The sequence below is a fragment of the Zeus faber genome (genome assembly GCF_960531495.2).
Source record: "Zeus faber genome assembly, chromosome: 4".
NCBI classification, from domain to species: Eukaryota; Metazoa; Chordata; class Actinopteri; order Zeiformes; family Zeidae; genus Zeus; species Zeus faber.
Window position 1 is genome coordinate 28,008,315 of NC_137191.1, and position 72,089 is coordinate 28,080,403.

Consider the following 72,089-nt stretch of genomic DNA (forward strand, 5'->3'; position numbering starts at 1 on the left):
CTCCGGTTCTAACAAGCCCCCTCTCCACAACAAACTGTTTTCTACAACCCCATCTTCTGTGTCTCTGTGCTGGAGGTCCCTGAAAACGCCACTTGGGTGGCGCATGGTGGGGGAAACTTGCCACACTGGCAGTGAACAGTGAACTGAACAGGGACTCTCCTGCATGGGGAAGGGACACAGAAGGTCCGTCCGAAGATGCCCTGGAGCCACCAGCGGGTCAACGGGCGGCCCCAGCACCAACCCTGGTGGGGGGGGTAGGCTTCGGGGTAGACTTCGGCCATGCCTTCTCTCTGGCCTCAGTTTGGTGGATGCTGGATCTGAGATATGTAACTGTGTAACATTTAATGTAATAAAGTTTGATGTACGCCTCATGTAATAAATGGATCTCCATGAGAGTGCTCCTGGTTGAAACCAATTGAATTATCTTTGAACTGTGAATCTGTAAATCTATGATTTTCAAAGCAATTAGTCAAGGCTAATAGGTCTTTTGGTGTGGGGATGGTATGTTTGAGCAGCCAGACCTGTCCTGGATCTAGGTAATTGGGACCCAGGATCAGAGTGGCTGTGTACTTGTTGCTCGTTGGTTGGTCTAACAAGCAGCAGGTAAAACCCCCATCCCCACACACACTCAGGAGAGAGGAGCCCTTGTCATGACCTGTGTTCATCTGCTCCAGGGCTTGTTCTATCAAGCCCCCTCTCCACAATAAACAAGTGTTTTCTACAACCCCGTCTCTGTGGTCCCTGAAAACGCCACTTGAGTAGTGAAAGGTAGGCAAAACTGCTACAGCCCTTCTTCGGTGTTCCACCTCACCTGGCTCAATTCATTTGATCACACTGGATCAAAAAACAACTATGGTATGGTTTTGATCATTCTAATGCTGAAAATGGGTGGTATTCACCTCTAATATATAAATGATGTATAAGTATTCTCGTGAAACTCCTTGTACTGAACATCTAACTGAACATCAAATTTATGTCCAAGTGCAGCTAGCTATGCCAAATCAAGATATGGGAGTGGAACTGCCCACTGAACCCAAATAGTTGAACCAAAATAAATCATTGCGTGGTGAGAGGCATTACAATATTTCAATCGCTCTCACCACAAGGATAAGAGTCAGATTAAAAAGTTACAAGGGAAAAAATTTGCTCATTAGTGGTTTATTTCAATTTCATTGCAAGTAGATAGAGTGCAGGACACAATTTAAACTGCATCGTCAATACATTTTTCATACACACAGACACACACACACAAAGTTTTTCGGTACCTTCTGTGCGGATGGTGAAAGGAGAGTCGCCCAGTCTCTTGGCTGAGAACTGACCCCCTAGAGAGGTCATTAGAAAACACAAGCTGAAGAAGCCTATCCCCACCACGAATATCCTGCAAGACAGGGGTGAGACGGGGGGAGGAGGGGGAGGTGAAGCGAGAGAGAAAGAGAGATGTGGATATAGACAGGTGAAATCATGTTTCAGATAAGTTGTTAGGAGAGGAGATGGAGCGAGGAAAGGAGAAAGGAGGAGGGGTGGTAATGAGATGTTCAGGAACGGACAGAGGGGAGGGTGACGGATGAAAGGTGCAAACGATAAAGGATGGAATGTTGAAGGATGCCGTGAGACAATGAAGATGACAAGATGGGGATATGACAGAACAAATGCGGGCGAGGCGAAAAAATGAAGGTGAGGACAGAAGAGAGCGATGGACAAAAGGTGAAAGAGAGAGAGAGAGAGAGAGCGAGAGAAAGGGGGGAAGTAGGAGGGGAGGAAAACCAAGATCCAGTTAAGAAACAGCCGCAGAGCACAAAGCAGAGATACAGTCTAACACGAACACATCCAGTTAGAGGGAAATTCCACCGCGATGCAATGTTTAAGACATTAAACAGACATATCTGCTCATGGAGGAGAGGAGAAGAGAGATTTCTTTTCTCAAAGCAGAAAAGAGAGCAAGCCAGAAGGTCATTATTAGTGAAATGTCCATTTCCCAGTTATTGTGGCATGTAAGCAGCTGGCACATATCTCAGATTGCTCTGACGACCACTGGCTAAACAAGTAGTCGCAGTTTGTCCCCTAAATGGATGTGATTACTATTGTCATATGTAATCAGAGAAAAGGACACAAAGGGAGAGGGGGAGGAGGAGGAGTGTCCTGTACAAAGAGGAGATTAGGGGGGAGAGATGGGAGAGGACGCACAGAACACTGGAGTCAAAAGACAAGGGATTAGAGGTGAACAAGGGTACGGGCTGGAGATAGTCATACGGTGAGAGGAAAGTCCTTCAAGAACAAATTATTCTCATCTCGCCCTTTCCTGCCTGAATCACAAGCAAAACTGGGTCAAAACAACTTGCAGCGCTTCACTCAGATATGGAGAAATGTATTCATATTCCGAGAAATATTCTTACTCAAATGTAAATTATATTCTACTGTAAGACGATGAAGAGGCTGCTCTACTGTATCTCAGTAGGGAGAAATAAATATCAATATCAAATTTCAAGATTTGAATCCGGTCCAGCCCTTTTGTCCATACCGCGCTCCAACCCCACAACATGAGTTGCGATGCGAGTAATGGGGGACAAATCTTTAATCTGCTTGCAAAAACTCACTCCGCGACAACATTGCAGCACAGCAGCGAAAATTCCGCCAGCAAACTGGGAATTTCCAGGACTGCTGTGGTATCACGTTAGCTTTGCCTGAAAAATTGAGTGAGTTCTTGCACTGAACGTAGATTGCAGATTTGTCCCCCATTGCTTGCATTGAAATTTCGATGGAGGGATGGCGCCACGCATCCAGAAGAGGGAAGGGACCCGTCTTTATGTAGCACGTAAGAGGTGAGAGTAAAACAGGGATACACTTACGAAAAATCAAAACTATTCGTTTCAGGTTGTTTCATGTAAATGCTCTCTGGTCTGACACCTCTGCCAAGGCCAGCTGACTTTCGAAGCCGAGAGATGTGGTTATAATTCTCTGTGACACATATTGCATTTGATGTTAGGATAGCCGGCTAAATAAGTTATATTACCGTCCGTGCGGATTCTCCCCGGCTACGCAGTGATAAAGAGATCAGATCTTTTGCCACCCCCCCCAAAAAAGTGTCTGTGTTTGAAAAAAAAAAAAAAAAAAGCTCTAGTTCAGAAAGTCTCTTTGGTGCATTAAATATTTTGCTTTTCTATTGCCTTTGGGAACGAGGGTAGGCAAAAGCAATCTCTGATTCTGATAACATGCATCTGACAAAATACCAGTCAGCCCCCCGCTAAACTGTCTTGTCTTTTATAAACCAAATCAACACTTTTGAATAAGCTGAATTAAGAAACAGGGTGTTGACTTGACACATTGCCCTGCCTTTAAATGTGGTTGTTTCCTTTGACACAAATGAAGTTCTGACAGAAAACTCTCAGATTTACTTAAAATGTATACTTGTCATCTTGAAATATAGAATAATGAGCTCGAATCCCCCCGTTGCATCGAAGAGTAGAGCCCAACAGGTGGATGCAGGGGAGGCGGAGGGAGCCAGGCGGGTAGGGCAGCAGGAATTGTTACTGCCGAAACTGGCCGGCCCATGAGAGGGTGGGGCAGTCGAGCTGTCCGACAGGACTTTCTCCACAAGCTACGCATCATTTGTCGTCCGGATGGACATCTAGAAAACCTGCCGCTCTGAAAAAAATGCCGAAACAATTTTCAGTTGGATGTTATTGATGTCGCTTTCTCACAAGACAAACAAAACATAAAACAAAAAACCGCCCGCCGCCTTAGGACTCCCTAGACCTCTCCATGTCGTCCTTGCCTCCAGTCCTAGACTTAGAAATGCTTTTCCATAAAACAATGTCTTCAGGGGGGATAGTCAGGGGAAAACAAGAAGACAATGCCGCCCACAGGGGCAATAAAATGAATTGCCAATAGTCGTTATCGCAATTCACTTCACCATGTAGAGCATTACGTTGACACTGTTGTTCCTGCACCAAGGTCTTGAAAGCTCAAGCTTGGCGCTACAAATAATTGAATTATTCATGAATGCCGCGCTTTCCTCCAAAGCCAAGCGGAGGGATGTGTTTTGCTTAAATGCGGCGCTCAGCGTGCAGCCTCGGTCGGTTTGAACACTTCCTGTGATGGCAAACAGAGCGGCCGTCACGCAAAGAGGCCTGAGCCGAGGGTGGGAAAATAATGAGCCCATAACCGATAGCTGTCGTTCAGCGGCCAAACTTTAAAGAGAAAGGGTTCGAAGTGACGTGAGCCACCCAGGGGGCGAACATTATTTCCAAGTCGGTGCCAGTCGGTGCTTCACCAGGAGAACTTAATGCATGGGGCCGCTCTGAAGGAGGTGAAGTGAAGTGCAAATAGTTTGGAAAACATGAACGCTTACTTGAGTGTCAACAGTTGGCAGGGTTCTAAGATGATAATAATTTGTGCAGTTATTAGTTGTATTATACAAGACGTGATCAGATAAAAGAAAGAAAAGGAAGCAAGTTAAGTAGATAAAAACCCATATTGTTACTATTGTGGTACGGTAAATTGTCGTCTGATGGATCCTTTTTGAAAATTATTCTGGACAAATTTGTGTGTGACACATAAAAAGAGGCAAATTTTCGGTGATCATCAATCTTTTATTAGCAACAATTTATTGTACGTCTGAATGAAATACACACCTATCATATGGATCACCTAAAATTGATGAAATGTTTAAATTAAAGTCTGAATTTCTTTTCACTTTTATTTTATTGTATTGGTTCAACTAGAACAGATCATTTATTTATTATAGTGTGACTATAACATGATGGTGCAGGGTCTCCTTCCTCTTTCCTTAAGTCTTTTTCCGTCTCCCGTATGCCCTTACTTTATCAACTTACTTACTTATTACTTATTATCACTTACTTATCCCCGGTCACATTCCTTTCTTCCACCTCCGGCATTCTTATATTTCAAATGAGTTTACATGGCGACAAAAAGATGAGGATGAAATCAGAGATGAGCGTCATTTTCAGCACGTCTTCATCAGTTTCAACTGATAGCATCATAAAAGACCCGGAAGGGAACTGGAAGACCATGCCAAACATTGCAATCTGTGATGCATACACTTTAACTCCAAAGTCCCATTTCTCTCTCTCTTTCTCTCTCTCTCTGTAATTCAAGGGGTATTTCTCTGTGTCTTTATCACTCTGCTTCTCTCGCACACTCATTCTCCTGGGACTCTGGGAAACTGTAACATTATGATATATTGAACTATTACTCCCATCTGTTCTGGGCATATTGCAGGAGGGTTGAAGAATCAACTCCATCACTGTCATGGAGGCCCCGGGGGAAGGGGGGTTGCGACGCTGTAACTCATCTGAATTAATACCGATGCGATGCAATGCAATGACCGGGGGATTATTCGTCAGTCTTTCCAACGCTGTAATCCAGAGATCATCCATCAAGGTTATAAACCTTTACCTGCATGGATTATTGTTTGCGCTTGCTGCATGACCATCTGGTCACAAAGCTAAATGCACCACAGCTTCAGCCACATAGCCATAAGTCACCTGTTCATGGTGGTCAATTGTCCGCAGGACTTCCATTCCCCTGGTGCTCTGCCTCTCCGGAGTTATGAGGGATCAAAGGTACGATGAAATATTAGAAGGGGCGAACCAGTTTCCGGGCAATGTGGAATTAAAAAGGGGTAACATGCAAGGCCAAAACAAGCTCTCTAACACCCTTTTCGCTCATAATAAAGTATTTTACTCAGTATTTTGCTCCGCTGCTACCATTGAGACAACGCACGCTAGGCCAAAGCCATTGGGGGTCTTTGAGCGCAAGCTGTGTGGAAAAACATCCACACCAAAGCTGACGAGTCCATTTAACATTATTACCAGAGAGTAAATTACTGGGTTGCCGTGCTGGTTCAATCTTTTACCAGATGTATCCTTTCACATGACCCACCTAACTCTGCTTGTACACAGGTTTTTGTGGTTTTGTCAAAGGGTGTCATTGCAGTCTTATATGTATCCTGCAGTCTCCCAGTCTCCTACTCCCGTGGCTTGGAAAAAACAAAAAGTGTAAAGGACCACCCACCTGACATGCAACCCGTGCTACTGATCTGGGAATCTCAAGTCATCACGGAAAGTGGGAAGAGCAGTGCAATGTATCATGCAAGGTCACGGAAGGACTTCAGCTCTTCTCAGAGACACATAAAATAAGCTTATTCTCCATTTCCTGTGGAGATTTGTATCTCCCTCCACATATCCCCCCCTACTCCAAGCTGTGAAAGCATTGGTTGCAGTTCACTGAGGTCAATGGCAAAGGGGATTTAGCATTTTTGTGTGCAGGCGGCTGTAGGGTGAGGTCTGGTGTTGGGGTCAGGGTGTACCAGGGCCGCTCACATCGCAGGGAGAGGCTGGGCTCACTAGGCCCGTACACCCGTCCTGTCCCGAGGTGATCGTTTCCTCTTTTATCATTTAGCCGCTTTTCAAAGCGGCGTCAGGTGGGTGATAGGGAGAGGATTAGGCCGGGGCCCCGCCTGACGAGGCTTTAATTAACAGGCTTAAAGTAAACGCTCCGCACTCCTTATAATTGGATCAGAAGGAGCGATCAGCTAATTGGCTTGCTCACACCGATGCGTTTATCAGATTTCGCCCCGAGGTGGATGGGTCTGTAGCGAGAGGAGGTCTGCCGAGCATGCAGTGCAACTACCAGGAGCAATTTTCTTGCTTTACAAGAAAATTGTTGGGTTTTTTTCTGAACTCTGGGTAATCTCTGTTTGCCTCGGATCTCATTAACAGCAATAAATGTTCTTTCGGGGGGGGATTGCAGATTTCAGGGGAAACTACTATTTGCTGACAACTATGACCAACTGAGTCGTCAACATACAATTTTTTAATCTGACTTGTCGACCACTATCGCTACTTCGCAGATAATTTCCCAATCGCCTCCAAGGAGATGGTTCTCGTTGCAACCGTTCAGTTATGCTGAGGGCGAGCACTGTTTTCTGCCAAAGTTCTGTGGTGCTGCAACACAAATAGGATATAGAAACCAAACCTGAAACCAGGAAATGTTATGCCATGTCAAATTCCATTTTCAGGATCTTGCTAACATAGTACATAGTTAAGTCCATCATCGTTCAGTGCTTTCCCTCCCCCACCAGACAACATGCATTTTTCTGAATGTCCCCACTACTTTCAGAGGCAATGTTGGAGGTTTTCGGCCGAGATGCCACTAAGTTCTGCCTCCATTTAGGTTTTAGATGGCGGGATTCTCACCATGCTCTCCTTCCTTTTCTTCAAATAATGGAGTTAAGCCGTCAAAGTTTTTGCACAGACTTGTGAGTGAAGTGACTCTCGCTTTTGTAATCCCAAAGGTAATTCCCGCTCGAGTTCTATAGAAAGTGAGGAATTAAATGATTGAAAGCTCTACTCTATCTCTCTCTCTCTCTCCCTTTGCCTCTCCCTCACTCTAGTTTACACAGGAGGGGGCCCAGAGCAACAGAGACCTATGAAGCGAGTATGCACAGAATGGTTCAATGGACTGTGAAGTATCAAGTGTGTGCACGCACTTAGCAGGTGTGAGAAACACCCTCCAGTTTTCCTTTGTCTCCTTTATCTCCTGCTCACAAACAAAGCCGATAATGGAGTTAAATCGATCTGATAAACATGAGTTAGAGCTAGGTTGACACGATAGGGACGCTTCTAAAAAAACTGCCTTCGATGATTAGACCCTGTATCCGTATGGCTCTGACTTAATCTAATGGCTTTGTTCTGGAGTGAATAGTGACACACACACATAGACTAGGGAATGACAAGCTGCTCTGTTATGAACCCCCCCTGCAGCCCGTGGTGAATGAAATGTTACAGAAATATTAATTTCTCTCGAAGTCAAGTGATGCTTGGGGGTTTCTGTGAGGTTATCAAAATCAGAGCCAAAATCTGGCTTTATTGGCCAAGCATGCTTAGACATACAAGTAATGTGACTCTGGCTGTCAGTGAACTCTCAGTTTCCCACAGAACATATAGTAAAACTGTAAAAATAAGTAATAAGATATAATAATAAAATAGGATCTGTAATAAACAGTAATAATCAATATGAATTAATTAAACGCAAATGTTCCTATGATATGGGACATTGACTTTGGGTGAATGAATGGTGTGGACACCGTTAGGTGAGATGGCATGTGGGAATAGATATCCCACTGCCCCTGCATTAGTTAACCAAATGGTGCGGAATAATCACTATGAATAAAAAATATCTGAATAAAAAACACGGACTATTGTTCATCTGTCCCTTACCTGAACGGCTTGAACGTCACGAGGCATCTTCTGACCATTATTTCATCGGGGGTGTCAGCGATCATTTCCCAAAACACGCGACCGGACCGACCCCGGACATGGTTAATGGTTAACTGCCAGACCTCCGGCTCATCTTCTGAGATCTGACTCCCATCCAGAGTAGGTGGCTCCTTTTTGGGGGGGGCGGAAGTTTTGCGTCCTTGTCAGGGATGATGCTCCCCCAGTTCCCCACGCATCGAGCCGGGAAAGTTCAGCTCATCCACTCACTCTCTGGCAAGAGAGAAAACTCGAGTCGCTGTGGTCTACGCTGCGTGAGTCGTATCCGAAGGGAGTTCTGCGCAGGGCATGGTAACAACGTGTGTGTGTGTGGGTGTGTGCGTGTGTGTGTGTGTGTGTGCGTGCGTGCGTGCGTGCGTGCGTGCGTGCGTGCGTGCGTGTGTGTGGTAATGATGATTGAGATTATTCCCATTGAAGAGACGAGCTGCGGCGTTCTCACTCCACGGCGGAGGAGGAGAGCGGAGTGAAGCCGGTGCGCACAGCACTGGCCGTTTTCTCTCTCTCTCTCTCTCTCTCTCTCTCTCATTCTACTGCTCACTGTACATACACACCAACATATATTTTTCTATGTATTTTAGTTTTGCTGTATTTTTTTCTGATTTCGATTATATTATTATTATTATTATTATTATTATTATTATTATCATTGTTATTATTGTTATTGTGATTATTATTAGCAGTAGTGTTGTTATTATTATTATTATTGTTAATAGTAGAAGTATAGTAGCTGTAGTAGTAGTTGTATTGTTATAATAATATTATTATTATTATTATTATTATTATTATTATTATTATTATTATTCCTTCACCTCCACACATCCAGTACGTTGTTTTGCACAGCCGCGGGAGTTTGCTCCTTCATCCTTTCAACGCCGCACTGGTACTGTATGATCGCAAGTGACAAACACCGATTCAGGGATCTTGATATTTGATATTACTGAAGTTCTTTTCCTTCTCTCTTTAAGATAATAACACTTTTTGGGGGTTTTTTGTTTTTTTTTTTACAAAGAAGTGCACATTACATTTTATTTCTCTCTTTTATCACCTGAATTTCCCAACGTGGGCAAGTCAAGTGTTTTTTTTATTTTTATTTGGAGAGTGTTTCTTTCCTCCTTCGCTCCCAGTCCTCGCAGGCTTATTGAGCGTTTCACACACTTGTGGCTGCTAATGAAACAGAGGTTGATCGGTTTCAGAACCGTGGACAGCGACTATGCCCCACTGACCGAATAGTGCGTAACAGCGACACTAAGCGGCGATTTCTAGTATTGAACTAATTTGGTTAATTGAAAATCAACGCTGCTTCCGTTTTATTAAAACCCAGATCTATTGAAATACTCCCACTGTTTGTCTCTTGCTATTAACTCATCTTACGGAGACAGTTCACATTGGGAACTATGACAGATCATAGCGCAATTATATAGGCTGTATTTAAATGTATTAAAACACAACCGCATAAAGTTTACGCCACAGTTGATGAATATAATCAATCAAGAGGCACAAGAATGCAACTCAAGGTCAATTAAGAGAGTTCGACTCTCAACGTCGATTGAGGGGAATCCACAGATCCGTCGAAATATTAAACAAGTCGACAATTCTCATTTTCAGTCCAGGCAAAGATGATGCGGTCGGCGGATCCACTGGTGCAATGGAGCAAAAATGGAGCCAGAAGGAGTATAGGGGACACTGTGAGGGACCATAGTGGAGATGACAGGGAAAACTCCAGCTCTCCCCCTGCATTGCTGACGCCCGTATGTCGGAGCGACAGTCCACATCCCACTACCACTGCGGTATATAGTGAGATTGTTGGTATGTGTGTGTGTGTGTGTGTGTGTGTGTGTGTGTGTGTGTGTGTGCGTGTGTGTGTGTGTATGCGCACATGTGGTTGTCTATGTATTTTTCCACACACACACACACACACACACACACACCCACACACACACACACACACACACACACAGTCACACAGACATACACACTTGTATGCTTCATACATAAACCTAAGCCTAACTATAACTTTACCATATATCTATATATCTATTATCTGTCTTCATAGTCATTAGAGGTATTACATGACACATTTTGGCTCACTAACTACAAAATTCACCCATAATGGGTATTTTTATTTTTCAATAATGGCTCACAGATATGGGCTTTAAGGCAAATGTGGTTGTGAGGATGTCGCCTTGAAATACTTATCCAAACATTGTTTTCCTGGATATCAAGTTCCGATTAAAAGGCAATGATCTCTTTCTATGGATCCACAAGAAAAGTCATGACAATATCAAGCTGGAAAGGGAAATTATTGCACAAACAGTCGATAGGGACTCACTGCAAAGGGTGTGTGACTGTCACTAACGCAGGCACGGGTAGGCTGGAAAATAGAAAATACTCCTCCAAAATCACAACTCGATGAAGATTGCCGAGAAACACACACACACACAAACACATGCAAACAGACCCCCGTGCTTAATAATTTATTCAAGTTTATTCATGGCTTATATATGCAGTTGTACTGTGGAGAAATGACCTAGAACGGGAGCGCTATCCATCTATTGACTGCTGGCAAATGGAGGGAGGCAGAGGACTTGGACATTTGTTTTCACTGCTTTGAAACGTTCTCATCGCGTCTTCACTACAAACAACCCCCCCACCCCCCCACCCCACCAACTGAGTGTATAGTAATGACTTTAAAAATAAGACCTAATCTCCACATCCAATCTCCGGCACCAGAGGACCGACCGATGTTAGTTATGGGTCATGAGTGCAGTTTGGGAAGCGTACTGGACTGTAGGCACGGGTGAGTCATGAGGGAAATTGGCAGAACCCCCTCATTTATGTATTAGAATTGGGACTTTTACTCCTACGGAAAATGTGTTAGTGAGAACATGGCAGGTGGTGAAAATATAGTGCAGTTACATTTCCTTGACTTTATAGCTTGGATAGTGCCCCCCCCCCCAAAAAAAAATGGCTCTCTGCGTGGTCTTTGCTTTGAATACGTAACGGGTGAGATATGGCCGTGTTGTAGAGTCGGATCTGAACATCCTGTGTCGGCCCCTTTTTTCAATTATTTTCCAGGCAGCTATTTTTTATAGCTGTATGGAAGTCTGAAAATGTCAGTATTTTGACTAATTGATATACATCCATATATACATCTATATATATATATACATCCATCAGTATGTGTCTGTGAAGTTAGAATAATCAGATCACAAGTATGCATATTATGATTATGATTATAATTATGAAATACGTATATTTTGATTTTAAGTATGATAATGTCTATTATATTAGAAGTATGAACTATGCATACTTTGATTATAAGTATGAAATGTGTATATTTTGATATGAATATTAAATATCTAATTAAGGATTACAAGTATGCATATTAGGATAATATGTATGAAGTATTTATATTACGATTATAAGTACGAAGTATGAATAGTATATTATGATTATATGTTTGAAGTTTAAATATTATGATTATAAGTACGAAGTATACATATTACGTTCAGAAATATGAAGGACATATATTACTGTATAATAGCAAGTATGAAGAATAAGCATACATTGGTATGACTAGAAGTATGAAGTGTGTATATTATGAATATATGTTATGCATATTAAATCTAGTTCACAACACACTACATCTAGCCTGCATCTTGCCCCACTTTGGAGATGGCGGCTGAATCTAAACATCTTGTCGCAGATAATCCTCATATTGCGTGAGAGGGATTCAATCTCTAAGCCAACACCATTTATTTAAAACATGATTCATTTTCCTTTCTGTCTCAAATCTTTCTGGACAAATATGGGTGTTACAGCAGCACATCCAGGAGAAATTAATTACTTCCTGTAACTGAATGTATGTGATGTCAGAAATTATGAATTTCTGTGGGTAGTCTGTATACAGAGTTGTTTTGCTGCAAAAAAAAAATACATGGACATAAAATCAATACCAAAGCAAACTTGTAAAAACACATTGTTTTCATTTCAAGGAGAGGAAACTCCGGAGGGGGGCTGCTAAAGAGTCACTTATCAAGTGCTTATGATGTAGCAAGTACAAGAACGGACACTCCAGAGTGAATAAAACATCTTTTGTAAATGCACACACCCATTCACTAGAAGCACACAAAGATGGAGACATTCAGTGAAACAAAGTCTTCTCACATCATTTCACTTTGGGACGACACTGACGGACATCACTGTGTTGTTTAAGAATCGGTTGTTTACTCATTTGAAGGTATGGGTTACATTACTGACAGATAGATATATACAGTATATAGATAGATGGACGGACAGACGGATAGATGGATTGATAAATAGATAGACAGACGGACAGACGGACAGACGGATGGATGGATTGATAAATAGATAGACAGACGGACAGACGGACAGACGGATGGATGGATTGATAAATAGATAGACAGACGGACAGACGGACAGACGGATGGATGGATTGATAAATAGATAGACAGACGGACAGAAAGACAGATTCCTTCCTCCAAGAGATTCCTCCATTCATTAAAAAACACTTTGTATAGGTTTACTAAAAGTCACAATTAGGGTCCAGCCAACTCCCAAACGGCACTCGAACCACAGCTGAAGCTCAGTGAGTTTAAAGGTTATTTCACCCTAACTTCCACGTGTGTACACTGGATAGTCAGGTAGTCATGTACATGTATAGTCTAGGGTTGACCTTTTCACCAACACAAGCCCCAAACCAACCAGATCCTCATGCCCGTCTCGTCGACTGTTCAAGTCTTTACACTCAGCTGAAGGGCGCTCGTTTCGACCAGACGGGTGTAAATCCTCCGCTGTAAAGTTTCTCACCACAGGAACCCGGCTCTCAATCAGCTCTTTTTGTGTTCGCGTGCACGCTCCGGCTTCCTGCTCCACAAGACAGACAAATGACTCCTGCCGCATTCTCTGGCTGTGGGGTTGCCAGACATGGAGCCTGTCTGTTGTCCTTTCCCTTTGAGCTGAATGTGCCACAACACGTGCGGGAACCCTTTGCTTCAGACAAAATGACACAACGAAGACTCCACATCCATATCCATTCATGTCCATGATTCTGCCCTCTCTCTCCCTCCGCCCAGCCCTCCCAAACAAAGACCGGGCTCATTAGGAGTCCAGAGGCAGGTGGTGGAGTCAAACAAATTCCATCCATTTACCCCTCGACGGTAATTGAAGGCGTAGCCGAGAGTTAATGACTAATGGAGGAAGCGTCCTCCCTCCTCCCTCCTCCCTCCTCACAGCGACTACCTGCTCCCCTTTTTCCCAGCCGTTATTTTGTTTTTTAGAATCCCAATTTACCAGAAAGGATGACTAAATGGAGGGAGCGAACGGAAAAGAAGGGTTGAAGAGGAGGGGGGCTTCGGAATAAACACCGGGAAAGGAAGGAAATCGATGGAGGGATCCAAAATGGACACAAGGGGAGAAGATAACAATGAGGGTGATTGAGTTATGTTGAGTGAACGAGGGAAAATTGCTCAAATGGTGTGTGTGTGTGTGTGTGTGTGTGTGTGTGTGTGTGTGTGTGTGTGTGTGTGTGTGTGTGTGTGTGTGTGTGTGTGTGTGTGTGTGTGTGTGTGTGTGTGCGTGCGTGTGTGTGCGTTTTACTGTTACTTGTGAGGACCGGACTCTCAATTGACAATTCTTTGGTTTAGATGTGCACCAGAATCATGAGTCCTCACTAACCAGATGTATTTGCGTGTGTGTGTGTGTGTGTATGTGTGTGTTTGTGTGTGTGTGTGTGTGTGTGTGTGTGTGTGTGTGTGTGTCTGTTGACAGAGGTGGTGTGAGGTGGGGTTGAGAAGTGATGGAGTATTGTTCTTTGACTGACAGCCTAGGTCGAGATGAGAGAGGTGATTTGCATTTTCATTTCACTGGAGGGTGAATGCCTCCCCCCCCCCCTTCTCTCTCTCTCTCTCGCTCTCTCTTTCAGGGCTTGGCACCGGCAATGCTCGCAAAACACAGAAACATGCACGTGCATAAACTACACACACTCATATAGACACACAAGCATACACAGACAAACATAGATAAACACACACTTTATCTCTCTCTCCCACACACACACACACACACACACACACACACACACACATTCAGGCCGACATACTCATCACACATACAAAACGCTACCTCTTTCTCCCTCACACAAGCACATACTCCTAAATACCCAGTCACACACACACACACACGCACCCACGCACTCATGCACACACACACACACACACACACACACAAGGTGATGTCTCAGGGCAGGGCCTGACCCACTCTATCTGTGCATCGTGTGAGTGACAGCTCCACAGTGGCCCCGGTGTCAGCCACTGTGATGTTTGGAGACAGCCGGAGAAGATGAGAAAGTGCTTTAAAAAAACGAAAGAAAAAAGACCCAGAAGGAGCCAATCCAACTGCACACACACACACACACACACACACACACACGCACACACACGCACACACACACAGACACACACACACACGCACACACACACACACACACACACACACACACACACACACAAACACACCATTTCCTTAAAGCGTCGTTTAGCGGCAACGCCATGTCACGGAAACATAAATAAATTTGCGGCCATTTTTTAACCAAGGAATGAGACAACATTTCAAAATTTAAAATTGTAATTTAAATTTAAATTTGAAGCATTAGGAAAAATGGCTGAAAAACTGAGTTTGAGGATAAGTGAGTGAATAAGTGTGTGAGTGAGTGAATTTGTGAATGAATAGGTGAGTGAGTGAGTGAGTGAGTGAGTGAGTGAGTGAGTGAGTGAGTGAGTGAGTGAGTGATCGAGTGAGTGATCGAGTGAGTGAGTGAGTGAGTGAGTGGGTGAGTGAGTGAGTGAGTGAGTGAGTGAGTGAATGAGTAAGTAAGTGAGTGAGTGAGTGAGTGAGTGAGTGATCGAGTGAGTGAGTGAGTGAGTATTAGCATTTCCGAACTCGGCCAGCATAAATTTAAAGATAAGGAAAAAAGCATATTTGGAAAAATGGCTGAAAAAGTGTTTTAGGATGCCATGCAAACAGCTTCCGTGTGGTTGGTGATCAATGGGGCTTACAATGGAACAATAATTAAAAAAAAAATGTTATTGAAACTGAATTAAAATGGAAAAATCTACAGTAGATATATCATTGTGGTGTAGGGATGGGAAGGTTTGAGCGGCCACACCTGACCTGGATCTCGGTGATTGGGTCAGGGTGGCTGCATACCTATTGCTCGATGGTTGGGTGGCGTTTCCAGGGCCCTCCGGCAGAGAGATACAGAAGACGTTGTGTTGTAGACACCAGTTTACTGTAGAGAGGAGGCTAGGTGGAATTAGCCAGGAGCAGATCGAACATGTCATGACAGGGCTCCTATCCTGTGCTAGTGTGAGGATAGGGGTTTTCACCTGTTGCTCATAAGCCCAACCAATGAGCAACACCCTGACCCAATCACCTAGATCCAGGTTTGTGGCTGCTCAAACCATCCCATCCCCACACCACAATCATATAAATAATACATTGGGAAGTCCATTCTTGGGAAAATGAAGTCAAATAATAGGCATAACATAACTGCGAAAATTACTACTAAAACTAGAAGATAGCGCCCATATTGTTCCTCCCTCCATATTTTGGGTGGAAGGAGGACGTACCTGAGTGTTTTAGACTTGAGTTTGTGCGAACTTCAGTTTCATGATAATGACAATGAGTTCATGAAAACACGTACATACAGTAGCTATTATTAAAGGGTTACTGAGGAAAGCACAACAGGAGCCATTGCAGGAAATGCAGCGCTTGTTATCCTCTCCATCATCATCATGACAGCGAGGTTGTGAGCATGCAAAAATGATCTTGGGGACCCAGAAATCAGTCAAGTCAGTCAATCGGTCAGAGTCATGTCAAAGTCAAGGATTAATTAAAAGATCCTACGGGGGCAAATTGAGTTTTTGTCAGCGTGCATATGGAAAAGATAATGTGCAGCCAGCTAGTCATTATTGCGAAATAATCCGACAGGGTGATCAGTAACACAGGGTGATCTGAAGGCTGTGATTTAAGCTTCCGCGAACAAAGATAGTCCAAAACAACGTTGCTAACACTGCAAGAACTTATTCGGCGCCCACAAAAACTTGTTAGTGTTAGTATTAGGCAGCATGAAACGTGGAACGTGAATACAGGCAGAGAGATCGTTATCAACCGACAGCCGTCGTTATTCAGAAACAACTCACCTGAAAAATATTCATGAGATTTTGTACCCGATATACCTGCCCTTTAATATCTGTCATTGTTATTACATGGAATGTTTAAATGTTGTCATGTAATACATAAAAAGGGCCGGTTCACATCAAGTATCTTTTATCCGTTGTTTTCAATGTAGCTGGCCGATTGCCGCTATTGACCAATCAGAATGAAGAATCCCACAGAGCCTTGTAATATTTATAATGTTAATTCCGTGTTAAAACAATGGAGCAATGGTAACATTAAGTAACTTTGACAAACATGTCCGTGACCGTGGTTGTCAGTGAGACCAGGAAATCATTTTAAGCAAGTTTCTCACCAACTTGTTCAAATCTGACCAAATTGGAACACTATGGAATAAAAAATAAATAAATGTGTGTAAAATGTGAGCCATCGTCACGAAAATGGGAAATGGTCAGGGTTGATGTCAAGTCCAGGACTAAAACTCAATTTCACACAAATCTGCGAGAAGACACTGACACGTGGAGTGGCAGAACACCTAATGTGCACACACCAACACGCTTAGTGTTTTGGCAGCTCTTGGGATGCCAGGATCCAAGCAGTTTATCACCAAGGTAACAGGGGTGGGGCGGAGGGGTGGGGGCATATAAGGGCAGGGAGGGAGCGACGAGGGCCTTTGTACTGTTACCGTAACTGACAAGCTCACTGACAAGCCTCATTCTCCGGCAGAAGGGCAAACACGAAATGTACAGTGGAGAAAAGTGCCCCCAGGCATTATTTTAGAGAGAGGTGGGTGGTGGGGGCCAATCACTCAGTGTAATATGAAGAGAAAGATATTATGGCTGTCTGTCAGTCCGTCCGCCTGTCTCGGGTCAGTTGGCAACATCATTGTCGACACCAATCCAGCAATGTCCCAACTTGTTTCTGTTACTGAAATACCGGAGGAAGTTCATGAAAAGCCATTTTGTACCACAATCCTGCCAATATCCCTTTATCCCTTAAATTAAACATCAGATTCTCAGGTCCAATGTGCATCCATTGATTTTTGAAAAGATGTGTGGTCCATTGTTTATCTTCAGCCATTTTATAGGCTTATTGTATATTGTCAATTGTTTTCTTTTGTTATTATTTTTATTTTTATTTTATTTTTATTTTTATTTTTATTTTTATTTTTATTTTTATTTTTATTTTTATTTTTATTTTTATTTTTATTTTTATTTTTATTTTTATTTTTATCATTCTTATTAGTATTAGCATTTTATTATTAGGATCTTCAGCCATTTTATAGGCTTATTGTATAATGTCAATTGTTTTCTTTTATTATTATTATTATTATTATTATTATTATCATAAGTAGTAGTAGTAGTAGTAGTAGTAGTAGTAGAAGAAGTAGTATTATTATTTGTATTATTAGTATTATTAGTATTAGCATTTTATTATTAGGATCTTCAGCCATTTTATAGGGACTTATTGTATATTGTCAATTGTCAAATCTATCTATCTATCTATCTATCTATCTATCTATCTATCTATCTATCTATCTATCTATCTATCTATCTATCTATCTATCTATCTATCTATGCATTTGCACACACATACACATACATACTTGAAATCAGAACTGAGCAACCAGTCAAACAGTAAATGTTCTTGGAGGCAGGATCACACTCTGTAGCAACAGCAACAACACTAGTTGGCCTGGAAAGAGAATAACATAGAGAGAGAGAGAAAGAGAGAGAGAGCGAGAGAAAGACCTGAATGTAAATTTTAAAAACAAGGGAGAAGACAGAGAACAGCGGGGAGAATAGGAGAACCACCATCTCTGCCTTCTTTTTCCTCTTGGTACGACCCTCTCGCCGGAGTTTTAATTCCAAGCCTTTCCCCTGAATGCCTGAATTTAAATGAGCCTGGGAGTGGAATAAGATTATTCAGAGGGAAAATAGGGGGAAATTTGTTCTGCCAATCAAAAAACTTGGGAATGCATGCGGCGTGAATGTGAATGATTCTCATCTCATCCCAATATATGGGAGGAATGAAGGGTCGTGGACAGATTTAAATGGAATAGCAATAATTAGACCAAGAAGGACAACAACTATTGCCGTGGAAACACTAAAGGACAAAGAGGATCTTTCCTGAACTGCTAATGCATGAGACGGTTGATGCAGCCATGAATCGTGACGAGGAACCTGTCAAGAGAGCAAACACACTCACGGCTCTTTGGAGATCGGAAAAAGATGAGTACGGGTTCAGACTTCTAGAGTTGCCTCATGTTTGGGTTAAGCCTCCTTGCAGACGCTCCGGTTCTCTCTCGCTCACTCTCTCGCTCTCTCTCTCTCTCCCTCTCTCCCCTGACTCTGATGTCTCTCCACCTCAAGGCCTACTTGCAGGGGGGTGGGGGGGTGGCGGTCGTGTGCCATCCGAGCATCCCATGTCTCCCTGGCACAATACTCTTGGCAGAAGTCAAAGCCGAGAGGATTCAGTGTTGTGTCGCCTCTATGTGCGAAAACATAGAGGCGTACAGTCAAGGATCAACTATCAATAAAGGAATTGTAACTTCCGTCAGGCCAATGAGACTATGATCAACTTATTATCATGCTATTACAGCTATCATTGTCAATAAGGGTGTTATCAGCAAAGCAAAGGGTAAGGGTTTGTGAGTGTGTGAGTGATTAATTTTTATTTATAAACCCTTATCAGTCCCACAATGGGGAAATTTCTCTGCATTTACCCATCCTAGTAGAGGCACCCGGGGAGCAGTTAGGGGGTTAAGTGTCTTGCTCAAGGACACATCAGCAAGCTACCAGAGGAGCCTGGCATTGGACGGGCAACCTTCTGCTTACTAGACGACCTGCTCTACCTCCTGAGCTACTGCCCCCCCCAGTGAGTGAGTGAGCTAGTGAACTAGTGAGTATGTGATTGAATAAGAGTGAGTGAGTGAATGAGTGAGCGAGTGAGTCAGTGAGCAAGTGAGCTAGTGAGTAAGCGAGTAAGTGAATGAATAAGTGAGTGAGTGATTGAATAACTGAATAAGTGAATGAGTGAGTGATTAAGAGGGAGTGTGTGAGTGAGTGAGTGAGTGAGTGACTGACTGACTGACTGACTGACTGACTGACTGAATAATTGAGTGAATAAGTAAGTGAATACATGAGTGAGTCAGCGGGCTTGCCCATGAATGAGTGAGCCGGTGGGTAAAGTGAACCGAAGGAATGAAGGAAATAAATCACATTAGAAAGCAACCAAATAGCTTGGAAGCCGCAGTCACTTTGGAGCCAACTTAAGTTGAACCTCTTATCTCTGTCAGAGCCGAATCCCAGGATGCTCCTCTCTCTCTTCCAACATCCAAACATCCACAGTCCTCCTCAGCTAAATGCCGAGCCTCCCTGGCGTACGCCCTACTTAGCGTATGGTAGCCTGGTGTCCTCAGACGCCCTGGAGCTCAGTAAGAGGCTTCCCACACTGCTGCACCCACTCATGAGTAGCGTGAGTGGGAAGCGAATGGTATAAAAGCGTTAAGGGGGGCCCAAAATTGAAACACCAATATCTTTTCGAAAATCACACAAGTTTACTAATCAAGCATTTTGTTCTGTGAGTATGTCTCTTCGCTTTATGAAATAACTGAAGTGTAACATTTGTAACCTTGTATTTCCATTTTTCTCGTTTTCAAAGCACCCAAGTCATCTCAGTCAGCAAGTCATCTCATGAAAAAAAATGACTTCACAAAAATGTTTTAAATGAAAATTTCTACAAATGCACAACCTATCAATCATATTACAGTTTACACCGATCAGTCACAACATTAAAACTTCTGACAAGTGACATGAATAACATTGCTCATCTCGTTCCAATGGCACCAGTCAAGGGGTGGGATATATGAGGCAGCAAGTGAACAGTCACTTCTTAAAGTTGATGTGTTGGAATTAGGAAAAATGGGCAAGCATTAGGATCTGAGCCACTTTGACAAGGGCGAAATTATAATGGCTAGATGACTGGGTCAGAGCCTCTCCACCGGTATGCAGTGGTTAGTACCTACCAAAAGTGGTCCAAGGAAGGAAAACCGGTGAACCAGCGACAGCGTCATGGGCGCCCAACTGCCCGTCTGGTCGGATCCCACAGAAGAGCTACTGTAGCACAAATTGCTGAAAAAGTTAATGCTGCTGTGATATAAAAGTGTCAGAACACACAGTGCATCACAGCTTGCTTTGTATGGGGCTGCGTAGCCACAGCCCGGTCACAGTGTCCATGCTGACCCCTGTCCACCACCGAAAGCGCCTACAATGGGCAGTTGAGCATCAGAACTGGACCATGGAGCAATGGAAGAAGGTGGCCTGGTCTGATAAATTACATTTTATTTTACATCATGTGGATGACCGGGTGCATGTGCATCGATTACCTGGGGAAGAGATGGCACCAGGATGCACTATGGGAAGAAGGCAAGCCGGTGGAGGCAGTGTGATGCTCTGGGAAAAATTCAGGTGGATGTTACTTTGACACGTACCACCTACCTAAACATTGGTGCAGACCAAGTACACCAGTATTGGCAACAGTATTCCCTGATGGCAGTGGCCTCTTTCAGCAGGACAATGCGCCCTGCCACACTGCAAAAACTGTTCAGAAATGGTTTTAGGAACATGACAAAAATTTCAAGGTGTTGACTTGGCCTCCAAATTCCCCAGTTCTCAATCCGATCGAGCATCTGTGGGATGTACTGGAACAACAAGCCCGATCCATGGGGACCTCACAACTTAAAGGATTTAAAGGATCTGCTCCTAACGTCTTGGTGTCAAATATGCCAGGACACCTTCAGAGGTCTTGTGGAGTCCATTCCTTGATGGGTCAGAGCTGTTTCAGTGGAACGGGGGTGAGCTACACAATATTAGTGGTTATTAGTTGTTTTTAATGTTGTGTCGGTGTATAACCGAACAACCACGAGTACAAATAGCTAAAATAAGTTACTGTTGATTGTTTATCTAGGCTGTTAGCAACCTATCACTAAACTATCACCGACCTATCAACCTAGCAACCTATCACCCAAGCATGACACTACAACCTGTGTGCACAAAACAGACACACAGAAACAGGACGCAACAAAATACTTTAACTAATATCGAAATGATCCGTGTCTGCATGTCAGTAAAAGAGGCCAATACATTGTTTGAAACGCTGTGACATTTCATCGAGAGGTAACGTTATTAGATTGTTATTATATACAGTAGATGTTCCAAGTTCAGAGCTTATATTCCTCCAGGCATTGTTGCATCTATTGAAAACATAATAATATCCACTGGACAGGTCGTACAGCTCGCCCCCTCCCACGTCACTCTCGCTTTCCAGCACACCTTCAATGCAGCTACATTGAAAACAATAGATAACAGACACTTGTAGTGAACCTGCCCTTTTTCTGTATTACATGACAACATTTAAGCATTGCCTGTAATTGCACTGACAGATATTAAAGGGCAGGTATATCGGGTACAAAAGCTAATGAATTTTTATTAAGGGCTAGACCACTCCCTCACAGCTCATTCATTGAGAATGATTTAGAATCAAAAATATAATATTGGTCGCAAATAACACAACCTCGCTGAATGTTATATTACACAATGTTCAAGTTCTGTTGATGTAAGAGTGATTAAGAGTGATTTATGATTTTGGCCCATCTTTAGCTCGCACCAGATAGTAGCGAAGACATTCTGCACCTCCAGCCCGTCCTGTAGTGCATCCTTTAAACCAGTCGGTCTGATAGAGAGGAAGACAAAGGAGAGACCAGAGGAGGATCGGCTGCCTTTAACTGTGTCAACCGTGTGAAGGAGCATATTCATCAGCCCCTGTCTGTTTCACAGCCACCAATGTCTCTGAGCGAAGGTGGTGACGGGGAAAGAGGAAGTGATTGATCCGGTCCACATTTCACCTTACGGAGCAATAAAAAGACCGGCCGCTGCCGAAACTATAGGAGCTAACCGGGAGGAGGCCGGTGTTGCAGGGGAGCAGGGTATTCTACAGTCGGTGTAATGTTGAGACCCAGTGGTGTTAATCTGGCTTTGATAGGGAGGGATGAGGGGTTGGACTCGGCCAGACGGCCAAACAAGCCAGACAGATGGTGGTTGGGAAGCCTAAACGATTTTAAAATTACGGGCGGATTTAATCACAAGGAAATATTTTATTCACACAGATGGAGCCGTTCCATCTCCAGATAGTGAATCAACCTAACAAGGAAACATCGCGCTCTGGAGGCCCACAGGCCTTTGAAATGACCCGTTTCCAAGTTTTCACAGCAATTCAGCCCACTGTTCGACAAGTTTTATCAGGCCAAAAAAATAAAAACCTCTGTCGTCAATTGTCCCCAAGGATAGAGACAGTGGACTAAATGGGACAAACTGATCGAAAAAGGTAGAAACTGGTATTTCCAATTATCTTATTTTAAAGAGTGCCCCCACTCTTCTAGTTCAGTCGTTTCTCATGATGTCATCAGAAACACATTTAAATTCAGCCAATAAGATCAAACGTCTAAGGATAGAGATAGTGGCCTTAATGGGACAAACTGATAGAAAAAGGTAGAGGGTAAGGGTTAGGGTCAGTGCTGGCATCATCTGAGACGCAAGCTCAGAGTCAGCGTTTCTAAACGGCCACACAAATGAAGTGCGCACTGTTTGTTTGTGACCTGTTTCGTGAATGTGATCACCTGGATCCATTTCAGTGCAGACCAGTGGAAGGTGTGCACCTCCAAGTGAATCTCTGTGTGAGTGTGTGTACTTTTGTTGGTGTGTAACAATGTTTTACCGCGGACACACTTCTCCTCGCTGATCGTGTTTACACAGCACTGTCAAAATTAGTCCAATTTCATCTCGCTTCTCCGGCAGCCCAAACATGATTCAAAACTCTCTATACTCCATCCGTGCGGTGTGGCCCGGCAAGACATTCACTTTTGTGTTGCGAGTCATGGGCAGACGAATTAAGATATTTTTCAGGGGCTGTGACACACAAGAGAGGAAGACGGTGAGTTGCATCACCGATACCTCCGTGCTTGGCAACTCACTGGAGCTGCCTCCACTGGCAGCAAGGCCGGCTGCCATATGCAAACGCTGATGACAAAAAGCTCATGCGCTGCTTTAATTGGCTGTAGCCGAATCACACAGCTATCTACCAGCAGCACAGTTAGATTCGAGACATCTGGAGAAACAAGGGCTGTGTTCCAAACGCTTTTACTGCTCATTATTTTCCACACGGTAAAATCCTTATAGCACAATGTGGGGAATGAGTCAACAAGATTAACACATACACTTCCTGCCACTAATAATAATAATTATTATTATTTATCATTATTATTCATTATTATTTATCATTATATCTTTTTTGTTATTTTTGTTATTATCATTATGAACCATTATTACTTACATTACTTACATTATTATTATTATTATTATTATTATTATTATTATTATTATTATTATTATTATTATTATTATTATTATTATTATTATTATTATCACTACAATATTGCAACCTTTTAAAACGAAATATACTGTATACAGTGTGTACATATATACATATATAAATATGTATATATATTCCCGCAATAAAGCATTATACAATCAACTAAAATTCCTACACCTGATTATGGAGATATCCTGTATGCCCATTCTTCTTCCTCCACCCCGAAGCCACTATAGATGCAGTTTGCGCTACTTATTAATTTTTTTTATTTTCATTTAACCTTCATTTAATTGGGAAAATAACCCATCGAGACGCAGTGGCAGTCACTAAAAGCAATACTACACACAATGTGGACAGCACAATACTCTAGCAATTACACAGTCTCAGTCAATACCAGTTTCAGTTCCAGCTTATAAAAAAACATTTAAATTCCTCCCGAAGCAAACTCGGAATAATTCCATAACATTCCACACAGGAGTCGCTCAGTAACTTGGGAGCGTCCTGGTGGACCATGTATCATGACACGGTTCCTTAAAAACAGAGTAGCTGAGCGAGGTAATGGGGGAGTTCACAAGCCAGGGTTTTCGTAAGCAAACACCTTGAAATGAAGCTGTTAGAGGGAGGTCCGGCACAACATTTGGTATAAGCCACAATTCTGTATAAGAGATTTTGTACTTAGAATAAAATGTCAAGCTCAGTGATAAATAGGGTCTTATCTTATTAATTTGATCCATTACTCAAGACGATTATTGCATTCCGTTAAAATGTTGTCTTTTGTTTAGCTGGAGATTAATCACCCCAAGTTTGCTTTGTTAGGATCTGCTTTGCACTAAGGGACATTTAAGTCTCGTATTGTACATTGGCTGTTTGCTGGTTCAATCCCAGGCTCCTCCTGCTAGCATGCTGTAGTGTCCTTGAGCAAGACACTTAACCCCTAATTGCTCCTGATGGCTGCGTCCGTCGGTGTTTGAATAATTGTAAGTCGCTTTGGATAAAAGCGTCTGATAAATGTAATGTAATTTTATTTTAAGGTATAGTTGGCACGATATGAAGCAGGCTACTGTACTGTACTATAGTGGCAACAATTTTAAGCATCAATTTGTCAAAGTATTTGCATTATTTACATTATTTTGAAGCAGTTTAAAGTAGATCGGCCATTCTGGCTTACGTAGATTGACTTTTTAATTGGCACAGCGGGAGGGGAAGAAAATCTGTACCTATGAAGATTGTCCGGTTGACAAAAGGTTAAAGGTTGAAGGCTCCATCATTATGTAAAATGTGGTCGCTGCTGTTATTCAAGGTCATTGTTATTGAGAAGCATGTTGATCGACCGCTGTTATTTTGCCATTGAGTATCCCAGTACAGGGCCAAATTCTTCTAGTCAGGAGGATGTTCAGAATCTGGGAGACGTTTGGAATATACTTTCCTTCCAAATGGAAACTTAGATATATCAAAAAAACCCATTTGTGGGGTTAAGTAGAAAGAGGTCCCCATATCCCCACATTAAGCTTTTTGACACACGACCGTTTGCTTTATTCCGCTGATTGTTTTTACTTAGTTTAACTCACTATTGGTTTTATTTTGGGTAAATTGCAGTTGATCTGCCTGCTTGTTTAAATGCTTTGATAAGCACTTTGTGAGCTTTTTGTAAGGTGAAGGTTATTTACTTGGCTGTGATTATTATGCAGCAGTGCCGTTTTAAGTACAAAGCTCCAAATGATGCCCCCTATTGAATATAAACTCATGCGTTCCTACGACTTTGTGATATTCTAATATGGCTAAACAGCGGCCATGCCTTCAACATATATTTATTGCTGGTTCTCTCCTCGAGCCGAAGTGCAGTTCTAAATAAAAGTAGACCAGTAAGTTTACCCTGCTGTCGCCCTCAAGTAAAAGTGGTGTTGAATTAGAGAACACAGGAGCCTGAAAGTGTCATTGTAAAAGTCAAGGCTGAAGCAATAGCAGTATGTGTTGTGAGAGCATCTCCTTTTCCTGATCTGGGACTAATGGAAAGGCCTAAACCGACCCCAGCGGTGGGTCTCTGAGAGGGACACCTACAGCGCGCAGCGTGGCTCCTTGATCGCGGCCCACTTAGCAGCGGGTGACTCGTAACTCACTGCGAAGGACTGAATGGACAGCTGAGTTCCATCCATCTGTTGATACTCTGCCTGGAATCCATATTTCATCAAAGCTCTAGGCCCTGCGCTTGATGTTGGAGATTTGGCACAGCTTTGCTCGGGCTTATGCAGACTTGACTTTTTAATTGGCACAGACATCGCAAGACAGGGACAGGGAAAGCATGGACGAGGAATGAAGAATCCAGGTTCTGGACGGTTGGACAGGGAGCCAGGATTGACGAGGCAGGACAGAAACAGCTTGGACGTGGAAGGGAGAAAGGCAGGGTTGGAAGGATGAACTGCATCAACAAATACTCTAAAATATGGAGGAGCCACAAGCGGTACTAACTAGGTTAGACTGACGATCTGGCGATAAGTGGATGGAAGGCCGGGGAATAAATACTGCAGGCTTGATGGAATGATGAACCTAAGGTGCATGGGATGGCACAGGAGGAAGGAGTGGCAGAGGGGACCAGGTAAGGGTTAGTGCCTGGCGACCTGTCCATGATAAATGACAAAAAGATATAGACTGCTCATAGTGAGGCTAGGAGGCTGTGGGCGTCACACCCCCCCCCCTCACGGATGCCACCTGTTGGATGCCTCGAGCCGGGAGGATGAGGTTGGTTGAAGTCTCCGTTGAGGGATGCATCCAAAATTAGCCTACGGGGCCTACAGGACCGTTCCTCCAGACCATACCCCTCCCAATCAACAAGATACTTAAGACCATGCCCACGGGGATGCACATCAAACAGGCAACAGACAGTGAAGGCAGGGTGGTCGTCAATAGTGCGGGCGGAGGGGCCGGGGCAGGGGAGGAAAGGGGGCAGGAGGCAACCAGCTTCATCTGGAAGACATGAAAGGTGGGGTGAATTCTAAGGGAGGGGGGAGATGAAGACAAACAGCACAAGGGTTGATGATGGAGTAGACAAAATAGGGGCCAACATACCGGGGGATGAGCTTGTGGGACTCGACCTTGAGGGACAGGTCCTTTGCCAGGAGCCAGAGCCTTTGGTCAGGGACGTACGGTGGCGCCGGGGCCCCGAGGCGATTGGCTTGCCACTGGGACCGGATGGACCCCTGGAGAAGGGCTGAGCGGGCCTTGTTACAGGAGCGTTGACACTGGAGAATGTGGGCCTGGATGAGGGAACAGAGATCTCTGTTTCCACGGACGGGAACAGAGGGGGTTGGTTGCCTGGGAGCAGAGGAAGGGGTCAGGCCAGTGGAAGCATTGATGAGAGTGTTGTGGGCGTACTCTACCCACAGGAGTTGGGCGCTCCAGGAGGAGGGGTTAGCGGCTGTGACGCAGCGGAGCACGGCCTCCATTTCCTGATTTGCCCGCTCCGTCTGGCCCTTGGTCTGGGAGTGGATACTGGAGGAAAGACTGACCTTGACTCCCAGGGCAATGCAAAAGGCTCTCCACACCTGGGAGATGAACTGATGACCCCTGTCCAATATGACGTCTGCGTGGATAACATGGAATTGGAACACGTGGGCCACCAGAAGGTCAGCAGTCTCGTTTGTCGATGGCAGCTTGGGCAGGGCGATGAAGTGGGCAGACTTCGAGAACCAGTCAACGACGGTGAGGACTGTGGTGTTGCCACTGCATGGCAGGAGACGGGTGACGGAGTCCAGGGCAATGTAGGACCATGGATGTCCGGGGATGGGTAGGGGACAGAGGAGGCTGGAGCGGGGTCGAGTGGAGGTCGAAGTTCTTGTGGAGTGTAGGACAAGTTCTTGTGGTCCGTCCAGACCACAAATGACCTGTACGCACCCTCCAGCCAATGCTACCATTCCTCCAGAGCCAATTTCACCACCAGGAGATCCCGGTTGCCAACATCGTATTTCCTCTCTTGAGGAGTGAGCCTACGGAAGAGGAAAGCACAGGGGTGGAGCTTACCATCTGAAGGGGAGCGCTGGGACAGAACCACTCCTACTCTTGCGTCCAAGGCGTCCACCTCCACCACAAACTGGAGGTTGATGTTGGGCTAAGATAGGACAGGGGCTGACACGAAGCAAAGTTTGAGTTCCGCTAATGCAGTCTCCAAAGGTCCAATTGAATGGTGAGGCAGTAGAGGTGAGGGCCGAGAGTGAGGCTGTAATGTGGCTGAAGTCCCGGATAAAAAATTATTAAACCCAGGAAAGAAACTCAAGGAACATGGAACACACGTTTTCCTGCCTTCACATACAACCTGTTCTCCAGGAGAACAGGTTGAATGAACCTCAGGTGTGTGGGATGGCGCAGAAGGAATGAGTGGCAGAGGGGACCAGGAAGGGGTCTGCACCTGGTGACCTGTCCATGAAAAGTGACAAACAGACATAGACTGCTCCTAGTGGGGCTAAAAGGCTGTAGGCGTGATATCCATACGGGGAAGAAATAAACAGCAATACATTTTTCATACCAATGGATTATTTCAGATATAACAAGTAACCCCCCCACCCCACCCCAAGATTGCGTTCATACCATCTTAAATAAGATTTGAAGGGACAATGTTGTGAATATGCCATTAATTTATGGTTTGTTTAAGTGCATTTAACATGCAGCAGAATTTGGTCAAAATAAATGAATAAAACAACCAAACAAAAATACAAGATAAATAAATATAAAATCAACCTATTATTATATAATAGACCCCTCCATAGACCCCTGGTCTAGAGAGCAGTGAGGCTGTCAACTGCAGCCAATTGAATTCAGTTTATTTTACTGCAATCTAATACAATAATAGCTTCAACTCTAATGCCCAACAACAACTCTCTGACAGAGATTCGAATAGATACGTCGGTTTCAGAGCAGGACAAAGAGAAAGAATGAGAATAAATGTGTTTACTCTCGTTTAATCAGCACCCTTAAATTAATGTGGCTACTTAGATGGTTAAAGGGAGATTAGCTCCATGTCTGTGAGAAAACCTCCTTTCATCAGTCTCCCGCAGGCACAAACAGTGTGTGTTCATCAATCTTGGACGGGAGAATTAATGAATTGAAAACCTATGTGAATAACTCATATTTTATGCCTTTTTCAGCTTTGTGAATTGTCGTGGGAATGCAGGGTAGAGGATGACAGGGACAAGTTTGGTAGAGTTCAGGTTAAGCTTATCGTTTTTCATGTATCTCTGTGTCCTTCTCTTGTGGTGGACAGCTTTATATATAGTATATGTTTCAAAGAAAATGTTGTTTTTCTCTTCCTACCTTCACTGTTGTCGACATACTGCAGACATGGGTTCTTAAATTGTTTTCATCCACTGGCAGATCGTTCTGCTAGTGGATGATTGCAAAAGGGTGCTTTTTTCCTTCATGTCAAGAGACTCCTTCCGATATGGTTGAGTTGGTGGAGCTTCAGAGGAGATGGAGTTGGTTAGGTTGTGTGGTGTGGGGATGGTGTGGTTTGAGCAGCCACACCTGTCCTGGGTCTCAGTGATTGCGGCCCAGGATCAGAGTGGATGCATACCTGTGGCTTGTTGGTTGGTCTAACAAGCAACAGGTAAAACCCTCATCTCCACAGTCAAGAGAGGAGCCCTTGTCATGACACATGTCCATCTGCTCCTGGGCTTATTCCACCTAGCCATTCCACATTATTTTGTTTTATTTATTTTGTTGGCTTCCACACAGTGCTAAGATGTTGTTTGAATTAGCCGCTGCCTGCATGAAACCTTGCATCTCTTTCGCATTGTCACATTGCAGCCGTGTAAGGTGAGTGGACCCATTGAGTCGTGCATTTGGGGCCCAAAATGAGGGCGTACGCCAAGAGCCATTTCGTTTATTGTTTAGCCCTAAATGAAGGCAAGCTGGGAAGCGCAAAGCAAAAAATGAGAAAAAAAATAGGAGAAATACAGGTGCTCAGCTGGGAGATGTGGGTATGGAATGGTAATGCTATTTTGAGGCACCCCGCTGTGCCTAGACAACCTGGGAGTGCCAGGATTTGATCTCCAAAGCTGTCACTCGCTGTTGCACAAGCCCATGAGTGTCCCCTCCTCACACTGGGCAGACTGCACACCGACAGGCTCACAGATGATGGATGATTGGTTTCCCCAGGCTGTTTGAGGAATGAAATATAGGATTCTTCTCTTACAAGCCTCACATGCTTCTTTCTCTCTCTCTCTCTTTGGGCCTATTGTAAAAGAGTTGTCGCTGTGCAATTTCCTCTTCTTCTAATGCAGCTGTGGTGTAGAAATTCCTTACGTGCCCCTACATACTGTATAGAGCAGTTTGGAAATATCTCTTTGGGAGGCATGCAGAAACAAAGTGGTTCTGTGTCCTCAAAACTTAAATTGACCTTGTATGCATCAATTGTGCATTAATAGCAAACACAAATTACTTTCTCTGAAGTGATTCCCTGAAGAGGGGTTTACAGGAGCAGCTTAACAGCTTTACAGTGTAATTATGGGACCTATTCTCTCTCTAAGCAAATTTCACTTCAAGTGGGAAAAAAAGTTCAATCCTATGGAAGTAATTCTATTTATTTTCTTCAATAAAGCAAATAAACTGACATTTTCCTAGGTTTAATAGGAATTTCCTGAAGTGATCTTAAATGCCCAATCTGGAATTGCCCTCCCCCTCCCTGGTGCGGCCGGCGGCTTTCTAAAAATGGATTAGGGTTTTAAGTACTAAACAAGATAATTGTTGAAAAATGTTTAAAGGTCACATTTGAGTTGGTCTTGTAAACAATTATATCAAGGAAGCAGCAGTCCAGCCCTTTTTCCATACTGGGTACTCCATCCCTCCATCAGTAGGTCACTACAAGTGGGAGGATGGAGCCATGAATCCAGTTTAGAGAAAAGGCTGGAACCTACCTACGTACTACATGAGGATTGAGTATAAAACAGGGATGAACATCGAAAAATCCAAACCATTCCATTAAGGGTTCAGTGCTGGGAGAAAAATACTGGTATGATCCTGCAGGGTCCCTGTCAGCCTGCGACTTCCCCTGTTTAAACATCCATTAAGCATTCACACTTAATGGCCACGCTATTTCAGACAATTTAAGGCCTTTCTACAGGAGAAAGAAGAGTGCGATGGAGCGTGGCACGGTGCTAATCGAAGTCTGCTGACACCATTAGCAAACTGCCATCAGGGTGATAGCCGGTTGTATAACAGGCCGAGGCAGCGAGACAGAGGGAATGCTAATGATAAATACCTTCACAGCGGTTCTGCTCAGACAGCTCGCACCACGCTGCCCTAGAGGTCAAGGAAAAAGGCGGCGGGGGTGGTTGTGGTTTTATCAGATGCTTGTATACGGGTGTTTTTAACACGCCAGCATGCTCATAAAACCCACCTTTTATGCAATGTTAAATTTGGAAGCCTCTTTTAATACTGTAATAAGCCGTTAATTCTACGGGAGCACCGGAGAGGCGTGCCATAAAACTTTAAGTCGTGAACTAGACAAAAAAGACCACCGGCAGTGACAATCAATGAGCAGGACTTCACCCTGACCCTGGGAATTAAGTAATTGTGAGTAATAAAGAGCTAATAAACTCTTAAAAAAAAAAAACAAAAAAAACCAAAAAAAAACGAACCAGTTCACTAAGAATATGCTTGCTAATAACACAGGGGCACTTCAAGGTGCTTTACATGAGGAATAAAAAACATATAAAGGCAAAGAAGAATAAAAGCAATGAAATAAAAGTCACAACATAAATCAAAATTACATTAAAAAAAAAAGACGTATTCAAATCCCACAGATCAATGTAAAACAGGTCTACGCTTTTTAACATGTAGGGACTTGAACCAGCATGCACTCTGGTCGTTGGAACTCAAACCCAAGTAGGAACTCAGAAGGACGGTTACTGCACACACTGCACAATAAAAATCCAAGCAGCAAACAAGACAAAGCTGAAAAGGTTATAGTGGCGTTTCAAGCAGGCTGATTATTCACTGTAAAGCAACTTCAAATTAAGGGATTTATCAGAATTTGTATCATTGTCTCATTGTGCACCGTTTCTCTTGATTGCTGAGTGTCATCTCAAGTCAAAGCAAGTATCGAGCACATAGAGCAAACCCAAGGCCTGCGGTTTGCCCCAAACCCCTGACAGGACTGATGGTTTTCATTTATGACACGAATAACACATCGTAAATTCAACCAGCATGAAATGTAATGACTTTGCTTTTTCCTTCAGCTTGGTCACAGTCAGCGCTTCCCCCTGCTGGACGTCACTGTCCTCTTTTCTAAGTTGACGTTGATGTGTCAATAAAACATACTCCACAATGAAAAGCAACCGACCTGACATGAAAAATCAAACTATAAACTGAACGGTTACCTGAAGGGTCATTTAAATGAAGAGAAATTGTAAAATATCAATGTAAAACAGAAATCAAGATCCACTTCTTTCAACCTGTTTCCTCTGTCACCAGAGTAAAAAACCACAAACAGTATATGAATGTACCCAAACTACTTCTCATGCTACAACCTAATCATCCTCATAGTCATCATAATTGATGGTGACCAGATGTCCCGGTTTTGAGCGGGGGTTTTCAACATTCACTTCCAAATTGTCCCAGTTTTCACCACAATTAAAATAATAATAATAATAATAATAATACTAATAATAACAATAACAATAATAATAATAAAAACAATCATAATAATAATAATAATAATAATAATAATAACAATCATAATAATAATAATAATAATAACAACAATAATAATAATAATAATAACAATCATCATAATAATAATAATAATAATAATGATAATAATAATAATATGATGATGATGATGCTTTTTTGTCATGGAGAAAACCCCACTCTTAGGTTCTTCAACAAATAGGCAGCACTTGAGGAAAGTTGAATACGCAGATATTCTCTTTATTAAGAAATAACCGGTGTGAGTGAGGTTTGCAGAGTACACTGAAAACTCTTTGGCTCGCAAAGTAATATATTATTTTCAAAGCACTGACTCCTCCTTGTCTTTCTATCTTCTGAAATTACCACCATATGCAGATCATTACTTAAAGCCTACTCTACCTCTGAGAGAGGGCACAGGTCACTCAAAGTGAGCCCCACACTGCTCTCGCTTTTCAGAGGCCTCTCTGTTGAGACATGCTTTCACTGTTATTTATATTGTCTGAATACATTGTTCATATTATGTCTAAATAAGTCATATCTTGTTCATATTATATCTTAATATGTTGTGTCTTGTCTTCATGCAAACAAAAACTTTGTGAGGTTGATTTGATACCCCGATCCTCTGCATTCCTTGTCTATAGGTGATTGATGGAAGGAGCCCCCTTCCTGCCTTCCACGTCTGCTTCTAAGTGTGGCATTCTCAACACAGACATGTTTACTTATTCATTGATTCCCTTAAAAACAAGCTTAAAATTATACAACATTTTCAGCGCTTTACCATGTTCTGTCCCACTCATTAATACCTAACCCAATCAAAAAACATAAATAATGCACTGCGCGTCTGAATTTGACACTAATTGGTCAGTATGTGTGTCAATCAAACAATATGTCTTGTCAGGGCTGTTGCTCGGTCTTTTATAAAGACCTCCACTCTTTTCTTGTTAAGTAGCTGGCAAAGAAAATGCTGCGTTCTGCACACACTGCAAGAGCACATTTTTGGTCGTGCACGGTAGAATTAATAATAATACAAATAATAATAATAATAATAATTATAATAATAATATAAATAATAATACAAATAATAATAATAATAATAATAATAATAATAATAAATAAAAATATATAATTAATAAAAGAAAAATAAATAAATAAATAAATAAATAAATAAATAATCACAATAAATAATAATAACAATAATAAATAATAATAATAATAATAATAATAAATAATAATAATAATAATAATAAATAATAATAAATAACCACGGAAATAATTGGCCCCATCCTGATTAAAACGCCTATTCAGCTGAAGCTTTCTGGTAAAAATGAGAACACCCAGCTAACTTATTATTTCACTGTGGGCCCCACAGCTCATTCCATTTGGCCCTCTCAGCCACAGAAAAGCCTTCGCGATGTGGACGGGCTTGTCTGAACACGCAAAATGAAGCGTGATTGAGAAAGCAGAGTATTTGTGGACCAGAGGAGATGTTTCAAGTCGTCTCCTTCGGAAAGCGAAGGCTAGGGCAAACCTGCACACGTTCTTTCCCGCTCACACTCTCTCACACTTTTGCTCAACCAAATCAAGCCTTGTGCCAAAACAACAAGTCTCTGCGAAGCCAAATGTAATTGTTTTTCCATCAGCTCACACGACAGTGAGCAGGAAGAAGGGGTAGTCTTGCAGGAACTCTTTTGTAGGAATGAAGGGAACCGAGTCTCGCTGGATGATGAGTTGTCTTTTTTTGCCAAGTTTTACTGACATATGTCGTGCTATTTGTTTAAGTTTCCAGTCTCCTGTCGTGACTTTGAGGTTTTTTTTTAAGTTATATTAAAACCTACCTAATATTATTTATTATTTAAAAAATACTGTTTTATACCTGTTCTGCACAAAAATAACCCTCTATGTATTTGCTTTATTTAGTTTTTATTGTTAAACAACTTTTTATATATTATAAAAATAAAAAACAACAAAATAAGAAATATTTTAGTATCACTGTTCTAACTAAACTAAATAAAAGGAGGCCTAGGCCCACAGGATGGGCCTAGGCCGCGCAGGCGGTGGCCCTCTGGCATTCTCCTGATCCGTTCCATCACCGCCCTCCAGACGACAGCGTAGCTCGTCTGTTGCTCCTGGGGTAGGGTATGCCCCGCCAGCTGGGCTTCACCCGAGAGGAGGGGAACGAGTTGCCACGGCATTTGTTCAAAGTTGGCGGGGGAACCCTGCAGGATCGTCCTCCCCTGTCATCTTCTGTAGCGGGAGGACAGGGGGCCCTGTGGTCGTTCCTCGCTCTGTCCGGTTCACTCCCGGGATAATACCTGGATGGCCTGCTGGCTCTCCCTGAACGCCTCCTGGGCTTGCTGCTCACTATTGACGTGAGGGCCGCCACCATCTGTTCCAGGGGGGAAGGCATCCAGGACTCTGCCTCGCGCTGCTCCATGTTGTTCAGGTGCCACATGTGGTGGCGAGTTCTGGCACAGGTGCAGGGAATGAGCAAGGGGAGGCAGGCGAAGGCAAAACCAAAAGGTGGCTTGTGGGCCAAATGGCAAAAAGGCTCGCTGGCAAACAGGGGGAGAGTCCACAGATTTCAAAAACACAGGCTAAATGACTTTGTGGTCTGAGATTAGATGAATCAATTCAGTCCCTCCGACTCGTTGGATCCCCAGAAGCTGAGCGGCCCCGGGATGGGAGCCTGCACCGCCTGTCTGCAGCAGCGGATTGACCATGCCTCCTTGGTCTGCCACAATGTGCTATTCATGCCGTTTGCCAATACACAGATGTTACAGCATTCCAGACATTGGGCGAGTATGCGTTATTCGATTTAGTGGTGTAGACTTGCCACTCACAAATAATTTGGATTACATTAAATAAATGATGATGACTCAGTCGACCAAATCTTCTGCTGCTGTAGTTGTTGCTGCTGTTGCTGTTGTTTCTGTTGTTTCTGTTGTTGCTGTTGTTTCTGCTGTCTCTGTTGTTGCTGCTGCCGTTGTTGCTGTTGTTGCTGTTGTTACTGCTGTTTCTGTTGTTGTCTCGGTTGTTGCTGCTATCGTTGCTGCTGCTGTTGTTGCTTCTGCTGTTGTTGTTGTTTCTGTTGCTGCTGAAGTTGTTGTTGCTGCTGTTGTTGTTGTTTCTGTTGTTTCTGCTGTTGTTGCTGCTGTTGTAGTTGTTTTTGTTGATGTTTTTGTTATTGTTGTTGTTGTTATTGCTGCTCGTGTTGTTGTTTCTGCTATCGTTGCTGCTGCTGTTGTTGCTTCTGCTGTTGTTGTTGTTTCTGTTGCTGCTGAAGTTGTTGTTGCTGCAATTTCTTTTTTCTGCTGTTTTTGTTGTTTCTGTTGTTGCTGTTGTAGTTGTTTCTCCTGTTTATGTTGTTTCTATTGTTGTTTATGCATCTGTTGTTGTTTCTATTGTTGCTGCTGTTGTTGTTTTTTCCTTTGTTATGTTGCTGTTGCTTCTGTTGTTGCTGCTATTTCTGTTGTTGCTGCTGCTGTTGTTATTGCTGCTGTTGTTGCTGTTTCTGTTGTTAATGCTTCTGTTGCTGCTGCTGTTGTTGCTGCTGCTATTGTAGTTGTTTTTGTTGTTGTTTTTGTTGTTGTTGTTGTTGTTGCTGCTGATGTCGTTGTTGCTGCTGCTGTTGCTGTTTCTGTTACTGATGTTGTTGCTGCTGCTTTTGTTGTTGCTGTTCTTTCAGGGGCATGCTTTTGAAATGACCAGCTGACAACAATGTTCTTTCTTTGATTATATTTCTTTGAAGTGCATTGTGTTGCCCTGGAAGGAAATGCGCCTTATAGATAAAGTGTGACTTATGACTTGACTTGACTCTTGTTATACATACTGAATCGAAGAGTAGGAAAAATTGAGCCACTCGTAAAGAAACAAATCTCCAAAAAGAGATGAACTTGAAATGCTCTTTCCCAACTCACACCCTTGCCCCCCTATAATGTGGAGCTATAGAAGGAATTTCCAATCGATGTAATGTAAATGTAATGTTAATGTAAAACCTTTGTTATACTGAGAAAAAAGTTATACCTGGGTGAATCTATACCCAAACACACTTTCATCTCCTTGCTCAACACCTACCTCTCACCCAGCATCTTGGTTCTTCTTGACCTATTCCTTCTGACCTATTTGCTACAGGCTCCGTTCTCATAGACAGACCTCAGAATCTTTTCAAGCAAATATATCTATCTACAGTATATATATATATATATATATATACTGTATATACACACACACACACACACACACACACAGTATACAGTATATATAGTACGATCAGGTAGCAATATTGTAGTGATGGTAGTAATAATAATAATAATAACAATAATAATAATAATAATAATAATGGTTAATAATATAAATAACAAAATATATATAATCATAAATAACAATGGTAAATTATTATTATTATTATTATTATTGGCATGATGACATTACATTTCATTTAGCAGACGCTTTTATCCAAAGCGACTTACAATTGTTCAAACACCGACGGACGCAGCCATCAGGAGCATTTGGGGGTTAAGTGTCTTGCTCAAGGACACTACAGCATGCTAGCAGGAGGAGCCTGGGATCGAACCAGCAACCTTTAGATCACTAGACCACCAGCTCTACCGCTTTAAGGATTTTACTGAGTGGAAAATAATAAGGAGTAAAAATGTAAATGATTTGGAACACAGTCCATGTTTCCCCAGATGTCTTGAATCTAACTGTGTGCTGTTGGTAGATAGCTGTGTGATTCGGCTACAGCCAATTAAAGCAGCACCTGAGCTTTTTTTCATTAGCGTTTGCATATATTCCAAGGCTGGCTGCCAGTGTCAGGCAGCTCCAATGAATTTAATCTCAGTCCTTGGTTCAATTACGAACAGTTTTTTCTTAACCCTCTATCCCAAATGAACAACTATTTTGACCGGTGGATCATCTTGGCGAATAAGATCACACAACCACATCACATCATAAAAATACTGCATTTTGTCTTATTCCATCCAATTACCGTTGACCTACAAATTAGCTATGGCATTTTACTAATACAAGTCTTTGAATTAGTACAGTGCACAACAAAACGGTGGCAAAATTCCATTAGTGGAGGCCCATTATGACGTCATTACACTTTCTGTCAAAACAGCAGTATGAGATGCTGTGGCCAAAGCAGAGAAGCTGAGAGCTTGAGATTGCTGATGTGGTTCTTCGTCTAAGGGCCTCAACACACTAAATGGACAAGTCATTAAGGTAGAAAAGTTTGGGTTTTTTTTACCAGCGATGCAATTCTCAACCCCTCTCTCTCAAATATGAATTTGAACAGATTCCATTACCCTTCATTAACCATGTTCTTCTACCTTCACTGGAGACCCATCACTTGCAAAGGGCCTCTGTGGAAATAGATGTCAACCAGCATTATAGTGTAGATCTTTTCAAATGAGTTTGGACTTTCATAATATTTTTTTAATTCATTAATTTAATGGCACACAATTTTAAAACCGCCTTGAATTATTATTACTATTAGTATTATTTTTTTTTTAATAATTATTATTATTATAATTAGTAGTAGTAGTAGTAGTAGTAGTAGTAGTAGTAATAATAATAATAATAATAATAATAATAATAATAAAAGTTTTTGTATTTATATTCATAAACTACACCACATTTCTGGGCAATAAATAAACAATAATGTTATACATACATACATACATACATACATACATACATACATACATACATACATACATACATACATACATACATACGTACATACACAAAAACATGGAAGCAGCCACACCTGGCACTGGTTAGTCGGGCTAGCGAGCAGCAGGTTTTAAAACCCCATCCACACACACACCCAGGATAGGAGCCCTGTCATGACAACCGTCAGGTGTGGCTGCTCAAGCCATCCCATCCACCACAATCTGTTTTGTTTTTGATGGCTTTACGTTTTGATATTTTTGTATCTTACTTTAGTAAGACACATCGTTTATTAAAACTTTTTCTTTCTACATAGTTTTAGATTTCTTTCAAAAGGATACAGTGAGGTTAACATCATTAAAATGCTGTCAAGTTGCTTTCGGATTATACCGAGATGAGGAAAGCTCCCGGCGAGACCTACACATTTTAAAGTCGTTCAAGGGATTGGTGCTGTGGAACAACAATTTTTTTTAAACTAGCTGGGAACAGAGGTGCAGTGTGACACTTTCACTGGTGAAATGATGAAATTCCTCAGTCTAAGTGTTGGCAGCAGAGGAATCCAACCTCCTGTGTTGCTTTCATCTCAGGAAACCCTTCCTTTAATAGTTTTTTGCTTTAGTTGCTTGCATCATAAAATAAATTCAAAATGTATTACATGAGGGTGTGCAGAACAGTTGGTGTTCCCCTTTTCCTATTAAGGTCAGTTCTTTCTACCAGCCTTGAAGCTCCAATTGGAAAAGCTCTTTCCAACGCCTAACCTCACATACACATTGAGTTCTTTATAGTTTATGGTACTTGATCATACTTTCTCCACATGACTGTGTTATCCTGACGTTTACCTGGCTCTGGGCACTGGCTGGTTTGGAACCAACACAATTCAAAAAGTTTGAGAATCCAACACACCTATAGTTATTGTTGACTATCGTACTGTATATGAAGCATAGAAGGACAATTTTAGAGATGTGTTGCAGGTATACCATACACAATATAATTGTCTGTTCTATTATTTTATGACATACAAATTTTTCCATACTGATGTGATATAATCGCTTAGTATACTGTATGGATTGTATAATGAATGATGCCATATTGGTTAAAAGCCAGAAGGGATCTTGTGAAAAAATACCATCTCAAAATCCTCAGAGAAGAATTTGAACCGAGCGTACTGAATACCCCACAAAATGATTTCTTCCTATGATTGCATGGGTACCGGGGCTGCAAAGGCGGTCCTGTCTTGTTTTCAGTCTACTGCCACCCAGGTTAAACGCAGAAGCACCATATGCCCTCAGGGAATGACAAAGTGTATCTTCTTAGAATATATTTAAATTAGGAGGAGCTGAAGGGCTGAAGGGAAGACATTTTATGCAACACAATGTTTGGACCAATTGATCGCAAGTTATCATTGGTCTCTCAATGTCAACCAAACCCTGGAAAGGCAAAAGGCCTTGAAACAATGCAGACAAACACAAGAACTAAGAAAGTGGAGGGCTTAGGACTGGAATCAACTGGTCAACACAGTGGGACGACACACAGTGTGCTAAGAGAGCTGTGATCTTAATCTGAACACATTATTGCCTCCCTTCCCACTGAACAACGGCAGGAGATGGACCAGTGCCGACCACGGTACACAAGTTCATAATTCATCCAGCGAGGAAGGAAGGACACAGCGTCTGACACCACTGGGACTATTGCCTCTTGCCCTGCTGTATACAGGAAGTAAGAGACTTCACTTCCCAGAAAGGAAATGACTAAGAAGAACTATTGCTGGCAGAGCTACATTATTTTTTATTTTTTTATTTTCAGCAGAGTACAAGGGTTGGTGTACCGACTGGTCATGCGACAGTCTTCAGGGGAAGCCGGGTAACAGGTAAGAAGCAAATTAATTGTATACTGTAGTAGAATCGACTTCTTGTTGATTTTAAAATTGAAAGGGCTGATTGTGACCATAACAATGCTGGGGATTGCGTTTACCATTTGATGACATAACCGTTAAACAAGAAAAAATTGCATCACTGTTTGATACGGATACTGACGTCTGCTTGGGACGATAAGTAGAAAAATAATGGAAACAGAGAAAAGAAGATTAAGCCTTGCAATGGGATCCCTTTATCTTACAAAATCACAGAAAGCAATAAAGATTCTTGAACTAGTTGGAGAATTTTCCCTGGCTGCTTCAGGCTTCAAGTGTTTTGACGAGTTCAATTGCTTTTATACAACAGGGCTACAAACTTTCAACGAGCCGTGTGATTCTATTTATTTTCGGGGGGGCTCTTTATTTGTCCTTGGGGAGCGCAAACTTTTCGTCAAACTTTTCCCGTGGCAGATCCGTTTATTAAGCCCCCAAGCCCTGTGAGAAAACCTTTCGAAAACTGGATTAGAATGACATTTCTGTTGACTTTGTTTTGGTCCAAACTGCCACAGCGCTACTCCCCTGGCACCACAAGCAATACTCTCCAAACCAACACTTTTCTAACTTCATATAGAGTAAGTGTAATTTGCAACTTCTACTGCGCTTGGTACTGTTTTTTTGGGGTTTTTTTTATCTGTGCTGTCAGCATGCTGGGCATACAACACAGAGTATTTGTGCCATCGCATCCAGGACAGAGTTAATCTGCAAGTGGAGTTCAAGTTCTCAACCTGCAATGCAACTCTTTATTCATTCTTAAATCATCAAGAACTGCTGCAATAACTCTGTCCTGTGGACGACCTGTAGGATGACCTGAGCACAGTTTTTGGTCATGGAGAGACCACCACCATCCCCCCTCTTTGGAGAACTATTTATCATGTTTGGATCTATAAACAACTGATCATTACTCCAAGAGGGGGAGAATCACCACGGTGAAACAAATAAACATAGAAACAAATAACATAAACATTGGACGACAACATGTATTGAAAAACAGTGAATTAGGTCCAGGAAAACTGGAGCTACAAATAATAATATATAATTAGTCATAATTATGGCAGCAAATGAGGGAAGAAAGGAGAGGAATGCAACCAGGAGGGTGCTGGGGTGCACTCCAAGCAGGTGTGATGGTGTTTGCGTGTGTGATGTAACCGCCTGTGTGTGTGTGTGTGTGTGTGTGTGTGTGTGTGTGTGTGTGGGTGTGTGTGTGTGTGTGTGTGTGTGTGTGTGTGCCTGTGTGTGTGTGTGTGTGTGTGTGTGTGTGTGTGTGTGTGTGTGTGTGTGTGTGTGTGTGTGTGTGTGTGTGTGTGTGTGATGTTCACCGATGAGTGTACATGACTTATCCCCATTGGCATTGGTGTAGAAGGTCGGTATTATGTCACGGCGCCTGCAAGCAGCGGCAGGGGCCCCGAAGCCCCCCTGAATATCATATACAGTAGAGTAAGTGTAATTTGCAACTTCTACTGCGCTTGGTACTGCTTTTAAGAAATGGCTTCTGAAGAGAAAGCGTGGAAGTGTTGCAGGCTTTTTGAGGACCTTGTGACAGCATAGCTTTTAAAAGAAACTGGAACATGCTGTAATTGCGCTGGTAGTAGAAACAACACGGCACGGCGAGAAACAGGAAGCTGGGCTATAAACTTGGACTGTGAGAGGCGGCTCACCTTTGACTCTTCCATCAGCTGTTTCTCTTGTCGCTTTGGAGGATAAACAGCACACTTCCTGATCCAAAGGTAGATCGAGTGCTCGGTGAGTAAGACACAGGAGGAGGAAGTGGAGAGAAGGAAATTCCTCCACAAAAGCAAATATCCATGTCAACTGTTCAAATAGTAGTATGCGGGAATAGAGGACTCAAACAATACATGGTGTCCTTTGTTCATCATTGTTCCGGGGTCAAGGTTCTGGGTGTTGCTAACTGGCAACCTACAGGCCAGATATGTATTGACTTGAAGAAATAATTCATAGGGTAGCAAATGTTACCCCACCACTATTATTGCATTCCCATCATGGTCTGAGAAGTTTCATATAAATCAGAAATGCACAAAAGGATCAACACTCTAACCCATTCAAGACTGAAAAATGTCATAATCCCTTAACATTTAAGTGGTAAATACTGTACAACTCAATTATAATAACCTATCCGACGGCCTATCACAGTATTCACTATGCAATATGCATGGTAATTTGTTCACACAACACAGTCAATTAGCACATTTAAGTAGTTGAAACACAGATACATGGTTATATTTATTGCCCTTGCTCTTGATTTTCCATGATAAGGAACATCTCTTTCAAATCATTCTACTCCATTCTGCACGCTTAACACTAGGGAACTCAGCAATTGCTATGTAGCAAATGCTATGTAGCATTTCCCAAACAAATTTTGTTCTCCAATCTTAGTGGACAGATACATGATTCTCTCTTTAGTCGAGAAAACAGGCAGGGTGGAATGGGTGGAGAAGAGTGTCCGGAGTGATCTGTGACAGAAGGGTTCCAGCAAGAGTGAAGGGGAAGGTCTACAGGACGGTAGTAAGAGCAGCTATAATGGAGGTGGCAGAGTTGAGGATGTTGAGATTTTCTTTGGGGGTGACAAGGATGGACAGGATTAACAATGAGTACATTAGAGGGACAGCTCAGGTTGGACAGTTTGGAGGAAAAGTGAGAGAGGCCAGATTGAGATGGTTTGGACACGTGTGTAGGAGAGATGAGAGTTACATTGGGAGAAGGACGCTGAGGATGGAGCTGCCAGGCAAGAGGAAAAGAGGAAGGCCAAAGAGAAGGTTTATGGATGTGGTGAGGGAGGACATGCAGGCGGTTGGTGTAAGGGAGGAAGATGAGCAGAACAGAAGGTATTGGAGGCAGATGATCCGCTGTGGTGACCCTTAACGGGAGCAGCCCAAAGAAAAAGAAGAAGAAGAAGAAGAAGAAGATACATGCAAGCTGCTCTTAGAATTCATTTGGCTGAATATACAACATGAAACCATGGTGAAATATATTAGAAGTATTGCAAATATGTCCAATTTCACATAAATTACAGTAAATAGGTTAGTTATATGTAGGGCAATGTTAGTCTTTTGTTGTTGTAGGGCAAATAGTTACGTTACGTTGTTGCAGTGTTAGTAATATAGTGTGGCGGGCTGCACATCAACACTTACTGTATATATTCTCTTCTCAATACACACATTTCTAGATGATGACTCATAAACCAAAGCGCTTTGTTTATAACCATTTATATATGTTTTAATTGTGTATTTTCACTTGTGTATGATGAGAAAATGGGTTTGAGACTAATTAAAAGATAAGTTACATTAATATGCAAAAAAAAAAAAGTACGCTTACCAAGCCCCAACTGCTAGAAACTACCGCACTGTGCCTCACCAAACAATCATGCCCTGTCAATTGTGAGTGAGTTACGGGTGACCACCGCTAAATGATCCACCCATTCATCACAGTAAGTGGAAGTATGTGCACAAGCCCCGAGGGAGAAACCAGTAGACAAGATACGTTTTTGCCGTGCATAGGCTCGAGAATTGGTGTGAAAGTTTCGATTCACACGAAGCAGTCCGTTTTGAACAGTCTATTGGTTCATTTTCACCTGGTGCTAGCTGAGTGTGAGATGGCTGATCTGAACGATGACTGACACGCCATTTTGGCAACCACTCAATTGAAACCTGTTTTGACACCTGTGCTGTGTAGTAAGAACTGTCATTTCAATCAGGACAGGTCACTAGAATGGGATATTTTTCAACCTGGGCCTTATGAAAATGTGTTTTCCCATCATTTATAACTGATCATAGTGCAACCTCACTCTTTTGATATGAACAGTTATCACTCTGCTCCAACTTCTCACTATGCCTAAAGGCAGATCTTAAGCCTTAAAAAATGTTAATTCTCCTTTTCAAATACAGGGAGCTGACAATATTGTCAGTCTGTGCATTTTATCAGATTTTCCAGGGCGTTATTCTCTGTTTAACAATTCTGAAATCAGCTCTTTGGGCTACATCCATACCAAAATAAGAGAATAGAAACAGGAATTTGCGCTACCTGCTGTAGCATGCATTACACTTTGGATTTCCTGCAACTACAAAAAGTTGTTTTAAATCAAATCTGATAATTGCTGCTCATCAAAACAAAAAAATATGTTGTCAAGAAGATGCCTGAAAAAATAAATAAATAAGGTTCTCGTGAGATAACATGTATAGATTAGTCCGCTTAAAGTAGTTGTCTTGAATGTTTTGTCGCTAAAAGATTAAAATTAAGCGTCTGAGTACATCCCAAAGCCTCAAACTTCTCAAACTCTCCAAGCCTCTGTCTCAGCCTCAGTGTACTATTGAATCCCATTCAACCAATGTTCTTGGTTCAACCGATCCATAGTCAAATTGTATGCCTTCAATGTCAAATGATGTTAAGGAAATAACCAGATTAATTCCCAGATCACCCTTTGATAAATAAATGTAATCTTAAGAGTGTAGAGTTTGGCCATTTGCCAAGTCTGAAAACAAATTCCTTCTTCCTTCTTGCTTTGATCTACATATTGAGCTTGGAGAACACAGAGCTTTCTTCTACCGGGAAATGCTCTTGCTACAGATTGGATTTCACTTGATTGCCTTCGTTTTACTCTCTCCGCCTCTGCCTCACTCACTCACCTTGGGAACAGCTCAAACATTGCTGGGCGAGGGAAAAAGTCATTTTTGTTATAGAAGCAATACACCATCTGACTGCCAATAATGCTTCTTGCTTCAACATTTAAAGCTGTGTAGGGAGATATAACATAAACTGAAAATATGCATTGGCAGACTTGACTGATCACGAGATTAGCACTCTGTTTGACTGTAATTGCCACACAAATTTGCCTGATGGAAACGGTATCCGGAACAATCTTCTTTTGGTAGGCATTAGATCGAAGATGCTATGTACGGCTTTGCCCATGCCGGCGTGGCTTCCATAGGAACTCTGGCCTGATTTAGGGGTTGCTGAAAAGTGATGCTTGTTGCATCACTTCCCCTGTTCCAGTAATATTTGCAGCCACTCTCCCGTCCAGTACAGAGAGAAACTCAGGTAGATCACAAGGGCAAATTTTTCTCATGTACATACTGTAAACCTGGTGCTCAGAATCTGAAATTTGGCCAGTGGTTGGTGCAGGTGAGCACAGCGGCATTCGGCCAGGTCATCCCCGGTGCATTGTGGAGCTTGCCTGCATCTCATGATGTGTTCCATGGTTCGGGATTCGTCACACACGCGTGCATCGCAAGTTGTTATTTTTCATTTCTTCATGGACACCTCGCAGCGTCCTTCGCCGACCTGCAGGCGGTCCAGTGTTTTTCCAGACAGGCCAAGGATGATCTTGGCCGGTAGCTATCAGTAAAACCAACCAAGCGTAAAATATATAAATAAATTACATTTTGACTGGGTGAGTGAAATTATCCTTCATTCATGATCCCATTTCAATCCCTGCCCCCTCGAGGACCCCAACAACAACTCTTAACACTTCAAACCCAACGGGACTAGCTGTTGCGGGGGTACATAATTGTTGTCTGTGCTGGCGTATTTATGCGTCGCTGACCTAAATGGTTGTAGACGACTTCTTTGCGCCTTCAGCCCCCAGGGGAGAAAGCCATCAGTCACCAGGGCTCAGAGGTCTGAGAAACACTGATAGAGGCTGTTTCCAGCTGCCGGTGAAATCGCTCATTAAAGGCAGAGCCTCTAATGGACGGAACTATCGTTTATGAAGGGTAATGCCTTTATAGGGGACATCAATGAAGGCTAACGGTCTGGCGGGGGGGTTTGACATATGAGACTCTTTGTCCCTTGACATTTCGGGGCACTCACCATTATGCAGTGTTCTCAGTGATGGTCGTGTAGCCCGGCGATTTCAGCATGGCAGTAAACCCATCGGGGTGGAGGGTTTAATTCCCTAACGGGCCATTCATGGAATAAATGTGTGTAGTACTCAAGACACTTATGTCTGCCAATGGCAGACGTTTTGGAAAGCCGGGAGTGCTGAAGTTAATAGTGGTGATTACAGCCGGTGGGTTTTTTTCCCCATGTTGGGTTATTTGATACTGATACTGATACTCACATCCTTCCAGGGGAGGAAAAGACAGTGGATTTCACGGAGGATCAAAAGGTGGAAGATTGTTCCCTTAGCGCTCATTATTTATTTAACGCTGTGAATTGCAAACGTCGTTACTTAATTCCATGCTCATTTCTTTAAATTCCTGCTTTTCAGCATCAAAAGAACCTCTCCCATTCGAAACACACCAATGTGGACAACACAAATACACACAACCGTTTCTCATCGCTGCTAGATTAGAGTCCCTACGGCCTCTGGCAAATAATAGCGCCACGCATGCTTCTCCTCAAAATTCCGTGGCCTGGAATCCACTAAATCAGCACAATACCTCTAAACAGTGCAAGCTCAAAGATAGATAGTCATGACATAAGCAGAGATTGGGGAAGGGAGAAGGAAGACGCAGCAGGCGTTTGATGATGGAATTTTCTGCTTGCCTTTGAAAACATTCGATTACATAAGGAGATCATTTATGGTGGGATGAATGGGCATGGTGTCCCCCACCAGCCTTATGTTGGAGTTAACCTTTGCCTGCATATCTCCCAATCTAGGTTAGATGCTCTTCACAAACGAGTAGAAACCACATGGTTTACTGTAGTTTGCTTGTATACTCGGACAAGTAGCTACAATGTTACTTGCAGTATCGCAGTAATGGTGCTCATATGTTGTTGCTACTGAGATGTTTGTCCCAATCCCAGATTCATTTTAAATTTCATGTTAGAGTTCAAATATCGAACATCATCAGACGAGGTGGAGATCCGGGTTGCGTACACGCTGTCATACAACAGACTTTGAATGCACCGTTACAGGCTCAATCTGGACTCCAAGCTCCTCTGGGTTTAATTGCAACTAAAGTTTGAAAGAGGCTGCACAGATAGCAGCAGAGTGCTGTCAAACATACAGTAAAGCCTTCTCACCGCCAAACATGGATGCTTCTTCACGAGGGAGATGAAGATTTCAGATTCCCTCTTTGCCATAATCACTCTGTTGTCACAATTAAGGACACAACAGTCAGTTGAAATCTCTCGACAACGAGAACTGTCAATCGCAATTTTTCGCGAAGTGGATATGCGAGCGTAGTTAATCACGCAGAGTCGTCCGTCTTCTGCAGAAGCTTAAAAAAGGAAAACCTTTAATCACTCCATTGCGAAACAACTCCCAAACCGTGATTTCACCGGGGAACGAAAGGCTCTGTGTGGCCACGATGACCCCGTGAATTCACACCTCGCACCATTCCCCAACCACAAAGTACAAATGAACAGATGCGTCTAATCCGTCGCATTAGCAAACATTGGCTCCTAGATTGGGTTTTGGCTCTACAACTGCCACGAGGGGAGCCAAGCTACTGAGCAAGATTAGCTTTCTGATTCTACAGGAAAAAAAACAAAAAACTGTCTATGATCCCCTCGTAGCGGGGGGGCGGGGGGGTAAATCCTCTACTCAAACATGAATTTGTCATCCCCAAGAGGCTGCTGACAAGATTTCTGAGCCCACATTAGGCGTGGGATACACACCTAAATATGCCCGACGTTTGCCGTCCATAGAAAGACAACGGGAGTCCCTGAGTTGCTCTCTCCTACAGAGATTACAAGGGGGATTACGGCCGACTGAATGCTTATTACCCAGTTTAAGACGTTGGGCTGGTTACAGGGAAAAACAACCTAGTTTGATGAGCCGATGAATCACAGATGCTGGCAAGTTGGGACAGTCACGATGCAGAAGCCGATTATAACACTTGGAGGATGCTTCTGGCGACTCCCTAAAAAATAAGATGAAAGTGAATTTCTACTTTGGAGATGAGACCGTTGAGAATGTAGAGCTGCTTTCATACATAGATCCCGCAATGCTACCGTAAAGAAGAGGCGTCAGTGTCGCAGCTTTGCCTTTTTTTACGCTGAACCAAACAAAGGCCGCATAATGTCGCCCCCGTGTGTGATTTTAGTCAGCATTTCCGGATCAGAGGCGTGATCATGGGGCGTCACATGTAATTTGACAGCACCGGCCTCTAGTGAGACCTATAACATATGCGACAGGCATTTTATTAGATAAAATGGGTGTTTTTATTTAGATTGTTTAATCCGTCTGAGAAAGCGACGCCATCCACGATCAATTAACTAGTCTAGTGGACTCGTTCTCTGTTAGAAGACGCGGACAAATGGCTCTCTGGTTGAAAGCGCTCTAAAAGCAGGAAGTGATGCTGCGTTCACAGGACTCCGAAAACTGTGATTAGTGTTTCCCCCATACATTTTTCGATTTCAAAGGGTGTTTTTCTGAGTTTAGAAGAAAATATTTTAAAGGGAAAATTTAACGTTAATTTCTTATATTTATAATGTCTCATTTAAATTAATGTTCTGTTTAATTTGTTGGGTATTCATGTGCAATTTGTTCAGTAAAAGCGTGTTCGAAATGATTTATTAAATTTCTTTATTCACTGTGCATAGGCTATTCAATGTTTGGGGTCTATGTTAGCAGTGTACCTATTAAAGCAGAAAGACATAAGAATTGTATAGCTAATGCACACTTCAATATTTGTTTATTTATCATATATTCATATCATATATATTTAAGTCATAGTTATCGCAATATTTAAAATGTTATGGCACATTGCAGATTTTCCTCATATCGTGCAGGCCGACTGGCAATAAAAGCTCTTCTTTTATTACCAGCATTAATTGTTCATATTTAATTATATTATTATATAAGTAATAACCCAGAGACGTAACTTAATCACCAGACCATCTGCGCCACTCACGCACTGTCCAAACCCTCCATCTGCTTCCTCACTATAGCACCAAACTAAATAAAGTAAACACCAAATAAAAAAACAACAACTTTTATATATATATATATTAAGCCATTTAAGTGTGATATTCCAGAGAAGACAGCATCTACCGGCTCCATCACTGGAGTGTGAAACTCCGGACCAGCAGGCAGCCGCAGCAGACATGGCACAATAGAGATGGCTCATCGCCCACGTAACATCCGGCTGTATTCCAGTGTGGAGAGCGACAAAAAGTTAAAATATTTCAACTTTGCACGGCAAATGCCATGTAACATTTATGTTGCCGGTGTTTCTGCCGGGCCTGCCGTCATGCTGTCGTCCACTAACATGACTTCCGTTTGGCTGTCTCTCGTGTTCCATGTGAATGCAGCAGTCACGGTGGCCACTCGCACACATAACACGTCATCAAAACATCACACCCCTGTGATCGATAAGGTGAATCAATAATCTGTGAGCATATAGCAGGGCTACCACTGCCAAGACAGTTGTTAGTCTGCCACATATTCCTGATATCATGGGGAATAAAACAGGTGTTCAAAATTGCCCATGATGTGATACAATATCGAGCATGCGCCAAAGGACTTTCCCTAAGATTCCCAGACAAAGATCTGAAGAGACTCTAAGGAAATCTGTTCTCTTAAGGGTCTGATCAGTATTGATCAGGTGTTAAGGCACTGATGGGACTTTGCTTGAATGTAGGAAGAATTAACTTCAAATGTAGCGTAGACGCTACATATAACTACACACATAAAAGTGTGTAATGTAAAATAATGGAACAATAATTAATTGTAGACCTTCATGGTGCTCTCTGACCCTCCCATAAACCCAGTGAGTCATGACACAGCGTTTGCTGTGAGACGGCAGCGTTTATGGCCAGTGATAGGGGGCAGGAGGCAGTGTAAGGAGTTTGGCAATGCTCTTTGAATCGCTTATAAATGTGAATCATTCATTTGTAAAAAAGACAGTGGCCTCAAAGGCTCAGGTAGAAGACATAGACGATCATTGCGTGGGCGAGTCAGAAAAGAGTTAGAGGGATTCTGTGCAGTTGGTGTGAGGCTTTTATCAGTAAATCTACTGTGTACTGAACCCACATTGTTAAGTAAATAGAGATTATAGAAACCATTAAATCATGCTGAGACATGCAATAGAGAGTCGATGTTTGTCTCTGTGTTTTCACTATGAACGCAGATAAATCAATCAATGTCAACCACGTCAGATAATAAAAAGTGACCTCAATGAGTTTGTCCACTTGCACCATAGAGTCAATGGAACGCATGAACACCATTTTCATACTAATTCTTACTTTTGTTCCTGGGAAAAATGAACAAATGAAAAACCAAAGTAGGGGGTTCTGAAACGTGCAGCACCCCTGGATTTTGTGTGCCCATTAACAGCCCCCGACACCCAAGAAGAACAGGGAATCGCTCTCAGCAGAAGGCACGACTCTCAAAGTGCTGCAATAAAAGCAAATGCGGCTCTGCTGTCAGTTTTGACATTGTAGCCTTGGGCTCAATATACAGTATATAGTTAATATGAGATATACAGTATGTACTCTAATTACAGTATATAGCACACACACTCACACACCCTCACAACACACACACACACACACACACACACACACACACACACACACACACACACACACACACACACACACACACACACACGCTGTATATACAATACCAGTCAAAAATAATACTAATAATATATATAGATACAGAGATATATTATATATATACTGTGTGTATGTATATATATATATATATATATATACAGTATATATGTACAGTGTGTATATATATATACTGTATATACAGTATATATATTATTAGTATTATTTTTGACTGGCACGGTATATACAGTGTGTGTGTATATATATCTATCGAATATACGTATATATACACCAATGAGCCACAACATGAAAACCACCACTAATAACCGCTAATATTGTGTAGGTCCCCCTTGTGCCGCTAAAACAGCGCTGTGCCGCTAAAACAGCGCTGACCCGTCAAGACACAGACTCCACAAGACCTCTGAAGGTGTCCTGTAGTATCTGGCACCAAGACATTAGCAGCAGATCCTTTAAGTCCTGTAAGTGGGGAGGTAGGGCCAAGATGGATCAGGCTTGTTGTTCCAGCGATTGGGTTGGACCCTAACCCCGGCCAGCCACATGATGTAGAAAACATGATTCATCAGACCAGGACACCTTCTTCCATTGCTCCATGGTCCAGTTCTGATCCTCATGTGCCCATTGTAGGCACTTTCTGTGGTGGACAGGGGTCATCATGGGCAACTGACCGGTCTGTGGCTACGCAGCCCCATACACAGCAAGCTGTGATGCACTGTGTGTTCTGACACCTTTCTATCATAGCAGCATTAACCTTTTCAGCAAGTTGTGCTACAGTAGCTGTTCTGTGGTATGGGACCAGACGGGCTAGATTTCTCTCCCTATACGCATCACTGAGCCCATGGACACCGATGACCCTGTTGCTAGTTCACCAGTTTTCCTTCCTTGGACCACTTTTTGTAGGTACTAACCACTGCATACCAGGAACACCCCACAAGACCTGCCATTTTGGAGATGCTATGAGAGATGCTACCCAGTTGTCAAACCATCACAATTTGGCCCTTGCCAATATCTTGGTAAAAGTGAAAGAGGAACAGCATTCTTTCAATGGTTTCTTTCAGTGGCACAAGACATATGTTGGAAAACCCCTCATGCCCTCCTTTCCTCTTTTATTATATTTAAAAAGTCGAGAAAAACCCTCATGAATGTAATCTGAAACATGAAAGTAATATGTAGACAGTGGCATGGCAGTGTTTTTAAACTGGATTTAACTAGACTCTAATCATGATTTTCAAGTACTATTCATTTGGAAATGCTGCGTAGGAAAGGCTCTTTGGACATGACAAGTTCAATGAAGACTGAATGGATGACAATAGCTGGACAGGTTGCGTACAAAGTGAATAAAAATAAATGGGGAAAGTAAAAATGTTTTGGGCCTGTGTAAACAGACCTGCATAATAGAGGCTTGCGTCTGACGCATGTTAATGGTATTTGCCCTCTGGGAACGTCCCACAGAGTATAAGCCAAGCAGTGCTGGGAATAGCAGTTCGTGCATCGGATAAAAGTCCCAAGTGTTTCAAATGCAGCGGGCAGAGCCACTGAATAGTCCTTTCGGTTTGTGAATAAACAACGCCACAAACAAAGACTGTGACAGGAATGATAATGCTCAGCATCCATATACACACAGCTCCTTTTTGCATTTTCTCCATTGGAAACAAAGCGAGCCTATATTGTCTGGCGGAAACCCACTAAGTTGTTCCTGTAACGCCATAAAGTCCCGTTCTATCTAAACAACACCTGCGGCACCCTTGCAGACACCTTGAGGGACAGGTGTCTGAAGAGACACGTCTGTCTCGACAAAAGTTCTTTGATTTTTAATCTTAGAAGTAAAGACAACGCCGAACAAGAGCTTCAAAAAACCTTGTTCTCCTTTTAGCTGGAAGAACGCTGCTGGAACTTCCACGGAACTCCATGGAAGTTCAAGAGTGTGATGGGAGTGTCCAGAATGATGCCTCCAGTGAATCTTTCTGGACACACTTTGTGGAATGCTCTCACTTACTCAGAATTTTAGCAGACTCATGCGAGTGAATAACTGAGGCATAATTTTAGGTAATGCCTGTTGACACACCGGTAAGAAAATTATGATATATGACATAAATGTAAATACATGTATTCACAGAGACATTTACAGGGACATTTTGAATATATTTTGGCAGGAAAAAGTACTATTTTAGCTTTATGAGTTAGTTAATAAAAATAAAGTTATAGTTTCAGTTTTTTCCTACAATAATTTCACAAAATCACAGCTACTTATTATTATTATTATTATTATTATTATTATTATTATTATTATTATTGATAATAATAATAATGATGAGAATAATAATAATTATAAATATAGCTGCAGGCAGCAAAACACAGGGTCCAGGTTAGTCGTGGTAGTTCCGAATTACAGTTCTGTGAAACATAGCATCACTTTTCTTCCAACACCTATCACAAATTTCCGAGTTCACATGGATCGCAGGATGGACTTCTGCCCACAGCTTCTTTATTTTCTTTTGCTTCCTCATTACGATAGTCTCAAACCGCCAAAATACATGCGCTGCAAAGTGACAGGCTGAGCTTACAGTTTCACGGCGACAAGGAAGGTTGAGCAGGGTACAACTTAATGGAAATGAGCAGCGTTGGGCACTGGGCGACAGCCAATAGGGGGGGTTATTCTCTTCCCTGTCGCCACTGTTAAATGCCTCCTAATTTTTCAAACGTTTACATTTGCCTATAAACCAAGTCTTGTCATTGTTGTAACTCATAGTGGTGCCTGTGGGAAGAGCTGCACTCCAAGGTTGATATATGGCGTCTCAGTGTGATGCAGACTGTGTTACCAGTTGTAGACAGTGGTGTAGCACTGATCCACTGTGTTCTCCTCTCTGCTCGGACAGTTAATAAACTGCTTATATTTCGGGAGTTCATGTCTTATTTTCCCTTGTGTGCCATATGGGGCAACAATGAGAGAGTGACTTAATGACATGGTGACGACTCTCTGTGACTAATTATATTTTTCTGTGTCCTCGTGACACGCAGAATTACTACTAACACGCATGACAATTTTCCGAGTCCCATGGAACGCATCATCGGCAACTTCAGTCTGTATGTTACAACTGGCTCGAATGCTGCAAAATTAGGAGGGACACAACACCACATCGAACACTTGGTTAGATACGAATAGAAGACATTAATTTACAAAAAGGGCAAAAGAGATAAAATAAAAAGATTATAAAAAATCGAACAAAGGGCCAGGTGTTGTGTCAGGTCGTCTCCACCCAAAGTAGATACTATGTATGGAGTGTATGAGTATGGAGTGTACACCACACACTTTGAATGGTGCGAATGCCCCCCCAGAGCCACAACCTGCACATAATAACGAATTGGATGGTGATGTCACAAAGCGTCCCGCTCCGCAAACTCAACTTGTTCCACCACCCGACCAGAAGTTGTAGAACTAGGCGTATCGGCGATGAGCGAACGTTCTGAAACTTCCGGTAAATTTTGGTTCTTCCGAAAGCGTTTTTTTCACTAATTCCTGCTCCAAATGAAGATCAATGGATGGATCAAACTTGAACCAGAAGATGTCTGAGACCTCCCAGTTGTCGTAGGCCAGACACTTTTAGCCCGAAATATGCCAAGGAGAATAATAATAATTAAATCTGACTATAAACAATAATAATAATAATAATAATAATAACAATCATTTTGTTTATCGACTGGTATTAGCCAAAACTTTAGCACCTTCTGAATGTCAAGTTATCAATCACTTGTTTATAGAGTAAAATTACTTTGAACTACAATTCCAAAGAAGGCAAAACCTGGACTTTTGGGCTTTTGCTTAAAAGGAGAAATGACCACTCACAAATTCCTGTCTTTCCAGTCAGAACTCGAGTATTATTCCTATGAAGACTAGAAGTGGTGGTGCATAAGATTACGTCAAAAGACCCACAACGCTGTCCGTCTTGTACGACATGTAAAGATAAGCCCACTATCCAAGTGCGTGGTTGTCTGTTTTATGTCGTCTGACAGTAAATGGTTATCCGGTTTACATACCTGGTTCAACGAATCTACTGACAGTTTTCACGCCGACTACCTTTGATAACAAGACTGTTCGTTTCATGACTAGGCTCTGACCTGAGACTATTTTGTCTTCCTCGATTACCGGAACATTGAATATACTTTAAAACTTTCTTCTTTAAGCGAGGCCAAAAGCTGGGTTTGGGAGCATTATGTTTTTAATATGACCTACTAATAGTTCTCACTTTCAGTTCATTGTGATGAACACAGAGCTGCTATTCTAGCTGGAACTGATGAACCAGTACCAATTTTGATCTTGCAACACAAGAGCAGATTTACACTGATTTAGGTTGGTTATTATAGCTATTTTTAGGGGGGTTTTAAGCGGGAAAATTCTCACTCATGAAAGCTTTAAACAAAATATAAGTTAAACCTGTTCTTGGGGAATGACTGAAACCTGCCTGAAACATCAACTTGAAAGGCTAGACAGACTTCCTTTGACCCAAGAGTCCATTGGCCCCCCATTTTCAAATCCACCGCACTAATCTCTACGGGAGTGGGATCCAAACCCAACTGGAATTACTCTCAAAAAGTAATTAATGGCCGGTGAAGCCCTTCAGCCGCTTACCAGGCCTGGATGGCGTCCGACGGGATGCAGCGCTGGGAGTAAATCTGAGGCTCACGTTAGGTTGAGTACGGGATTTTGGGGGTGTGATAAATCTTTCAAACTATTTTTATTTTGTTTTTGGAAGACAGTGAGATATGAGGGAGTTGTTTATCTTTGTGTGTGTATGTGTGTGTTGTGTGCATGTGTCTATACAAGCTGTGTGTATGCACAGATGTGAATAACATGTCTCACGGTTATGTGTTTGCACACGTTGTATTTGTGTGTTCTTATCTCCAGCGAACCTTGCAGGTCTTTGTGTGATGTGTCAAAAAGCTGATCTGACACAATAAACTGAACACACACTGTCACATCTTCCCGATAGCAAATGGTGGAAAACGACAGCAGCTGAATTGTTTTCCATTTAAAAAGAAAAGCGGATAACGCTTTGATGATAACGCTTTGATCACGTGACATGTGGCTTTTATCTTAATTTTATTTTTTTTCTGACCTGCGATGAACATATGGCGCGTCAAATGCTGCCCACTGCTCCTGGCTGCTCCCCCGGAGGAAGGACAAGCCAGGATGGGTTAAATGCAGAGGCCAGATTTCACCGGCCACCCTCCAAAGCATGTGCATGTGTTCGGTATGCTTGTGTTGTATTGTTGTGTGTTGCGTGACAATTAAAGATTCTTCTTCTTGATGTGACCTGCTGCAACACTGCAATATACCCCCGGGATGAATATAGTAAGTAAGTAGTATCTATCTCGGTGAGAGACACCAAACAAACAAGGGGAATACGGAATTTCCATTTGGCTGGTGACATGATGGAATAATGCATCAAAAGGCTTGCGATGATCTCACAGCAAGTTGGAACGTATCGGGTTGGAAGAGTCCACCACATCAAGCAAAAGGACCATACAAAGTCTCCATTTGTAGCAGCTCTTTATGCCTTTCTCTTTCACTCTCTCACTCTCTCTCTCTCTCTCTCTCTCTCTCTCTCTCTCTCTCTCTCCCTCTCTCTCTCTCACACACACACTCACACACACCCTTTCACTCCTTTGTCTCTCAGATTGACATAGTGGGGAAATACCCACCACCCAGAAAACATCAGCTCGCTGTGTCTCTGTAATCATTAAACCTCCTGCACTCTCCGGAAGCAAAGGCTTGAGTCATGAAGGAGGAGCTGGAACCCAGAAGAGATCCGCAGTAGAAAACTCAGGAAAGGAGCCGAACACAAGCAGCCATCACAGAGGTAGGACTCAACCGGCACAGCGCGGTTTTACCAAAACTCAAAACTCAAAGCTGACCAAACCTTAATGGGAAATGTATTATGTCCATGTTGTAGGCAAATGGTCCTATACCAAGAATGGGTTGGCGAACATTGCAAATTGTGCTTTGCCTTATTGCCGGGACAGTTCTTCCAGTGCATGGTACGTAAAACTACTCATTCGCAAGGGTGCTGTTTCTGGACAGCGTGTCAGAACATGCACATGACATCATAACATTCTTGTGCAAAATCAGACCTTTGTGCTCAGTTGCTAACCAGTGTACGGGTGGGCAGCCCTGTTCACAAAGCCGGTGAGGCTGGAGGTGAGCAAGGTGGTGACAGCGGAGTGTGACCAGCAGGTGACGCTGCACTGCAACGTCTCCTCCTCCCAGGACAGCCTGACCATCAAAAGTTTCTCCTGGATCCGCAACAACCAGCTCCTGTGCCAGTTCGACGGAAAGAACCTGAACGAACACGGCGGCGACGAGACGAGGGGCTTCAGTTGCAGCTACAGGTGGGGACAGTTGTCTCTCACCTTTTACAAAATACAGCCTCTGGAGAGTGGGCCGTCCAACACCTACACGTGCCAGCTGCGCTCCAATCAGAGTCCTACATGGGAGCAAATGATGGTGGAGTTGAAAGGTCAGAGTCTTGCACTTATACCAACAGAAATTATAAATGTTGATGATATCTTGGGGAGACTATTGAATTAATTTAATAATCTGTAATGTATGTGTACATATACCTCCATTGTGATTTTAATCTTGAAATCCCTCTTCTCGCTGTCTCGGGCTCAGAGTGTTACGCTGATGTTGACGCCGCCTTGACTCCCGAGGGCCCCAGCTGCAACTTTACGGGCGTGCACCCGGACGGCGAGGTACACTGGTTCCACGGCACCACCAGGCTGACGGGAGACTCTGTGAAGACCAAGACAAGTAAGCGCGTGGAGGCGGGGGGCTGGCTGACCATCATCAGTTCCCTGCAGGGCACGGATTACGAGGGGCCCTATAACTGCTCCTTGTGGAACCCCAGATCCAACACATACATCACTAGCAAAGCTGTTGAGAGAAATCAAAATCCACAGCAAATTCACAGTGGAGTAGGAACGCGTGAACCCCTGTCGAAATTCTGTGTTTTTTTGTTTGTAATTGTCCTCTTGATAAAATAATGGATTATCCCTCCCAAGAAAGGAGAACAAAGAAAAATAGATAGTGAATTTTGTTCACATCTGCTGGTGGATCACAGCAAGACATCTCACAGGGGTATAGTGATAAGTGCTATTGTGTGGAGTAGTCACACATTCTCAAGGTCCAAAGGGTGCTGATAAGCAGCGATAACGGAGCCAATAATCCCCAGGCCGTGGAGAACTAATGATCGGCCTGACTTTTGCTTTCGGTTTTGTGTTTTGTTAGGGTGGGTGAGAGAGCGCAGGGATCAGATCGTTTAAAAGATTCATTTCAGACTATCTCATTTATTTTTTAATTTCAAACAGGCTTACCGGAAGTTGCACGCTTGCACATGTACAGAGACATATCTCCGCTTAATCTGTACATGGGGGTTTGGGAGCCTTTAATTGTCTATTGTTGGGGAACAGTCTTCAGATATTGCATATGCAAGAAACTCGCTAATATGCACAGGCCGAGCAGGCCCCTAAGTCCCTTTTCTGGATTGTGTGTCTTAAAGGGGTTAGTGTGAGTGATACTTTGTTGTATAATGTGAGTGATTATCAGAAAGTGCCTTTTGAATGACATTTTCCTTTTTGCTATAACTCCTGGGAGAGTCAGCAGCAGTGAGAAATCAGCTCGTTAACATATAAAAGATGAGACCATGAAAGGATTTAAACATCATCGCGCTGAAAATGTTTCGTTCAGACCAGAGTTGTTCCAAACTTATTTTTCTGGGGACACACACTTTTAAAAGTGACACAAGTGAGTCCCTTGTATGCCAACAATAACGTATCTTAACTATAATAACTTCCCTTATCTATAAACCAGAGCAAATTTGTGGGGAAACAAATATTTCTGACTCTTTTTTTTGCCACCATTTCTTCATTAAGCGCTGATATTGGAGGTTGAACAAGTAAACCAAGCATTTCTATGACATCCCAAATGTGCTACTGAAGGCAGTATTTTACATTTTACATATATGTTGATAAATGAGGCCCAAATATTGCATATTGCAATTGCCTTCGGGAGTTTATAGGCTTGCTCATTTTTTATTTTCTCTTTGAAATAGTGTAGATTGTTTCTTTTTAGTGTGGTTTGCTGTGAATGGAAACATAATTTTGAATTTTGAAGACGAGGGAAGAAATTCTGCAGTTCTTAAAGATCTCTCACCCAGATCTTCGGCTACATGCTGCGCTCTAGTGGCACCTCCTCGATAATCAAAACTGTATGACTGGGTGTTTTTTGTTTTTTGAAATGAGGATGTTTAATTATATCGACTTCTCTAGGGAAATGTTGTTTCGTAAAATGAATGAGTCACTGACCTGACAAGCATTCACGGATACGCACTAGATATTCTGAATGCTTAATAGATGGCATCTGGTAAGAGGAGTAACATTCAAGCACAAACTACACACAAACTATCAAGCAAATCTGTGTGAAAGGGGAATAATTTTCCTGATCTGCTGACTGGGATTTGACCACTTCAAGCTCCTACCTGAATGCAAACAACGGTACCGACTCATAAAAGGACATCAGACAAATAAATAAGCTGATTGAATAACCGACCGTGTACTGTATGAAAGAGTTGGGATGATTTATCAAAAAATATACTGTAAATTATAATGTCATTTTGTATGTTTGCTTGATTAAAGAAATCGAATTAAAGTCCTTCCAGCTTCTTTTCTTATTTTCCTTTTCATTTGTTCTGGTCCAAAGAACTGATTTTGTGGAGTGTTTTTTTCTATTCCATTTACAGTGCAGTAATGGTCTTCAAAAGGGGGTCCGCGACTCCTACGTCGTCCGCGGAGGCACTGCAGGGGGTCCGCCATTTTATGCTTATTTTGATTTTTTTTTTTAAATTTTTTATGTCACAATTATTTTTGACCAAACAATTAGAGAGTAACCTCAACCTTTGACATGAAAGCTGAAAGCGAAACGAGGTCAAAAACCTCACGTTCTACAACCTGTGTCTCTGACATACAGTACACAGGTAAACTCCTGCACGGCTGACCTGCCATAAAAGCACATGGTGAATGGTTTGTATTATTGTATTGCACGTAAAAAAAAAAAAAAAAATCAGATTTGAGAAAACAGAAAATGTGGATTTTAGAGTTTTTTCAACCCGCAGTCCATTTAAAACTTGTATACTTACTCTAAGGAGGTTGTAGTGCTTTCTGCTGGTCCTGCTGTGTTAGATGTGTAATAGCCGTTCGCCGCCGCTAGAGGTAGCAAGATGCACGTCTAACGGTAGATGCAGCTACAACTGGAAGACACAAGCGTTGCAGCAGCTTTCAGTGCTGTGCAAGGAAACTGACGCCTATTCACCACGACATTTACATGTAGATGAGATGCTACCATTCTAAATGCCTTTGTAATGAGATGCTTCTATTCTAAATGCACATCTGCGATTCCAAGTGATGTAATTTCTTCCATGTCAAAGCGCTTTTAACATTTTCTTATATTTTTCTTTGTGTGTGTGTGTGTGTGTGTGTGTGTGTGTGTGTGTGGCCGTTGGGAACGGGGCTTTGTGTCCGCCGTGGTCCCGCTGTGCTGTTTAATCACTGCCCACTGTTTGAAGTGCTGAGGTACCAGCTGAGGTGCACGGCGGAAGGCGGCCTTCCCCACACACACACACACACACACACACACAGAGACACACACACACACACAGACTCGATCACATGAGAGTGAGGTCCCTATGGCAACGGAGAGGTGTTTATACTGCGCCTCAATGTGCCCCCTTTGGCTTCATCTGTCTTTCTTTGCATGTGTGCGAGAGAGAGAGAGAGAGAGAGAGAGAGAGAGAGAGAATGTGTGTGTGTGTGTGTGTGTGTGTGTCTGTGTGTGTGTGTGTGTGTGTGTGTGTGTGTGTGTGTGTGTGTGTGTGTGTGTGTCGGTGTGGCCAATTATCCGAGTGGGCTGTTATCGGCCTTTTTGAGAGGTTTCCATTATCACCCGGACAGGTCGGACCTGGGCTGTCTCCATGTCAAACAAGGAGCCCCGGAGGAGGGGGATGAGGGAGGGATGAAGGGATGAAGCGGAGGAAAAACAGGATAAGCAACTGACCGGCTGACAAACAGATGGAAAGGAGAGATGGACTGATGAGAGTGTAGAGGGGGAAAAAAGGAGGGCGGACGGATGGAAACAGGAGATAAAAGCGTTCCATGTGTCTTGAGGTCAGTTATTTAATGTGGAGGTACTGGGCACAGGGCTTATTGCCCCCCGGAGCAGACGTACACAGACGTGAAGGCGTGACAACAGAGCGGTATTTACTGTGTCGCTCCAACCTGGGACGACGACACTTTGAGGACGGTCGGGAGGTTGAGCCGATCTTTCACCTTTCACAACAAATTAAAGCGATCAAACATAAACGTGGCGGTTGTGAGACCTTTGCTGCTTTTCAAAAGTTTTGAAATCTAGAAAGAATAAAAATTATTATTATATTTCATTCTATATAATTGTATTTACAATTGTATTTATTTAATTAATTAAATCTGTTTTGGTTTATAATTTCATTTTTAGGTTTACTGATTATGGAAAAATGTTTCTTGTTTATTTGAGGATTATTTCCATGTTATAGCTTGTATTTAATTGTTTATCATTAATTTCATGTTTATTGTATATTTCCGAGTTTTCAATTTTTAGCTAATAGGAGGTTTATTGCATATTGCTGATCCTTCTGTTTTTTATTTTGTCACGCAACAAAATGCTTGAATGTTCATCTGTCCCTGTTTTTGGGGTTCCGGCTTCCCATTTTCAGTACTACAAACTCAAACTCAAGTCCGAATGGTTCTTGTTCCATTGAAAAGTACCACTTTACTTATTTGGGAACTCAGGTCCCAACAAAGTCCTAAGTTCAGTTCAGTTCAGTTCCCTGGTGTACCCGACAGAAAGGTGTAATTTATTCCCCGTTTCTGACAACTTCTTCTGCATCTTTCCTTGGAGCCATCGATCACGGAACTGATGGAGGATGGCACAGCACTGCTTTTACTGTGGAAAAAAAGAACTGGAAAGTTGCACCGAAGTAAAAGTAGAGCTATCTTAATAAAAAACGACTCTGGTAAAAGTGAAAGTCACTCATTATGATACTACTCTAGTAAAAGTGTTAAAGTAGATGATATTCAAAGGCACGTGGTGTCCAAAGTAATTATATTGTATTAGATGTAATTAAGTATCAAAGGTAAAAGTAAATGCTGTGGAGAAAAAACATATTTTTTGCTCTGATTTTATTGTTGTTACCAATATTTCTGTATTTGTCAGCAAGCATATGAGGCACTTCATTCCATATGACCTAAGAAAAAAAAATTGTTGTTAATATGGCCGCAGGTGTTTGTCTCCATCAGTTGTAGCAGGTGCAGGTGCAGGTGCAGGTGCAGGTGCAGGTGCAGGTGCAGGTGCAGGTGCAGGTGCAGGTGGAGCAGCATCATCCCTGGAGGAGGAGGCTGTCTGTGGTCGTCGCTCTCCAACACGGTGGTCTAGTTGTGGCTCTCTGGGCTCTCTGTGCTTGTTCAGTAGCGATGCCGCAAAAACTAAACTGCACACGGTCAGGGTTGTCAGGTTTCCATGACAAACCCAGCCACCCCCCAAACCGTGGACAAAGAAAACCGTGGAGGGTGTTGGCTTTCTGCCTTCATTCGCTGACATGAACCTCTTGATACCTATTGGCTTTCACTCTGATTTTATTTTGTAGAAATATAATAACTCAAGTAAAGTACAGATACTCCCAAAAAACATTTAAGTACAGAAACAAAGTATTTATACTTTGTTACTTTACACCACTGTGATTATGAACTGATCTTGAAGCTTGTAGGCCTTCAAAAAGCCTTTGACTGGATTCAGACAAGGTGTCTTTCTCACATCCCGCTCATACTCCTTCCTACCAAGACGCAGAGGTGTTTATCCGGTTGCCATGGCGAGAGAGAGAGAGAGAGAGAGAGAGAGAGAGAGAGAGAGAGTGATTTTCTTTTTAGTTTTTAAAAATCCTTATGTGGTATCTATTGATTCCAGTGGCACATGCACAAAAAACTGGAAGATGAATCAATGAACAAAGTAATAAAGAAATAAATAGATATTAGTACTAATGATACAGTAATCATAATACTAATAATAATTTTTTTAAAAAAGTAAAAAAAAAAAAATAAAGTAATCATAAAGAAATAAATACATTATAAACCACACAAGAAAAAACACCCATTTATATCACCACACCGAGGAATAAACTAAACACAATGTCATTGTCAAGTCATGCCCTTGTAGCACCACTGTTCCTGCACTGCAATCCTGCACCTCACTCATTAGTTTGAAAAACCTTAAATCAACTCACACCCTGGCTCTCACCAGAGCAACAAACAACGGGGCAACCTGGTGATTTACATTGTTCTGGATTCTAGTCTTCCTGCTTTAGTAAATGGCAAGTTTTGCTCCCTCCTCTCTAAGAGTCCAGAGAATCGGCAATCGTTGGATACTGTTGGATTGATGACACAAATAAAAGCACTTACAGTCATAGCACCATGTGGGATGTCCATTGGCGGTCACCCGACCTTTTGGTGAGTGGAGGCTTGCAGAGAACCTGCCACGCTGCTTTAATTGCGCTGTCCCCCCCCCCAGTTCCTCGCTCCATACTGTGTCCGTCCTCCCCTCCAATTTTGTTCTCTTCACTGTTTTCACACAACATTTGTACTGTATAGCATTTTTTCCTACAACAGTGTATGAGTCTACATAGTCAGGAAAGCCAAGCTTGGGGAAGGGGTCATTTCTGTCGGGAACTTCCTGTCCACGAAAGTAGTCCTTCAACAGCATACACTCATCCTCAGTCAGATTGTTGTGCAGCAAGCTTAAAAAGGTCTTGGTATGTGGAATAGACCTCTGGCCTAATCAAGAGGCTTACAGAGAGAGAGGGAGAGGGAGAGGGAGAGGGAGAGGGAGAGGGAGAGAGAGACGGATGAAGCAAAAGGAAGACAATGTAGGGGGTTGTGGGTCGATGTGTGTGTACATACGCTTACTAATTGCGTTCTGCCCTGCGCTCGGTTGCCAAAGGAAACAAAACCCAGTCGAATTTCCTCCCAAGCTTTGAAGATAATGCATCTTGCACAATCGGAATAAGCAGATAATAAAGCGTGGAGAGTAAACACCCGGCGCTCCAGTATTTCCGTTCTTTGTAGAAGGTTTCCTTGGTCTGTACCAGGCGGGCAGGTTAAAAAATAAAAGATGGCAAAATCGAAAAGGAAATCACCTGTTTTTTTTTGTTTTTTTTGCAAGATTTGATTATTTTACATCTTCCTAAATGTATCTGCTGTAATTGCCTGGAAACCAAAAACAGCAACCAGTTATGTAAGCCTTTGGACCTAGGCACACACATCAACTGTAAATCATCATAAATCTCCCTAATTGTTACCAAATGATATAATTATGTCTAATTACTGCTCACACTTAGTTATAATAATAATAATAATAATAATAATAATAATAACAACCTTTATTTGTACAGCACCTTTCATATACGAAAGTGCTTTACACTAATATAAGGGAATTATATGGTAACAACAAAAGCAAAGCAAATAAGCAAAGAAAACAAGCAAAATGCATTTAATAAAAAAATAGGTAATATTGCTAGTATTGTAGGAGTGGAATATATTTTGCATTAAAGCCAGAGGTTGATCTCCTGTTGGTCTGTGAACACAAAAAAATCGACGTTGTGATGAGTTGTTTTACTGTTTTTAATATTTCAATATTTTATACTTTTTTTTTTATATATTTGTTTTTCATAAGAATAATGCAGAGAAAAACGGAGATCCAAATAGTATTATTAAAAAATAAATTGAAATTATATTATCCCATTAAAAAAAAGGAAAAAATGAAACATTTTGTTGGAAGATCAATGAGGTTTTAAGGCTGAATTTGAGATTGCATACCCACAAACATAAATAAGCTTCTTTGGAATTCTGCTCTTTCATACACAACATATGCACACTCAATATACTATCAAATAATACAACAATATCAAATAATAATATGCAGCAATACAGTACTGCTATGTTTCCGCCTCTATGGCCCTTGTACAGTGAGTGATAGTGTGAAACAGTCAGTGTTCAGATCACAAAATATCCCTGTGATGAAGTTTCTCAACAAAAAACATTCCTTTATAATAGACTGAGATAAAAATACAAACTGCATTATAGGATAAGATATATTTTCAACTACCACATTGACACACGGCCGCAAACTCACTTATAGGAGGAAAATGGGGGAGAACTGGACGTGAGGACAATCAATGCACACAAAAAAATGTCTCACCAAGCGCCATCGTTTCCATTTCGGATGGAAAACTGTTGGACCGATACTGGACGGTTTCGACGCTGGAATCGTGGAGATGACAAGATGGATGTGCAATCCCTAAAACCGGCAAAACAGCCATCGCTCAACTGTACGTACTACTCATCAATTGAAAACCGCGACTCAAGGTCACCACCGAGGACTCCCAAGTCGCATTTTCCGCGTAGTCACTTAAAAATGCATGAGCTTGGGATGATGAATAACTCCGACACGCCCGCATATTGATTACGCCAGCCCGGATTCCCTACGTAGAATGTATGCCGGCTGAAGGGAGCGAGATTTTAGTCACGGCCCCCCCGTTGCCGCGTTATGCCCAGGCACCTTAGATTATACGCGGATCGATAGCAACTGCATTGGTTACATAACGCACAGACAGACACACAGACACACAGACACACAGACACACACACACACACACACACGCAGACAAATACTCAATCCCTGGAGAACGGATCAACGCATCAATGGGCTTGTGATTAGTCGCTCGGAATGTGAACCCGCTGTCTCCATCCCTGTCTATTTGTACCCAAACTGCTCAGAAGCGAGAAGAAAGCCACGGCGTTCGTGGTGTCCCCTGGACATTGTGCTCTCGCCCCTTGCTTTTTCCTCCAAATTAACGGAGACAGGAAACGGCGGTCAACCCATCTGCGCCAGTGGCAGCATATCTATGTCTGATTGGTCATTTTGTGGAGGGGGAGTGTACAGGCCAGATGGTCCTCATTAAGGGAAGACCCCGACAGCTCTCACAACACGCTCCAACGCTTCTTCCCCGTCGGTGTGTATGTGTCTGCCCAGTTGTGCAACATGGGACCATTTATGCAACACCTGGCAACACGAGCCCTCTCCCCCGCCCACCCCCCTCAAGCAAAACAGCCCCATGCTGTCTCTCCTTATTCTGCCCGACTGCTTGAGAGCTTTCCTGTTTCATATGAATGGGGGCAATGGGCTCGTCTCTCCAGTCCATCTGAGTGCTTTGGGATGACTTTGAAGCCACCGGGTGCGTGGGAGGCAAAGCTCCACGGTTTCCACTGTCTTTGGCCAAATAAGGTCAGTAAGGACAACATGGCGCTTTGCCCTTCGAAGAGTAAAGAATCTTCAACGGTGCAATACCTTCGATGGGAGGCTCATTTCCAAGAGTAGCAGAAATCCAGCTGTTGTCAGACAGACACAGCAGAACAGAAACCGAAACTCCGTACGTTATGCATTTTAAGACGACTTTCAGCAAAACTATGGCCTGAAACCAAGAGTGCGAGTGTTATACTTTGCACCTCTTGCCTGCTGTGGGATTGTAGAGCAGTGGGGACGTATACTAAATAATGAGAGCACTGGGAATGCAGCTATATATATATATATATATATATATATATATATATATATATATATATATATTTCCCATAGCAGGCTCTGGTGTTCCATAGAATTTCCCTTTGGACAAATTAAATTGTATCTAATCTAATATGATTTAAGATGATCTAATATAATCAAATCTAATCAAATCTGATACAATCAGATCTAATCCAAGTGTACTTGTAAAAATAAAAATATTTCTGCAAAAAAGTTCCACCAAAAATGTGCATTTACAGGACACAAACAACACACTATCCTGAATAGACACACAAACACATACAGATAGACGCATGGTAGGGGTCACTGCACCAGAGAATCAGGATTATATTTTTTAGACTCCCTGTCTAACTCCCTGAGAGCCATATTTGTTTGTCTTGTGCTCCATCCCTTCCTGCCATGTGTTACAGCAGTGTTTTTCAACACTAGTATGCCGTGAAAGCTTGCCAGGTGTGCCAGGTTTTTTTCAAATTCTGCTGAAAAAAAGGAATAATGGAAACGAACTTTTGTGTTGCAAGATCAAAATTGTGAGGCTGCACAAATTCATCAATTCCAGCCAGAATAGCAGCTCTGTGTTCTTCCAAACAATCTCACGTTTCACACTGGAAGTGAGAACTGTTAGTAGTGATGAAAGGTTCGCTCTCATTGATCTTCGGTCGTTCAGTCGTTCAGTTTTCCAACTCTTCGTTCTTCTGATTCTGTGGGTATAGTGAGTGAACGAGGGGGATTTCCTGAACAAGAGCCAGAAGAGTCGGTTCGGCTCCAATATGTGAATGGGATTTTCCCAAGAATCTTTTCATTCTGTCAAAATTATTTATTTTCGTGGAATGAACAGTCACATGCAATATGATTATTGGAAATGCCCAGACCTTCTTTTTCCTTGGCAGAGACTCCCACAGGGACTTCCCGTCCCTGTGGGAGTCTCTGCCCACTGGTAAGGGTTTAGGGGGGCAGAGTCTTTCGTAGCATGGATTGCCAACACGGTGAGAGTTTTTATTAAAGAAACTGAACAAAAAGGCTCGCTGGCCAAAAGGTTAAATAATAAAGAATAATGGGTTTGGGCGCAAGAGAAATGACGTTCTATCAGGCGCTTGGTCGGCTGATGCGCTTGTGCGCCGATCCCTTGTGCAAGACTGACAAACATTAAGAAAGCTCCCTGCCCCGTATCCGACCAATCAGCACCAAGCGGGTGCTGATTCGCAAAAATCCACACTGAGAAACCCTTCACACTCCCTTCACTTCTCCATCTCCACCATGTTGGCTGCTGGACACTGGAAAGGAAATGTCCGATATCTCCAAGCAGGAGAGGCCTATTTAGAACAGTGGGTCATTTTATTTATTTATTAAATTTTTTTTTTTTTTTTTATCCCAGTCACATCTTGGTGGCACAGGCCGTTTTGAACAAATGTTTGGATTGCGATGCCGTTCACACAGGAAGTTGAGGCCACGGCCCGGACGGAACGCCTAATCTGAGCGGATCAATAGTCCAGGTGGACTGGACACACCACCAAGCTGTCCGCAACCAAACACACAAACACACACACACGACTGCAACAAACACACAATCACACTTTCACTCATCCACACATATAGACACACAAATATAAACACACAGGCACCCGTTGGTACATACAGTCATACATACAGTCAAATACACAGTTATGGCCAAGCAGTAATTTCATCGTCTCCTGTTGTATGTTTAGTTAATTTGTCTTTGTTGGAGAATTAGAGCTCTTATTTATGTGAAGATCTTTGTGATAATGGACAGGCGCCGGTTCCAGCACAGGATTGGTTGACCTCCAGTGACACAGCAGCTGCGCATTGGCTGGTGCAGAGGCCAGCCCCTATATAACTTCCTGGTTTTCCAGTCCAAGGGGGAGTGAAGGTTGTCAGCAGACTGTTGGTTTTCCCCTCACCGTTCAAAAATTAGTTAAAAGTTAAAAGTCTTTGTGTTAATTGAACTGTGAGCTTTGATAACTCTCGTTTATTAATATCTAATAGTAGGTTGGATTGATACCTACTTATTCTTGTTGTACATTTTGTAAATAGTCTCTAGGTATTAAGCACAAAGCGGCAAGTCTCCATTTTTGTTTGGATAATGTTTTTCCTGTGTTTTTGTTAACCTAATCTTAAGTCCATCTTCGCCAACGCTCACTGTGTGTAGCAAGAAACTGACTTATTTTGCATCTGCTTTCATTCTCGGCTTTTTGGTTTGGGGAAAGAAACAAAACCTTATATTTATGTTGCGTCCTTCTACCACTAGACAGGGGGTGTAACATTCACATTAAAACACTGCAGAAAACAAACTTTCACTTAGACCAAATTTCTTCATTCCACATACATACACACAGGGGTATGGAGTCAAGTCAGGTCCTATCCTCTTCAGATAATGTCCTCTGGCAGACAATGTACGTTCAAACATATAGGGGATGATGTGAGATTCTATCCAAGCCATGTTGGAACACAAATAATGACTCAAATTCTCTGGCCGAGTGAAACATTTTGAGTTAAGAACCGTGTCCCCATGACAAACCACATCTGACAGGCGGCCCCGGCGTATTCACGATTCAAGAGGTTTATTTGTCACATACATACACATACATTCATACATGTATGCAGTGAAATGTCTTTGCAACGCACATGGAGATTACGCACAGTAAAATGTAAAAATACTAAAATGTGCGTAACTGACATGAGGCGCTCGCGCAGGCTACCGCAATGGGCTGCGCCACAATCGAGATTCTGGTTCTATAATCATATAACAGTATTAGTTGTCCGTGTTGTATTAAACATACATTTAACTCATTCTAAATTCAACCTACCGACTTACCGGCCGAAGCCCATTTCCAGGTCAAAGAGTCGAGGTCAATCACCCAGTCGATGTTTCCTTCTTTGTTCATGGTGTAGTTTTTACAAAGACTGAATTATGCCCCTATAGTGAATATTTACACCGAGGCCAAAGTGATTCATAGTCTGCTGTAGAGTCATCCCATCCGAACGACACGCTGACTTTTTATTGACACCTCAGGCTCAGTGTGCGAGTCAAGGTGTCACCATGCTGAGATGTAATAGAACATATGGTAAAGAGGTTGATATGAAAATACTGATCTCTACTCAGCACAAAGCTTGAAGTCCACAAAGCTTGAATTTCCGATGCTGCACTTTTATTTTGAAACAGTTTCGAAAAGCAATAATGATAAAAAAAACAACAAATAAAGAAATCGCTCAAAAGTAAGTCACTTGACACAACTTTTCCACATCAAATAAATAAGAGAAATGAGTCGATCAAATCTCAAATTTATCAATGTGGACCCTGAACCCAGACCAGTTGAGAATCACTGAGCTACATTAAGCCTATGAGATGTGAATGATTTGCTGTATTTGCTGCACGGTTTTGAAAAGTAAAGTTGCAGTTGCCTTCAAAAGCTTTATGAAATTAGATCTTTGCAAGAAACCAAAAGCATAAACCAGCCCAATATAATCTAGCATGTTCAGCTCAAAGGTTATTGATAATAATTACCCCCTAATTTCAGAATCATATTATCAATTAAACAATAAGAACCTTTCATTTTAATAGAACTAATGTGGTAGTAGGAGCACTGCAAAACTCACTAAATGAATTTTCCGCCATCAATATGTGAGCATAAGATAAGGAAACGAAGACAACAACATATGGCTAATTATGAAGTCCTGTGTGTATAACCTTGCCGCTTGGGATGATAAAATGTCACAAGCCGACATTAAGGTGCAGCCTTGTGCAACAAAGGGAAGGAGCAAAGAAGGTGTTTGTAGGTGAAGGTGGTCGTTCTGACCCGTCTCCTCAAAGAAAACTCCCATCAAGCTAAATGGATTCCATCCTCGCAGCACGGGGTCATCTTACATTCATCTGCGTGCACATTCACGTGCGTGCACACACCACATGTTGGTGTGCAAGCATGTCCGTATTATTCTCTCTCTCTCTCTCTCTCTCGCTCTCTACACACACACACACACAATATATATTTTATAGCACAGTACACAAAACATTGCATTCTAAAAATGAGTGAAGATATCTAGGAATGTTTTCCCCCAGTGCCATCATAAATTACCATAGACCCAGCTCCAAATGATTCATTTGGTGACAAAGCCGGGGTCAAGTGGGCACCCTCTTTCATCAGTTTGGGCCATGGCACCTTCAGAGGGCTCAATGGGTTCTCCTCGGTGGCGATCACCCATACCTTACTATTATCACGACACTAACAACTGATCTTCTGAGCCGCAGCCACTGACTAGCCTTTTCAGACAAATGCTTTAAATTGATCCCAAAGAACGACCTTGATTGATTTGTCTCCAAACGCTCTAACCCCTATCTCTACTGGTCCCCTGAGTGCCTGGAGGCCATGATCCATTGCCTCAGTTACCAATTATGTGTATTTGCACCTCTTCCTCTCGAAAGCTTGCATCCTTCCTCCATCCACAAATGGAACTCAATGAAATTCACAATTTGCTTACTCTCTGAAATAATGAACCAATATCTAGGTAGTGGACACGAGTAATCTGTGGAAGTCAAGTTGCAAGTCAACATCTGCCCTCAATTTCCATTCCCTCGACAAGATGATATTGAATCATAACCACTGATGCTTCTTTATCAAGTGAGAATCTTCGTGATGAGCTTTGGATTTAGTTTGGATTTGGTGCCGCAGATGGGGATTGGGGTGTTTGGGGCCACCAAATAAGCCTTTCATCATCTTGAATTAGCAGTGCAGGGAGTTCTAGCCAAATTGGCTTTGATTCATATTGCCTTCTCATCTAAACCGACTGATGACGGATTTAAATGGCGACCGCTAACAGGTGTCAATAATCGACGGAGAGAAAGAGAGATGGAGAGGGGTGAGAGAGGTCTGGTGATTACTTAGATGAACTTAGGCTGCAAACAAACAATCTCCTCAACACCCACATGACTGAATAGCAGTCCATCATTTGCATGTATTGGTTAACAGAAAACACTGAATGAATTATCTTAAAGCTCGGCAGGCCGCCTTAAAACAATATTGGTATGTGTTTTTAAGGATCAAACCTTAACCACACTCCTGGATCAGTGACTTTCCAAAGACCTTGAAAGTGAAGACACTCACAAATTTACAAGCATGAATAAGGCTATCTATAGTACTTTTTGTTATGTTATTATCTTCTGTAGGACCAGATAATCGACCTGGCGGTCGACCTTCCGGCCAGGACTGCCCGCTGGGTCCAGTGCCACCACCTAGCTAGCCTGGAGGCGGCGATCATGCTAGTGGAGTCCCCCCTAGAAGGAGTCCCCTCATCGGGCCATTAGAGCACACAAGTGTGGCGCAGGCAGTGTTTCAGGTCATCTCCCGTGTCAGGGTTCAGAAGGAATTTCGGATCGACCAGGGCATGCCGACCGGGTATTGCCTGCCTGAGCACGAATGCACAATCTTGCAGACAGATTTAGAGGCCATGCTAGAAATGTAGGGGATTGAGTGCCTGATTTAGCCCCATCGTGCTAGTGGGTAAGCCTATTGGGTACGCCTGGTTCTGTGTAGACTACCAAAGTAGACTACCAAAAGACTACCAAAAAAGTTGGTGACTGCTCCGGTGAAAGCCTATGTGGTCGTCATCTACCGTGCACCAGGACAACTAGGTGACTTCCTACATGAGCTTGACACCCTGCTGTCATCAATTCCTGAGCATGAGTGTCCCATGCTCGTCCTCTGAG

At 42.5% G+C, this 72,089-nt stretch overlaps 2 protein-coding genes across 3 annotated transcripts in view; one reads left to right on the plus strand and one right to left on the minus strand.

Annotated features, from left to right (window-relative positions):
- LOC307228958 (alpha-1,6-mannosylglycoprotein 6-beta-N-acetylglucosaminyltransferase B-like) overlaps window positions 1–8,305 on the minus strand; it is a gene marked incomplete at both ends in the record, with an annotated part of 168,011 nt that extends 159,706 nt beyond the window's left edge. Inside the window, 2 exons of the mRNA XM_079998814.1 lie at window positions 1,266–1,378; window positions 8,241–8,305. Coding sequence (XP_079854940.1) covers window positions 1,266–1,378; window positions 8,241–8,305 — 178 coding nt within the window. The remainder of the gene's footprint in view (window positions 1–1,265; window positions 1,379–8,240) is intronic.
- Window positions 8,306–40,091: 31,786 nt separating this feature from the next.
- On the plus strand, window positions 40,092–59,594 carry LOC307229631 (uncharacterized protein). Of its 2 annotated transcripts, XM_079999658.1 has the most exons (6): window positions 40,092–40,137; window positions 56,334–56,516; window positions 56,610–56,694; window positions 56,826–57,173; window positions 57,329–57,466; window positions 59,454–59,594. In XM_079999658.1, exons 3-6 carry the CDS (start codon window positions 56,631–56,633, stop codon window positions 59,459–59,461), a joined length of 558 nt encoding a protein of 185 aa, XP_079855784.1. In that variant the 5' UTR covers window positions 40,092–40,137; window positions 56,334–56,516; window positions 56,610–56,630; the 3' UTR covers window positions 59,462–59,594. The 2 variants fall into 2 exon arrangements, with proteins under 2 accessions (XP_079855784.1, XP_079855783.1); XM_079999657.1 differs by lacking the exon at window positions 59,454–59,594 and having other exon boundaries at window positions 57,329–59,336.
- The last annotated feature ends 12,495 nt before the right edge of the window (window positions 59,595–72,089 follow it).

What these genes read in the sequence shown, in the direction of transcription:
- LOC307229631 (XM_079999657.1), top strand. Translation starts at nt 56,631, where the DNA reads ATGGGTTGGCGAACATTGCAAATTGTGCTTTGCCTTATTGCCGGGACA. An exon ending in GACAGTTCTTCCAGTGCATG is followed by an intron (nt 56,695 to 56,825) that starts GTACGTAAAACT and finishes ACGGGTGGGCAG; the next exon opens with CCCTGTTCACAAAGCCGGTG. An exon ending in AATGATGGTGGAGTTGAAAG is followed by an intron (nt 57,174 to 57,328) that starts GTCAGAGTCTTG and finishes TCTCGGGCTCAG; the next exon opens with AGTGTTACGCTGATGTTGAC.